This window comes from Staurois parvus, unplaced genomic scaffold, assembly GCF_062004578.1.
Source record: "Staurois parvus isolate SC_StPar_1 unplaced genomic scaffold, SC_StPar_1.0 ptg001068l, whole genome shotgun sequence".
NCBI lineage: Eukaryota > Metazoa > Chordata > Amphibia > Anura > Ranidae > Staurois > Staurois parvus.
Window position 1 is genome coordinate 276737 of NW_028318864.1, and position 71333 is coordinate 348069.

A 71333-nucleotide genomic window follows, 5' to 3' on the forward strand; every position below is an offset into this window, starting at 1 on the left:
TCGTCTTTGCATTCACAGCTTACAGGTTATGTGCAATCTCTGCAACGGGAGCTGCAGAAGATACACCATCGGGTTCGCGAATCGCTCCCCGATCCAAATACAATAACAGGTGTTCTTTCTATTGAGCCAGGTGATTGGGTCGTCCTAAAGAAACATCAAAGAACCGGACTCGAGCCACGGTTCACCGGACCATACCAAGTCCAGCTGACGACACCTACCTCACTCAAACTCGAGGGACGAGACAACTGGGTGCACGCAAGCCACTGCAAGAAGCTTTTCAGCTACACCAGAGAATGAGGGGTGTCATTTTCCTTTTTCTTTTTGTTTGTATGTCATACATGTGTGTGAACGGAGGAAAAGACGGCAGATACCCCAACCTTTTATTTAAAATGCACCTGCGTTTAGCCAGAACCGCCAACAAAACCAACTGTTGGGTATGCTCTAAGCCCCCACCCAGTCATCACATGTCCGCAATGGCCGCTGTTCATGCCCTATATGACATCCGCGTCGGCATGAAAAAGCAAGGGACCCCTGGTCAGCCCCCACGTAGACATTTGTCGGTAGAACTTAATGACACATTTTTAGCAGGTAACATCAGTTTCAGCACCAATATTAGCTCTAGCTCCTGTAGGGCCCTCACCAGTCCATTATGGGTAACTGGGCAGCTAGGAAGCCCTCAGGTGTGCTTTAACATCAGCTTTGGCACAGGTAACAAGTTTGTTGGGACTACCACCTGCGAGGGAGGTATAACTGTCAATCTGACTAACCAGACTTCCCTTCTGAGTAACCACACTGACCGACCAGACCACGTTTGTTGGAAGGACGGATGTGATGTGCAGACTGAGGGAGCAATCCCCCAGTCTGTGCAACTGTTGCTCAGTGCCAGAGGCCGAACGAGGAACTCCTCCTGTTCTGCTCTGACAGGTCCATACTATTTTCTGTGTGGTTCGGCAGCCTATAGAACATTTCCCCAGAACGCGAAAGGTTCGTGTGCCCTCATAAAGCTAGTCCCCGCATCCTATGTAGTGATGGACCATGAAGAGTTGATGGTCCACAAGAAGGTAAGGATGGCAGGGAGAGTTCGCAGGGAACTGTTCTCTGAGGGCGACCAGGCATGGGCTTGGTTCCCCTCATGGACAGGATGGGGAATAGAACTTATGAAGCGCCTGAACAATTTTTCTGTCATCGTGGATAGTATGTTTAACGAGACCGTAGAGGCTGTCAGAGAAATTGCCCAAGAACAACGGCAGATGGGAATTTTAGTGCTTCAGGAGAAGATGGCCCTTGATTATCTTTTAGCCGCCAAAGGGGGGTTCTGTGAGTTCATCGGAGAGGATTGTTGTACTTGGATAGAAGACACCGATGACAAGGTCCAGGCCCATATGGACAAAGTTAGTGAACTACAGGGAAAAGCTAGAGCTATAGCTAGTGAGGGTTGGAATCCGTTCAAGGGTTTGGGAGGATTGGGAGATTTCCTGTTCTCCATCGGATCTTGGTTGAAGGAAGTGGGAGTGTATATCCTGATGCTTCTCTTTTTCATCTGCCTTTTATACGCCGCGGTGAGATGTTCCTGTTGCCTCATCGACCGTGTAAACCAAGCTCGGGCAGACGACCACATCTCCATGCCCGCTCCTGGGATCCCACTCCAACCACTGATCGGAGGAAGACCTCACCAACCATCCACCTTCTCTACAGATTACGTCCTGGCTTCCCTCTAATTTATCTCTCTGAAGACCACATTCTCCAAGACCTTCAAGCAAGCTTCAAGCCTCATCATGGTTTGTGTCTGCGATTTGGAAAACCGTCTGGGTCGAGACCAGCCTTGTGTGGCCCCGTCTGCAGGGGCAATTTGAGAATCTATTGCTGGATCTCCCCAGACCACCGTGGGATCACAAGCTTTATTCATACCACAAGTCTGTTTGTGGTTTTTGCAAGAGCCTTCCTGTAGTGAAGGTTCCAACGCTCTTGAGGATCATCGCTTCAATCAAGCCTGTTTGCGTCGAGTCTGCGTCGGGTCTTGTTGTTTCAGGTACCCCGTGGAGCTTTATTCTCAGGGACAACTACAGGAACTCTTTGAAGTTTGAGACTACACCCATCAAGCTGAAGAAGATCAAGAAGGGACACGAGGAGAATATGATAAAACAGGAGGGAATGTCATGGAAATTTTGTATTATTGGTCGAACTTTAAATGTGTCATATATTCGTGTTATTCATATGTCTCTCGTGTGGCTTAATTAAAGCTCTGAAGGCTGCAATTGGGCCATGCGCATGTACAATGTATGTATTACAGTACTCAGCTTGGTAATGGATGAGATGGCAGATCTGCGCTTATAGACCGGCGTGTATACCACCACAGCATTCCATGCGAATGCTGCTGTCAGTAGACTGTGGGCCTGTATCCACATATCAGCAGCATGGTACCACGTGGGCTTCATAACGCAATGCGCAAGCGGTGTGAACTCCACGTGTAGGCTTATGCATATCTTACAACCCATTACCAATCTGAACTGTATCTTGGATGGATGTGTTTTAATAAAGATCGTATCGGGCCCATCCAGGTACAGACTGGTATTTTTAGGAGATGCTTGTGCAGAGAATTTTACATACCAATAGAAGCTAGTAGGACAGGAAATATGACCTCAGATGGCTCATAGGGGGGAAGGGGAGGAAGTCTGCTGACCTCAGAAGACTCATGGGGGAGGACCAGTGATAGATAATAGCAAAGGCTATGCTCCAATTGGAATGTACATCCTCTGTATAGGCAATCCCCATTGCATTGTTCGGTGGGAGGGGATTGACTTTATTCATGTGGGGGGCATGTGTGTATTTTTAATAAAACAGAGAGCTGAGCCTGAAATCAGCCCTTATGTGGATTGCAACCAGCCTTAGAGTGTCGTGTGATCATTCTAGGGTAACGGAGCTCCAATTCTCCCACAATTCAACAGAACCAAAGTATTTGGATGGGCAGGAATCGTGTAGTTTAGCTGCAGTCGTGGTAAGCGGGATTCGCACAGCTTTATGGGGGATTTCTGCACATCCAACTGCGAGTACTCACGGTAAGGAGAAATTCGTTAAAGCGAATTTCCAAGACAGGGTCTGCTGGCAGGGGGGTCATTAGCAAAAGTGTACCCCTTTATATAAAAGGGGGCGCCCTGATGCTGCCCCCCCTTGTGAATGAGTAAAGGGTACAAAATAAATAAAATAGTGCCTTGAGTGTTGGTGGGGTCCTAAACCAAACAATTGTTGGAAGCGACCAAAATCAGTGGAAGTCTAAACTGGAACTTCAGCAACGCATAGACTTCTGCTATCTCTGGGGAAATTGCTGCTCTCATCTCCACTCCAAACTGGAACTTCAGCAACGCATAGACTTCTGCCATATCTGGGGAAATTGCTGCTCTCATCTCCACTCCAAACTGGAACTTCAGCAACGCATAGACTTCTGCTATCTCTGGGGAAATTGCTGCTCTCATCTCCACTCCAAACTGGAACTTCAGCAACGCATAGACTTCTGCTATCTCTGGGGAAATTGCTGCTCTCATCTCCACTCCAAACTGGAACTTCAGCAACGCATAGACTTCTGCTTTCTCTGGGGAAATTGCTGCTCATCTCCACTCCAAACTGGAACTTCAGCAACGCATAGACTTCTGCTTTCTCTGGGGAAATTGCTGCTCATCTCCACTCCAAACTGGAACTTCAGCAATGCATAGACTTCTGCCATCTCTGGGGAAATTGCTGCTCTCATCTCCACTCCAAACTGGAACTTCAGCAACGCATAGACTTCTGCCATCTCTGGGGAAATTGCTGCGCTCATCTCCACTCCAAACTGGAACTTCAGCAACGCATAGACTTCTGCCATCTCTGGGGAAATTGCTGCTCTCGTCTCCACTCTAAACTGGAACTTCAGCAACACATAGACTTCTGCCATCTCTGGGGAAATTGCTGCTCTCATCTCCACTCCAAACTGGAACTTCAGCAAGTTATACATTTAGATCAGCTCATGGAGGGAGGTCACAGCCGGGGCGTGGTCACAGATGGGGCGGGGTCACAGATGGGGCGGGGTCACAGCCTTCAAACAGTTCTTTATACAGGCCATACATGAGCTGAAAATCAAGTGATTTAACAAACGATAAACAAAAAATCGGTCGTTCGTTAAGCTGACGTTACCACCACCACTTACACAAATCAGCCGACTAAGTCATGAAGATAACCCCATATAACAGCCAGACTTCTGCTCCTTGCAGGTCACGGCTCATGAGCATATTTTTTTTGTTAAAACGATCGTCCGTTTTGGCCATCATTGCCGCACAAATCGTCCGTTTTCCACAAATTATTCTTTCAGATGAAAAATCAACTGATTTTCGAACCGTCTATGGCCGGCATTAGTCCTCAGTGCCCAGGACTGTTAGGTTTAAGCACCCATCGGCAGGGTCTGCATCATATGGTGCAGGATTATCTAGGGGCAAGAGCAGACTTGGAGACCTTTCCAACTGAACATCCACTGGGTTACTGGGTCTTGAGGATGGATCACTGGCCAGAACTTGCTCAATATGCCATCCAGCTACTGACCTGTCCTGCACCCAGCGTGCTTTCCGAACGGACATTCAGTGCTGCTGGAGGATTTGTGATGGATAAAAGAGTGCGTCTGTCCACAGACTCCGCTGACCAGCTGACATTTATCAACATGAATCAGTCCTGGATCAACAGCAACTATCTTGTCCCTGATGCTGATGTAACTGATTCCATTTGTTAGGGATCTGGGATCCCTTGAAGACTGCCTATGCTGCCTATCCTATTCCTCAGTCCTGATTATTATTATTATACAGGATTTATGGCGCCAACAGTTTGCTCAGCGCTTTACAATATAACAAGGAAAAATGTCACCAGCACACCGAGGATCACCAATACGGGTCCAAAGGTTTTAATAAACCATCACATAGTCACAGCAAGGCAACGTTTCAGAGTCTCGCAGGACCCCTTCATCAGGCATGTGACCTGCCTGATGAAGGGGGTCCTGCGAGACTCCAAAGCATCCCATGCCTGATGAAGGGGTCCTGCGAGGCTAAGAAGCGTCACATGCCTGATGAAGGGGTCCTGCGAGGCTCAGAAGCGTCACATGCCTGATGAAGGGGTCCTGTGAGGCTCAGAAGCGCCCCATGCCTGATGAAGGGGTCCTGCGAGACTCCAAAGCATCCCATGCCTGATGAAGGGGTCCTGTGAGGCTCAGAAGCGTCACATGCCTGATGAAGGGGTCCTACGAGGCTCAGAAGCGTCCCATGCCTGATGAAGGGGTCCTACGAGGCTCAGAAGCATCACATGCCTGATGAAGGGGTCCTACGAGGCTCAGAAGCATCACATGCCTGATGAAGGGGTCCTGCAAGACTCAGAAGCATCACATGCCTGATGAAGGGGTCCTACGAGGCTCAGAAGCGTCCCATGCGTGATGAAGGGGTCCTACGAGGCTCAGAAGCGTCACATGCCTGATGAAGGGGTCCTGCAAGACTCAGAAGTGCCCCATGCCTGATGAAGGGGTCCTATGAGGCTCAGAAGCGTCACATGCCTGATGAAGGGGTCCTACGAGGCTCAGAAGCGTCCCATGCCTGATGAAGGGGTCCTGCGAGACTCCAAAGCGTCCCATGCCTGATGAAGGGGTCCTACGAGGCTCAGAAGCATTACATGCCTGATGAAGGGGTCCTACGAGGCTCAGAAGCGTCACATGCCTGATGAAGGGGTCCTGCGAGGCTCAGAAGCATCACATGCCTGATGAAGGGGTCCAGCGAGACTCAGAAGCATCACATGCCTGATGAAGGGGTCCTACGAGGCTCAGAAGCGTCCCATGCCTGATGAAGGGGTCCTGCGAGACTCCAAAGCGTCCCATGCCTGATGAAGGGGTCCTGCGAGACTCTGAAGTGTCACATCTGAGACGGAGGAGGAAGTTGTCACGATCTCCTCCTCTCGCCGATCGACTGACGTGTTCGATGGTCATGCCCCTCAATTCATGTCCCTGGTGTCCTGCCAAAATAAAATGGACTGCTACGGGTTTGCTCAAATCAATGGGTTCACCTTTGGTACTCTTGACTAGAGCTGTCCTCATGTCACTCCTGTGATTCTGAAATCTCCGCTTAAAGGGACCAAACGTTTTCCCCACATAAACTGGTGAGCCGGGCATTTCAGAATATAAACGCAGTGATCGGTGTTACAGTTCAGGAAACCCTGTATCTGGTAACGTTTCCCACTGTGGGGGGGGTGTGAAATATTCCCCACAGATCAATGAGTTGCATACATTACAATTGTAACACTTGTAGCAACCTTGTCTTTCTGAGAACTTGAATACTGTCCTGACACACTGTAGGTGTCCCCATTGCAGCTCACTTGGCAGTCGGAGACACCCCCCCACATCTCTAGGCATCAGTCTTTATCTTCTGTCAGGGACATATATGCTGCTGGTCGTTGTTTCCAGAACCCAGCGCTGCTTTCAGCTGACACTTTATTCCAGTCCGGGGAGTACCATGATCCACATGTGACCACCATGTTTATATCCCCGGGAATGCAGTTTATGTACATCTGATGATTGTTTTATTTATTTTCTCAGTTTGTAATGTTTCTGTTTCCATTGATTTGAATACATTTTTGGAGGGAACATGACATCATGGGGCGGGGCCAAGCTCATTTCACTTCACTCTGATTGGTGGATGGTTTTCTTAAATAGTTCTCCAGTTTCTATCACAATTTGTCACATGCCTGATGAAGGAGTCCTGCGAGACTCCGAAACGTTGCCTTGCTGTGACTATGTGATGGTTTATTAAAACCTTTGGACCCGTATTGGTGATCCTCGGTGTGCTGGGGACATTTTATCCTCGCTGATTTTGTTCAGTTCCAGCCGACGGTCGCTGCAGCACCCACTTATACACACCGCCATTTTTAACACAGGAACGTGTGCGTTTGGATTGTACACTTACAATATAACGGGAGACAATACAGCAACAATACAGTTCAATACAAGAGGGATAGGAGGGCCTGATCCTGGGAGCTTACAAGGAGGGAGGGGCTAGTGGTACAAAAGGTAGTAACTGTGGGAGATGGACTGGTAGGAGGAGTAGAAGATTCCATTATTAGCTGAGGGCAGGATAGGCTTCCCTGAAGAGATAGTTTTTCAGAGATCGCCTAAAAGTGAGCAGAGTAGGCGATAGTCTGATAAATTGGGGTAGAGAGTTCCAGAGGATGGGGGAAGCTCTGGAGAAGTCCTGGAGACAAGCATGGGAGGAGGAGACAAGCATGGGAGAAGGAGGCAAGGAAGCTAGAGAACATGAGGTCGAGGGAGGAGCGGAGAGTACAGTTTGGGTGATATTTGGAGACAAGATTGCTGATGTAATTTGGGGCAGAGTTATAAATGGCTTTATGTTATTGTTAATGTTTTGACTTTTATCCATTGGGCAATGGGAAGCCAGTGGAGGGATTGGAAGAGGGGTGGAGGACACTGAGTGGAGGACAGTGGAGGGATTGGCAGAGAGGGGCGGAGGACACTGAGTGGAGGCCAGTGGAGGGATTATAAGAGAGGGGATGAGGACACTGAGTGGAGGCCAGTGGAGGGATTGGAAGAGGGGTGGAGGACACTGAGTGGAGGACAGTGGAGGGATTGGCAGAGAGGGGCGGAGGACACTGAGTGGAAGCCAGTGGAGGGATTAGAAGAGAGGGGTTGAGGACACTGAGTGGAGGCCAGTGGAGGGATTGGCAGAGAGGGGTGGAGGACACTGAGTGAAGAACAGTGGAGGGATTGGCAGAGAGGGGTGGAAGGACACTGAGTGGAGGCCAGTGGAGGGATTGGCAGAGAGGGGTGGAGGACACTGAGTGAAGGACAGTGGAGGGATTGGCAGAGAGGGGTGGAAGGACACTGAGTGGAGGCCAGTGGAGGGATTGGCAGAGAGGGGTGGAAGGACACTGAGTGGAGGCCAGTGGAGGGATTGGCAGAGAGGGGTGGAGGCCAGTGGAGGGATTGGCAGAGAGGGGTGGCAGATACAGAATGGTTAGTAAGGTGGATGAATCTGGGAGCAGCATTCATGAAAGACTGAAGAGTTGATAGCCTGCGATCAGATCAGCCAATGAGGAGGGAGTTACAATAGTCAAGGTGAGATATAACAAGGGAGTGAATAAGTTGCTTAGTAGTTTCCGAGGTTAGGAACGGCCGTATCTTGGAGATGTTGTGGAGGTGAAGTCTACAAGATTTGGACAGTGATTGGATTTGGGGGTGAAAGGACAGATTGAAGTCTAGGATTACACCCAGTACCCTGGCATGAGGGGAGGGACTGATTGTTGTGTTATTGATCTTGATGGAGAAGTCAGGGGAGGGGGAATGGGCTGGAGGGAATACTAAGAGCTCAGTTTTGGAAAGATTGAGTTTGAGGCAGTGGAGTGACATCCATACCGATATGTCACTTAGTAGGTTAGTAATGCGAGAGGAGGCTGAAGGGGTGAGGTGAGGGGTAGAGAGATAGATTTGTGTGTCATCAGCATAGAGATGGTACTTAAAGCCGTGGAAGTTTATCAAGTAACCAAGGGAGGAGGTGTAGATGGAGAAGAGTAGGGGTCCAGGAACGGAACCTTGAGGGACCCCTACTGTCAGGAATGGACTCAGCACTGGTGGTGGGACTCGCCTGCCGTGTGGGCTGCAGTACCAGAGCTGACCAGCGGGTGCTCTTAGCAGCCAGAAGCTCACAATCAGCCAAACCTGGGGCTGATTGTAGAAAGGTGTATATAAGGCATGACCAGGCCTGTGCTCTGGGCCTTGGTGTATGTTTTCCCATGAGCCTCTGTATCCTGTGTTCCTGCTTTGTTGCTGACCCGGCTTGATCCTGATCTCTGTTGACCGTCTCCTGTTCTGACTACTGGCTCATCCCTGACTATTCTTCTGCCTACTCCTATGCTGTTTGACCTCCTGTTGCTGTACCTTGGCTTGTGACCCGTTTACTCTTTGCCTGCTGCTCTGTACTGATCTGCCTCCACTGTTACCGACCCGGCTTGTCTGACCACGCTAACTACTCTGCCATCCATCCATCCTGCACGGATCCAGCCGTACCTGCACATACCTCTGGCGGATCCCTCTACCACTAGCAGGTGTACTCAGGGGCCGCGACCTCTTCTCAGTCTTGTGCCAAGTCCATCCCCACCATCAGGGGCTCTGGTGAAAAGGCAGACTGGGGCTTAGACTCCGCGCCCTGGGGAATCCTGCCCTGAGGACCGCTAGAGGTACCACCAAACGGTCATTACAGAACCCTACGGCCGGCCTGACCGTTCCACCTCTCCAGCCCTGACTACGCCTGTGTTCCTGCACCTCCTAAAGATTAGTGGAAGGTTGGTTTGCTCACTGTGCGTTTATATAGATATATCTGGGTGGCTAATAATAAACTGTACTATATTACCTGCGTTTCCCTGTGTCAGTCCACACCTTTCTGGTCATTCCTTGATTCCTGACATCACACCAAGGCCTTTCCTGACCAGAAGTGGCTGCACAGGGAAGCCATCTTGACTTGTTGTGAAGGATGCATCCTGATGAGTTTATATATTTGTCTATGCTAGTCTTTGATGACAGAGAATATGCCTATCAGACTCTGCGGGAGTATACCCGGGATCAGCTGCTAGAGTGCATACGGGTCGCTCATTCCCTAGTAGGTCAGGTCCTAGAGCTCTCTGAGGTGCAACCATTGATTCAGGCTTGTGTTGAGTTGGCTTCATCTAGTACCCCTGAAAGCAGGGATGAATTCCTTCCTCCATTCAGGGCGAGTCAAATATAATCACTGGTATGGTTGTTGGAGGATGATCCGGATTGCTTCTTGGAGCATTATTCAGCATGTTCACCACATGTGCTAAAGAAGTGTATAAACGCAGTGCAATCTTTGACCAGACAGGCCTTGTGTAAGCTGAGCGTTGTCCAACCCTTACTGCAGACATGGTCAGACTTGTTACACCCAGCCTCAATCAGTTTGCAACGAACCAGTCCTGTTTCTCATCATTCCTCTGCTCAAAGCTCTTTTCCTGCATTCCCGACAGCACCCCCAGTGACAGCCCCCCCAGTGACAGCCCAGTATGCCCAGCAATCTACCACATGTCAGTACCCTGCTCCCACTCACTGTACCATCCTGCCAGTTGACTCGGTGCCCGCTGTCGTGCCAGTTGACTCGGTGCCTGCTGTCGTGCCAGTTGACTCGGTGCCAGTTTACTCTGTGCCCGCTGTCGAGCCAGATGACTTGATGCCAGTTGACTTGGTGCCCGCCGTCGTGCCAGTTGACTTGGTGCCTGCTGTCGTACCAGTTGACTCGGTGCCCGCTGTCGATTCAGATGACTTGATGCCTGATGATTCGGTGCCCGCTGTCGTGCCAGTTGACTCGGTGCCCGCTGTCGTACCAGTTGACTCGGTGCCCGCTGTCGTACCAGTTGACTCGGTGCCAGTTGACTCGGTGCCCGCTGTCGAGCCAGATGACTTGATGCCTGATGATTCGGTGCCAGTTGACTTGGTGCCCACTGTCGTACCAGTTGACTCGGTGCCAGTTGACTTGGTGCCCGCTGTTGAGCCGGGTGACTTGATGCCAGTTGACTCGGTGCCCGCTGTCATGCCAGTTGACTCGGTGCCCGCTGTCGAGCCAGATGACCTGATGCCTGAGGACCCAGTGCCCGCTGTTGAACCACATAACCTGATACCTGATGACTTGGTGCCCGCTGTCGTGCCAGTTGATTCAGTGACCACTGTTGTGCCAGTTAATTTGGTGCCTGCTGTCGAGCTTGGTGACCCGGTACCCGCGGTTCTGCTAGATGGCTTGGTGCCCGCTGACGTGCCCGGTGACTCTGTGCCCGCTGTCGTGCCAGATGACTCGGTGCCCGCTGACGTGCCTCTGCCCGCTGCACAGCTCGACATGCCAGCCCCTGATGTCCAGTTAAACTGGCCCATAACTGATACCCAGCCTGTGCCCAGTGACCTGCCTTCCTGGGTTCTCCTACACAAAGAGAAGTCTACCAGTAGGAAACCCAGCCAGCCGGTTTACTCCGGCAGTAGGATATTCAGCCAGTTACCTGACCCGGGCAGTGGAACATTTTGCCCACTAAGGACTGTTTGGAGCATCCTGAGGCCGCTCCTTGAGGGGGGGGTACTGTCAGGAATGGACTCAGCACTGGTGGTGGGACTCGCCTGCCGTGTGGGCTGCAGTACCAGAGCTGACCAGCGGGTGCTCTCAGCACTGGTGGTGGAACTCACCTGCCGTGTGGGCTGCAGTACCAGAGCTGACTAGCAGGTGCTCTTAGCAGCCAGAAGCTCACAATCAGCCAAACCTGGGGCTGATTGTAGAAAGGTGTATATAAGGCATGACCAGGCCTGTGCTCTGGGCCTTGGTGTATGTTTTCCCATGAGCCTCTGTACCTGTATCCTGTGTTCCTGCTTCGTTGCTGACCCGCCTTGATCCTGATCTCTGTTGACCGTCTCCTGTTCTGACTACTGGCTCATCCCTGACTATTCTTCTGCCTCCTCCTATGCTGTTTGACCTCCTGTTGCTGTACCTTGGCTTGTGACCCGTTTACTCTTTGCCTGCTGCTCTGTACTGATCTGCCTCCACCGTTACCGACCCGGCTTGTCTGACCACGCTAACTACTCTGCCATCCATCCATCCTGCACGGATCCAGCCGTACCTGCACATACCTCTGGCGGATCCCTCTACCACTAGCAGGTGTACTCAGGGGCCGCGACCTGGTCTCAGTCCTGCGCCAAGTCTATCCCCACCATCAGGGGCTCTGGTGAAAAGGCAGACTGGGGCTTAGACTCCGCGCCCTGGGGAATCCTGCCCTGAGGACCGCTAGAGGTACCACCAAACGGTCATTACAGAACCCTACGGCCGGCCTGACCGTTCCACCTCTCCAGCCCTGACTACGCCTGTGTTCCTGCACCTCCTAAAGATTAGTGGAAGGTTGGTTTGCTCACTGTGCGTTTTATATAGATATATATCTGGGTGGCTAATAATAAACTATACTATATTACCTGCGTTTCCCTGTGTCAGTCCACACCTTTCTGGTCACTCCTTGATTCCTGACACCTACAGAAAGAGGGAGTGAAAAGGAAGAGGCAGCATAATAGGTAATGCTAAAGGAGTGCTGCGATAGGTAGGAGGAGAACCAGGAGAGAGCAGGGTCTTGGAGACCAAGAGAGGAGTTTTTAGAGGAGGAGGGGATGGTCAACCGTATCAAAAGCTGCAGAGAGGTCAAGTAGTAAGAATACGGAGTAGTGGCCATTGGCTGGGATGAGCATGGAGTAGTGGCCATTGGTTGGGATGAGCACGGAGTAGTGGCCATTGGTTGGGATGAGCACGGAGTAGTGGCCATTGGTTGGGATGAGCACGGAGTAGTGGCCATTGGTTGGGATGAGCACGGAGTAGTGGCCATTGGTTGGGATGAGCACGGAGTAGTGGCCATTGGTTGGGATGAGCACGGAGTAGTGGCCATTGGTTGGGATGAGCACGGAGTAGTGGCCATTGGTTGGGATGAGCACGGAGTAGTGGCCATTGGTTGGGATGAGCACGGAGTAGTGGCCATTGGTTGGGATGAGCACGGAGTAGTGGCCATTGGTTGGGATGAGCACGGAGTAGTGGCCATTGGTTGGGATGAGCACGGAGTAGTGGCCATTGGTTGGGATGAGCACGGAGCAGTGGCCATTGGTTGGGATGAGTACGGAGCAGTGGCCATTGGTTGGGATGAGTACGGAGCAGTGGCCATTGGTTGGGATTAGTATGGAGTAGTGGCCATTGGTTTTAGCTGTTAGTAGATCATTAGTGAGGTTTAGTAGGGCAGTGTCAGTGGAGTCTAGTGAGAGAAAGCCAGACTGTAAAGGGTCAGGAAGGTTGTTGTCGGTGAGGTGGGAGCTCAGGCGATTGTAGACTAAACGTTCTAGGAGTTTAGAGGTAAATGGCAGCAGGGAGATGGGTCTTAAGTTGTTCAGGTTGGTGGGGTCCAGGGAGGGCTTGTAAAGCATGGGAGTGATGTGTGCATGCTTTAGGGGGGAGGGGAAGGCACCATTAGAGAGGGAGATATTGAAGATGTGAGGGAGCATAGGATGGAAGAAGAGGGTGACTGTAGTAGTTGTGAAGGGACAGGATCCAGGGGGCAGGTAGTGAGACGGGCTTCTGAGAAAACCTTAATGACCTCTTCGGTAGTAGAAAGGTCAAAAGAGGAAAGTGTTGAGGGAGGTTTAGTATAAGGTATGCTAAGTGGGATGGATGTCTGTGCAGTGGAGATGCCCCTACGAAGTGCATCAATCTTATTTTTGGGAATCCTCTGCAATGTGTTAGTGCTGCTGGGCCAGTTCAGCCGTGTTACATTGTCTTGGTTACCACCTTGTCAGAACGTTTCTACCAATACACGTTACTGCAATCTCTGGTCTCCATGTGTATTCTCTCCTCTCTGGGTGCCAATCACCTGGCCCCGCCCACAGATGTGTACAGCAGGCGGGTGTGGAAAGACATCAGTGGTTTACTAAAGGAAAATACCCTCATTTTCCCCAGAGCTTAGTGAATGTGGCGAAGCTTCACTTTGTAAAAAGCATCCAATCAGGTGCAAGGAAAATAATCCCAGCATGCAGTGGTAATTTCATCGACAAAAACATTTTCACCCATAATTTTCCTTAGTGGCATTTTTCCAATGATGAAAACAAAATGCAAATGACCCGACATATTCATCAATGGAGGAAAACTATGAGGAAAATCAATTTATTTTCGCCAATGAATGAAAAGGTAATGAAAATGTGAGGGAGGGACGTTAACCTATGGGGACTTCCGGGGTCCTTGGAGCTCCACCTGTAAAACCTGTGAGTGCTTCCCCTCCCAGCAAGCAAGGTATTGACTGTAGTGTGTCTAATACTGTGTGCATTCAGGACCTCCCCAGACCACCCAGAGCATTGTGTACATTACAGGTCACTTCAGACCACCCAGAGAACTTTGTGCATTACAGGACTCCTCAGACCACCATCCAGAGCCCTGTGTGCGTTATAGGCCTCTTCAGATCACCCAGAGAACTGTGTGCATTACAGGCCTCCTCAGACCACTGTCTAAAGTACCATCTGAACTTGTAATGCACAGTGCTCTGGATGGTGATCTGAGGAGGCATTTAATGCACACAGTGCTCACAGTGCTCTGGACGGTGGTTGGAGGAGGCCTGTAATACACACAGTGCTCTGGATGGCCATCTGAGGAGGCCTGTAATGCACACAGAGCTCTGGATGGTCATCTGAGCAGGCCTGTAATGCACACAGTGCTCTGGATGGTCATCTGAGGAGGCCTGTAATGCACACTGTGCTCTGGATGGTCTTCTGAAGAGGCCTGTAGTGCACGCAGTGTTCTGGATGGTCAACTGAGGAGGCCTGTAATGCACACAGTGCTCTGGATGGTCATCTGAGGAGGCCTGTAATGCACACAGTGCTCTGGATGGTCATCTGAGGAGGCCTGTAATGCACACAGTGCTCTGGATGGTCTTCTGAAGAGGCCTGTAATGCACACAGTGCTTTGGATGGTCTTCTGAAGAGGCCTGTAGTGCACACAGTGTTCTGGATGGTCAACTGAGGAGGCCTGTAATGCACACAGTGCTCTGGGTGGTCTGAGGAGGCCTGTAATACACAGTGCTCTGAATGGTCATCTGAGGAGGCCTGTAATGCATAAAGTGTTCTGGATGGTGATCTGAGGAGGCCTGTAATGCACACAGTCTTCTGGATGGTCACCTGAGGAGGCCTGTAATGCACATAGTGCTCTGGATGTTCATCTGAGGAGGCTTGTAATGCACACAGTGCTCTGGATGGTCTTCTGAAGAGGCCTGTAATGCACACAGTGCTCTGGATGGTCAACTGAGGAGGCCTGTAATGCACACAGTGCTCTGGGTGGTCTGAGGAGGCCTGTAATACACAGTGCTCTGAATGGTCATCTGAGGAGGCCTGTAATGCATAAAGTGTTCTGGATGGTGATCTGAGGAGGCCTGTAATGCACACAGTCTTCTGGGTGGTCATCTGAGGAGGCCTGTAATGCACACAGTGCTCTGGATGGTCATCTGAGGAGGCCTGTAATGCACACAGTGCTCTGGATGGTCATCTGAGGAGGCCTGTAATGCACACAGTGGTCTGGATGGTCAGCTGAGGTGGCCTGTAATGCACACAATGCTCTGGACGGTGGTCTGAGGAGGCCTGTAATGCACACAGTGTTCTGGATGGTCATCTGAGGAGGCCTGTAATGCACACAGTGCTCTGGCTGGTCCTCTGAGGAGGCCTGTAATGCACACAGTGCTCTGGATGGTCATCTGAGGAGGCCTGTAATGCACACAGTGCTCTGGATGGTCATCTGAGGAGGCCTGTAATGCACACAGTGCTCTGGATGGTCAGCTGAGGTGGCCTGTAATGCACACAGTGCTCTGGATGGTCATCTGAGGAGGCCTGTAATGCACACAGTGCTCTGGATGGTCAGCTGAGGTGGCCTGTAATGCACACAGTGCTCTGGATGGTCATCTGAGGAGGCCTGTGATGCACACAGTGCTCTGGCTGGTCATCTGAGGAGGCCTGTAATGCACACAGTGCTCTGGCTGGTCATCTGAGGAGGCCTGTAATGCACACAGTGCTCTGGCTGGTCATCTGAGGAGGCCTGTAATGCACACAGTGCTCTGGCTGGTCATCTGAGGAGGCCTGTAATGCACACAGTGCTCTGGCTGGTCATCTGAGGAGGCCTGTAATGCACACAGTGCTCTGGCTGGTCATCTGAGGAGGCCTGTAATGCACCCAATGCTCTGGATGGTCATCTGAGGAGGCCTGTAATGCACACAGTGGTCTGGATGGTCAGCTGAGGTGGCCTGTAATGCACACAATGCTCTGGACGGTGGTCTGAGGAGGCCTGTAATGCACACAGTGTTCTGGATGGTCATCTGAGGAGGCCTGTAATGCACACAGTGTTCTGGATGGTCATCTGAGGAGGCCTGTAATGCACACAGTGCTCTGGCTGGTCATCTGAGGAGGCCTGTAATGCACACAGTGCTCCGGCTGGTCATCTGAGGAGGTCTGTAATGCACACAGTGCTCTGACTGATCATCTGAGGAGGCCTGTAATGCACACAGTGCTCTGGATGGTCATCTGAGGAGGCCTGTAATGCACACAGTGCTCTGGATGGTCATCTGAGGAGGCCTGTAATGCACACAGTGCTAAGCACCCCACACCACTAAGCATGCTACAGTCACTACCTTGCTTGCTGGGAGGGGAAGCCCTCACAGGCTTTACAGACGGAGCTCCAAGGAAACTGGAAGTCTACGTGGGTAAACATCCCTCCCTCACATTGTCATTCTGTTTTCATTTGTTGATAAAAATGGAATTGTTTTTCCTCATAGTTTTCATCAATTGACAAAAATTTGGGGTCATTTTCATCTCATTTCCATCACTGGAGATATGCCGCTCATGAGAATTATGACACAAATGTTTTTGTGGATGAAATGAACACTGCTGGACTGGAGTAAGCTGCCTCCCTGTATAGAAAACCTTCAGCACAATAAATGCCTCCTATTGAATGTGCAGCTAGCATGTGATGTGTTCCCACATATAACAAAGTCCAATAGTAATAAAATGCAGCTCAGCAATGAGATGAATAGAAGGGCGCTTGTTGTGTTACCTGCATCCTCCTAAGTGCGTCTTTCAGTAGTGACAATCAGGAACACTCTTCTGTGCTTGTGATGGTCAATATATGCTACTCATCATCTATTCCGATAAGTACATATAAACCCCATAAATTCTAGAACATCAGCAGTGCTTTGTGATAGAAATACAACAGAAATGCTGCAACTTCATACAATGGCAGTTATAGTGATCTGTCCCTTTAAATCGGCAGTACCTTCCCGTGGAGCGGTGTTGTCACACTGCTGTATACCAGTGTCCGGTGCTCCTGTATCCCCCCTCGGTGCTCTTCCACCTCCAACACACTTCTGTGCTCACCTCCAAGTTGGACCCATAATGACGGGTCAGACTGGACTTTTCCCTTGTATCCCGGGTAGGTATCATGGTACCCAGATCTTCCCACTCTCTGCCGGCACTTTTATGTAGATCCAATCCACTCCGCATTCATGTAGAAAACGCTGAATATAGTGTAGTATGTCTACCAGAAATAGCCTTTATTTCACCCAATATGTATCCACTGACATTACAATGTGTCCTCCTGGGACCCCGCGGGGTTAAACACTCCCTATACCAAGCTCCAAGCACAATGTATGCTGGAATCCCTCTTTCAGAAGGTAAATCCATTGAGTTCCCCATCCAGACTCCCATCAGCCATGTCATAGTCTCAGTAAGCCACTCCCATGACTCCTTTTCAGCATGTGACTTGTGCCATGTTTCATGACGGGCCATATTATGGTAGTTGTAGAATATGGGTAGTCATGGTTTTAGTGTCCTATGAAAGTATTGGATTGGGACTTTTAAATGTACATCTACTAAGTAGTATAAAGGGATAGTAGTATTAGTAATAGTCATATTGCTGTATAAACATAATAATACAATATTGAATAAACCAGAGGTGAAGAAGCACAAGAGCACCACCCAGTGCACAGGAGGAGTAACCACAGATTAGCAAACGTTACTACACTATGCAGCTGGGGGGGCTTGCTGATCTCAGGCTCGGTAATGTAACATCATTCCATCAATGTATCCAAGGATTCCTCAGTCCATACTGCAATAGAGTCATTAAAGTCTTCATTTATTATGACAATATTATACTTACCATATATGCCTTGTACAGAAGGATTGCAGAACACATTCCAATACACTTGACAATGAACAAAAAAAGTGAAAAGAAAACCAACAAAACGTAAAAAAATGTCAATTTGTTCTAATATAGTACACATGTTTAGGAGTTTTATTTAAATCTGTCTTTTTTCTTGCTGGCCGGGCTGGACATATGATTCACATGTGTTTCCCATCCTCATCTATCCTCCAGCAGGGAACAGGTCCTGAATGCTGCTGCAGAGAACTGGGCTCATGTGATGAGGTGAGCTTGGCTCCCTGAATCATTTCCCTGTCATCTCACAGAAGATGTTGCATAACATTGGGTGTCAAATCCTGGAAAAGACCGAATCTGGAGCAAAGACAATATGGGGCAGCACTAGAGCTTGGGGAGGGTGAACATTGACCACATGAAAGAATAAAACTGGAAATGAGTTTTAGAGCCATTTAAGGAGAACAATAAAATCAATGGTGAGAAGAAGTGCAATGTAATTTCTATGTAGTATAACCATGCCATTAGCTGCTCTGTGGCCCTGGAGCAGAGGGTCCCGTAATTTGACCATATAATATTTTCTTAGGCAGGGGAAGTATTGGGAGACTAAAGCCAAATAGAATGAATGTGTAATTAGTGTAGGTACCATGTAAGCATACATCGGTGTTATAGCTTTAGAATGGTATATGTTTGAATAGTGAAATTGCTTTTGAGAACTGTGGTGGAAAGAAGTGGACATGTGGTCCAATTAGATCTGTGCTTCTGTGGCTCATTATATACGGTTTTCCTACGCTATGAGTTAGTATTCCTGAAATCAGCAATTACAGTAGATAAGCAAACATGTGACCAGATACAGAAAATGCCAGCAGTCCTAAGATTTAGACTTACCTTCCCCTAGGACATGAGTCTTGTATGAGGGAGAACTTGATGAGGCGCCACAATGGACATCATGCACTCTGTTATATCACATGTATGACTGTTTTCCTGGTTAGATTCTCTGGAGGCATTTTTGCTGTCCATGGCAGGTGGACATATTTTAAAATGTCCATAGCAGAACACCTCTCAGAGGCATTGAGGGCCAACAAGTCCCAAAACATCTGCCTGGCTTCAATGGAGAATTGTTGCCACTTTCCTGGTTCCAAGGTTAGGTCTTTCTTTGTTTGCCACCAAGCAAACTCCCGATACATGGGGTCATGACCCCCTGCTTCTTTCCAAGGATATGAGCCGGTCATAGCTGTGTACAACAGGACTCCAAACGCCCACACGTCAATGCTCGGGTGCAGCAGCAATTGATCCCCTTCTTTTAAGCTGCACAATTCCGGAGCAGTATATGGGATGGACCAGGACATACATGGTGCTTGAGTGCCCCGGAGCCTCGTCAGTCCAAAATCTGCTAATTTGACTTCCTTACATTCAATGTCCATGAGCAAAATGTTGTCCAGTTTAATGTCCCGATGGACCATTCCTCTGCTGTGCATAAAGTCTAAGGCACTCGCTACCTGTGGAACAAAACTCTTTATAATATCTTCATTTAAACCAACCTGTAGGGGAAAAAAGAGAGAAAATGAGTCACTAGACACAAATATAACACAATGTTACCCAACATATTGAACCCACCTTACCTCGTGTACAGGGAAACAAACATACATTAGCTGAATACACAAGGACTAGGATTAAAGGAAACCTGTCAGCATACAAAATGGTGCCATTAATGGGGCAAGATCCATCTTAACCCATCTTACTCCATTTTAAACCTTGCTTCATAACTGGAGTGATACACATACCTAAAACAACAAGCGTATGCCAACTATACATCCTACCAACTCACTGCCCTGGGAAAGGAATCTTTAAAACTCAGAAATGATTCAAAAGCAACTAAAACTAGAAATCGTGACTTTATAAAGATCAATACATTTTTGATACAAACTTACATTTAGCTTTACTATTGAGTGAAGGTTTCCAGCTGGTGCCACCTTCTGGACAAAGACATAGTCGTTGCTGGTTTGGAAAGCGATTTCATGGGTTGCGATGATATTTGGATGGCCACTGAGACTAAGAGACATTCCGTATTCCACTAGGAAGTTGTCCATTGGAGTTGTCTCTTTACTCATCAGTTTCATAGCCACCAACTCATCTGTTGAAAAAGACAAAAAAAGACAATGAGTATCATAAACCCAACATTAGAGAAATGATGAAGCTTACTAAAAACCTACTAAAGTTAGTTAAAAGTTTATGTAAATCTAAAAGCTCTGACTTATTAAGATTCATAATCATCACTCAAAAACTGGAAGCAAGAGGGGCTTGGAAAACTTAGAAACTTAAAAATGCTGCTCAAAGCTTTGGAAATGTTCTTCAGCCAAAGCGTTCTGTTGATTCTTAGATCTTGGATGTCACACTCATATCTCAGTTTAGAAGTAAAGATCCTTTAGACATCTGAGCTGTAAATAGAACTAAATCTGCAGAGGGAACCCAGAGCATTAACTAGAATATGTAAATATCAGACTTGTATATTATGGCAGACTTGCTCATTATAGTCTCCCCTCCTCTGGTGATGCAATATCTACAGTATGATCCCCCTTGTTGCACCATGCAACCGAAGAACCTTTACCTGCTAGTTACTCTTTTCCTTAGTTTATTTCCACTCATTCAGAAGCACAACTGATTCTGTAAATCATTCTCTTTACATGAATTAGGCTACAAATTTACCTGAACCCCGATGTTTGGCCAGGAGAACCTTTCCATACGATCCTGTCCCGAGCTCTTTGATGGGGTGGAAGTGGTCTGTGACTTCCATCATCCTCAGGTTTTCTGAGGTTTCAGCGATGAGCTCAAGAAGTTTCCTTGCAGTGTTCTTGGTTACTTCTACAATGCTAGAAGCCATTCTGGAATCACAACATCAAAACATACAAATTAGTTTCATTTGGCACTAATCATTAGTAAGCGGCATTAATCATCTCTCTGGATATCACCCAGTTACTGTTATTAATTGTCACCTTCATTAGAGGTGGGGGGAGGGGGGGGGGGTAGTATTGTAACTAAAGACAGTTATTTTACATTTTAAAGCTGATATAAGCTTACAATTCTTATTAAATACATGTTGGGCTTATGTTGATGAGCATTTATTCACAGCAAGTGGATATTGTTTTCCTATATAAGTCTATGGTAATGCAAAACCCACTTGAAGCCGATCAAATTCACCTGTCAATATACAGTATTATAAATTATTTTAGAAGGGTCTCAAATGGACATCAAACTGATTCTATCGACACGAACCCTTACTCTGATAGATACAAGTTATATGTAAGAAGTCCAATTATTTTATAGATTCCAAAGAGAGAAAGGAGTGATGTAGAATGGCACTGGGCAAAGGACTGAGAGTGCCATCATTCCAAACCAACAAATGACTACAACAAGGTAACAAGCGGGGACTTCCTAGGATGGCAGCCAGGGATATCAATTCAAAACATAGGGATACAAATTCCAAATGTATTAGTCACATCATACAAAAGTTTTTGTATTGAACATCATGTGTGAATCTTTTAAACTTTTGCATGATATAACTAACATTTATGAAAATATCTTCTATAGCTGGGTGTTGACTTTCTGTCCTTAGGTGCCATCCTAGGAAGTCCCTGGTTTTACTTTGCTGTAATACAGTAAAATTATTTACTAAAGATATGTGACTTCCTGAGACTTCAAGCACAAATCCAACCAAAGAATTTGGACAAAAACTGAAAAGGGTTAAAACATCTTTTAACTTTTTATTGCCATTTCTGACGTCCGATCTTCCCTCACTTCATGTGTGTGGTCAGCAAAACCTCTTTAAGAGGGCACAAGTGGGGGAAGAATGAAAACCTTTATTAGGTTTTGTACATTTTTTTTGTCCCATGATATTTTTATTAAAGATTAATAACAGGTACATAAACAGAAAGAAGGTTTGGTGGCTATTTCCAAAGGTGACCAATATCAATTGACAATAGGAAATATACCAGAGTCGGTATAACTGGACAATGAAAAACTGCATTCTAGCATGATATAGTAACAGGAAAATACAAGGGGCCCCTCATCATGGACCTATACTGGTCTTGCTATGCATACACCATAGATGAGTGTTTCTCAACCTTTTCTTAGTCAACGTGCCCTTTTAAATTCCACACAATCTTGAGGCACCCCATGCTAAAATGTAAGAACTAAACAAATAGTTTTATGTAACGCAGCAACATCCACACAAGTAGGACCCCCAACATTAGAAGTGGTTTGTTCTTTCATAGCTATTGCACCTTTGCACATTGCTACCGACATGTCCCAACATTCTCCCTCACTCAGCTAAAGTGACCCCAGTGCTGATGGAGAGGGGCAAACAAGGATTCAGGTGACTGATGTCCTCCTTTTCAACCAATTACATCATCCGTTGTTAGGATGTCAGTGGCTGGACCCCACAGAACCCAAGGTTGTAATGCTGCACAATACAAATTTGTGGTTTGTGTAACAAAAAGGCAGAACTGATCCACTTACTGTCTTGTTTACAGTTTTTGGGGAAATTCTACCAAGGCATCGCTAAAGAACTCAAGAAGACACCCCAGGGTACCTGGGCATGCTGGTTGAAAAAGATTGCTATAAAATACTGAAGCCAGACTAGCAAGGCATGAAGATAAACAGACCCAAAAAAAAAAAAAAAAAAATATATATATATATATATATACACACACACACACACACAGTATATTTAAATGTGAAGCGCAAGTACAACAAATGATCTGAGCATGCCATAGGACAAGATAGTTAGAGCACTCAGACTCATATCTTTGTCAGGTGTTTATTGCCATGTGTGTCCCAGTATTGGGTCACTAGTGGATCTTCCCAATAAGGACCCAGGTGGTAATAAAAACCTGACAGAAGTTATAACTCATTCATAAATCAAGCAAATAAATGGGATTGGCTGGAGTTGGCCTCTAGCTACAGCCATCGTATTGAGTTGCTGGTCAGAGTTGCCAACATTCTAGTCAATGTTATGTAAGCTTGTCATTGTAACAATATAGTGGAGGAGAACATAGAACCCCACATGTACTAAATATGACAAATGGGAATAGTGGAATTTGGAACCCGATTACTATAAAAAAACACTTTTTTGCTGGATTGTGATTTCAAACCAAACTGAAAATTGCCTAACAGACAATCTAGGAGGACCTAAGAAGACCTGTATCATTTTACTTCTAGGATACATGAAGAAAGAAAATCTCAATGTATGTATGAGGTTGGTTATATTCTAAAAAAAAATGCAATCAATACACAGACCTCTAAACAAAAGAAAATAATTTATTCATACTTGTAGGGCAATAACAGGCAATTTAGATAAAAGGTAAACAATCTAATTGAGGGAACATAAAAACGTTTGTCTATTTAACTTACTGATAAAACAGGTTCTTATTGGGAAATTTGGAAAAGCAAAGAAAATTAGGGGGGAAACAAAGTTGCATGTACAAAAAGACAGACAGGAATGGTGAAAAAACTTTTGATGGTGAATTGGTGAGTTTGTCTCATTTATAGGGAATATACAGGGGTTAGACAAAAGATGGAAATACTCCACCATTTGCAGGTGTGAAAGTGACTCCATGTTTGGCTGTGAATGGCAGAGGTGATGTAACACATTTTTGCTTCCACTGTGTGATGAGACACCTAGCTAACAGGTGGGAAGCCTCACTTTCCTCATTCTCTGCATGCGCTGCTAGTAATACAGAGCAATGTCAGAGCTTAATGAAAGAAAAAAATATTTCCAGCTAGCAATAAATGAAATCATGTTTTGGTACTGAATTCGCATGCAACTGCTAATCTACAACCTACCAGACAACCTCGGATGGAATTGTTTCATTTTATTTCAAAGGAACATGAAGAAAGAACATCTGAATGTAATGCATGAGGTTGGGTAGATTGAAAAACAACATATTGCAAGTTAATGTGGATATTCCATCAATCTATGGATCTCTAAACAAAAGACAATGATTTAATCCCTTTTGTAAGGCAATAACAGGCAAGTGAGAAAGAAAAAATAATTTAAATTTTGGGAGAATTAAAAGCAGTTTTTTCTATTTAACTTCCTGCTAAGAAATCTGTATTGTTAGGTTGTCATTGTAAAATATGATGAAAGAGAGAATTAGGAAAACACTTCCATGTATGAGAAAGACAGACTGGAATGGCAAAATTACAGGAATGCGAAATGTGAAACTTTTGATTTTGAATTGTATTTAACATGCAACTGCTAATCTACCATCTATCACACAACCGAGGATGGAATTGTTTCATTTTATTTCAAGGGTACAAGAAGAATGAACATCTGAATGTAAAGCTTAAGTCTGAATATATTTTAAAAATAAATAACTGCAAGATAATGTGGAGATTTAATCAATATATAAATCTCTAAAATAAAAGGCCTATTTGTGTGACAATAAATAACAGGTAAGTGTGAAAAATAGAGAACATTAAACAGTTTTACTATCTAACTTTCTGCTAAGTACATCTTCTAATAGTAGAAAAAACCCTAGAAAAGGATAAAACTGAGAATTATAAAACTATGAAGTTCTATATGACTTACTTTGGAAAATGAAGGTATAGATGGTCTCCAAGTCGGTCTTCACGGAGGAAATCTATGTGGTCTTCTGAAAAGCAATTCTGGCGGGAAGCAGTCAATGGAGGAAATGAATCACTTTTGCTACAAGCAAAATGAGAGTCACTGAAAGTAAGAACTGGAGGTCTGGTATATATGTGGGGAGATAAAGGAATATCTTAAATGAGATTCTGATTGGCCAACACAGAGAAGCTGCTCATTAACATATGATTGGTGACTTTGGAATGGGCTCCCGAAGGGTGGAGCAGGTAGGTCCATATGAATGGGGATTGTTTATGCTGTGCCAGTGTGATGAGGGCGGGGAAATTACTCTGAAACTAATTTGAAATAATTTCATTAACCAAGGAAACAGTTTTTAGATGCTAATATTTATAGAGATAATGTATAAAATGTCTTAATATTCTTTTAACAATATATTTTTATTAAATCGCTCAACATAAATTTACAAAACTGCAAAATATCACATATATAAAATTAAAAACAATAGGGGAAAACATTAAAAAAAAGGGAAAGAAATAGAAGGGTATAATAAATACCACAACACATTCAAAATATATGAAATGCATTAGATAATATTCAGCGTAGGTGTGCTTTCTGTTAGATATAGATGTATATAAAACAGGACGTTTAGCCCAAATCATCAAACATCTCAAGGGTGCAGTATGGGCAAATCCTGTCCTGTCCTGTCTCTGCCAATCACATCTGTGAGGCATTTCTCCTGGTAAGCTAGAAGAGGTTATTTATTTTATAAACTAATAAACAGTGACATTTTTTTTTTAAATCTGAACATCAGAACATTGTCATAGCAACGGAGGGTTTGAAATATAAGCTTTTAGTTCTATATAAAGTTAATCAGCAGTAAAACAAATTAGAAAAATCCAAATCTGAAATCGGAACATCATAGAAAGGTTTTCCAGATATGTATTAGTACTACTAGTTGTAAGAAGTAGTAAGTAGTAGTAGTAATAGTAATAGTTAAAACACATTTAAATAATATTTCATAAACCAGAAGTGGAGATACACAAGAGCACCACCCTATGCACAGGAGGAGTAACTGCAGAATAGTAGAAGTTACGACACTATGCAGCCGGTGGGGGACTTGCTGATCTCAGGCTCAGACTTTGGAATGGGCTCCAGTAGGGTGTAGCAGGTAGGTCCATATGAATGGGGTTTGTGTATTCTGTTCTGTTGTGTTGAGGGTGGAAACCTGAGCCTGAAACTAAGTTTTCTAACCAGTTTTAACATATATTATGTAATGGGCATATAGTGATTTGTTAAAATGCTCCAACATTCTAAACACAATGACATTGACCCAATTTATCCATGGAGAAAAGTTTATGTATAAAATATCTGTCTAAATAAATGAAATATAAACATGCATCCATATATAAATCATAAATATACAATCTAAAATCAACATAGAACTCCACCCACCTGAGACTATAAAGTGGACAATATATATGAACTGACAAAGGCTGGAATGCTGAGCTGTGATTGGACCCTGAAAGTAAAGTTATTCTTTAAAGGTTTTAACAAAGATGTTCCATCACTAAAAGCTTCAAAAATCTTCTGCAGATTCTTACGATATATACTAATCTTTTACAAGCAGAGGATTTACATATAAAGTTTGAGGCCAAAATACATTTTTCTGCTATGGGGCTTCATCACTAGTCATTTTTAGTAATGTGGAACTGCTCAGACTCAGCACTGCGCTCATACACATATATGTTCATTGGGGGGATGAAGGAACTTTCCTTCAGATGGTGAAATGTATGTCTTTATTGTCATGTTTGGTTTGTATTTGTTGTATTTTGTCTCCACAATCTACTTTACTTTAAATGTTCACCTTGAGGTCACCAAACAAAAAATAGAGAGTACTCCATTGTGACAAGTCCAGATCACATTGGGGGCCAAATTATTTTAACTGAAAAGGTTAATAAACCCCCTAATGTTGGTAAAATCCAGATTTTCTTCTCTTCTAAGGGAAATTAAGTCTTTTTTATGGTGCCCTAGTAAAGGTAAGGAGGTGGCCTCACCAGTGTGTCCCATACTTCCAGTACTTTATTGAGCAAGGCATAGGGAATCATAGACCAAATGTGGAGGAAATGCAGGAAATAACCAGCTACTCTGCATTAGGTTGGATAGTAGAACATGCTTGATAATTACCTTCTATATTACTAGATTGCCGGATTGCCATATTCAGGAAAAGGAATTTGGAGGAACCAACTGAAGCTGGTCAATTTAATAGGGATAATAGTAAACTGAAGAGGAAATTTATTTTTTTGCTTGTTTGATTTTATTTTTTTTGGTTTATTATATTATTAAGGTAAAAAAAATCATGAATTGATATATTTTTATTTTTTAAAAACTTGTTTTAGTTTATTGTGATTTGTTTTATTGACATGCATTGTATTTGTATGAAATTAAAGCTAAATGTAGCAGGGAGGATGTTTGGTAATGCACACATTTTAACATCCTCATTTTTGGAAAAGTGGAACTTTGTAGAAAATGAATAAAGTGAATACAGATGTTGCAGATAAATTATAGTTTTATTTTTTTTTCTCTGTGCATTGTAAAAACTTTCTAGTGTATAAAGCTGTGTGTGGTCAGTGGACCAGAGTATGGAGTATTTTTAGGTTCTTTTGGTATACAATACAAAACATTGTTGTTGGGGGAAATGGTAGCCATTGTCATTGTCAATTGTTTCTGCTGAGTGTCTGGGTGTTCACCTCTATTATTGTTTGTTTACTGTAATTACCAAATCCCATCCCCATTGCCTTCAGTTCCTCCTCTGTGTATTGTCTGTTGGGTGTAGGCTGAAACCATTCAGGGTAGATCTTGTTGTTATGGTAAATTTCTGTGCTCCAACACCTTGGGTGTAAATCAAAATCCAAAACCAACTGTCCACCTGTGAGCCAATACAGTGAATTCTCTGCAAACACAACCCAAAAATATTCAATAAACATATATTAAATCAAAATTATAGGTTTGCAAACACATCACACCAACTCATACAATAGTGTCACCCAATATATAGATAAATATCGCGCTGCGCTCCTCTATTATTATCATCAAAGACACATTGATTACGTGTAAAAAATACACTAAAATAAAATCTAATATAGATAAAGTGTGAAAAAAACAAAACAAAATGTGAAAAAAACAAATGTCCACTGTGCTTATACAATCCCTTTAGACTACGGAAGTAAATGTATCATTGTATATCCAGAGACTGATACATAAGAGTCCTCTTTCTTTTTGAGAAATCTGTGCTAATTAGATGAATACACTCCAGGTTCCAAAAACTTTTGCGACATAAATACAGCTCTATCATGCGCTCACCTCCGTCTCCAGCCTCAACAGGCCAAATCACGCAGTTTATCCTATAAAAGGAAGAAGCATGCTTGGCTGCTTATCACCTTCAAACAATCTCTCCAAACCTCAGTTTTCCTGGTTAACCTGGTGTCACTCCTCTCCTCATTATCTTGTGTGGATCTATGGGTGTGTGGATGGTTGGATGAATCTTCCCTCCTTCTCCCCTCCAGGGGAACAATCCTCCAGAATTACTCCAGCAAACTCCACATATATAATTGCAAAGAAAAACAGAAGATAGTGCTTTATCCTTATAAAACTCCTTTTATTGCCAAACTCTGTCTATCACACTCACATTTTCATTAAAATAAACAAGCCTTTAAGAAGAAAAGGTAGCAGTGTGTTAACCCACACTGTGTCTGTACTCGCCAGAAAAGCCGACTGCACGCGGTGACGTCAGAGCCCCTCCCCTTTGACGTGGTATTTGATTTTACGCACGTGCTGCCCTGTAGCACTATTTCTACTATAGGGCGGGTGGGAAATCGGTTAAACTTACTAAGATCCTTTGCTTTGATAAATGTTACCATTCACTTTGTAGTTATCCTAAACTAACAATATATCTAAAAATCCGATACCAGAAGATTCCTGCTTATGTCTTTTCCACCTTCTAGGATTTTGCTGTGGCCGGAAAGTCACAGAACCTGAGTACACCTTCACACACCGAACCTTCTCACCAGGAGCTCCACAGCAAAATGAAAAATGTCATTTCATATTCCAGTAGAATGGAATACTGTATATAAAGTGATCATCTATAGCCCAGCAAACGCTGATACTCCTGAACCTCAAGTCTTCCTTGTTTCTTTGTATTCATTCTCACATTCTGATTACAGTCTACAAGTGATCAGTTCAAATGCAAATTGGCAAACACAATGTTGGCTTACTTGTACAACGTATGTAAATTCCCAGGCAGCCAATCAGAATGCTTCAACTTTACAACCACCCCCCTCCCCCCATTTAAACTCCCATTTAAAGGTGGCCTTCTCTTCCCTCTTTCACTCCTCTTCAACACCAGATCTAGGGTGACATTGGAGAATAGCTGAAGATCTCACCTGGAAATCAGTGGAGCCTGATAACAGAGGAACACTTTGCAGGATACATTGAAGAGTGATCCCAACATTTCCTAAGGTAAGTCATTATATTCGTACTATTATAAGGAATATTTTGTTACTTCCTCACTATTATAGAATGACACTTGTCAATCAATACACAAATATAACTGAGCTGTATATAGTAATGTTGTAGTTTTATATCGGCCCTCAGTTGTGTTTATGAAAATCAGAATTGAATTTGAGCTTTTTCTATCAATCACATTTTTCATGTTATTCCCTACCAGCCTGTACATATAGTTGGTACAAATGAAGACTTTAAGTCAATGTTTTAGTATATGTTTTATTATGTGATGTGTTTGGTTGTATTACGAGAAGGATATTTTACATGTTATTTGGGAGATTTTAGGTGTTATTTGAATAAGGGCTAAAAACTGTTCTGTCTTCTCCAGATCAAAATGGCTTCTGCTGCCCACGATGTGAAGATCCTTCTGAAAGGACTTGTCTCCTCATCGTCACAAGGTCTACAGGAGATAGACTTACAGGAGAGATTCCACCTCATAAAGGAACTTGGAAGTGGAGGACATGGTTCAGTGCTGCTGGTGGAGGACAAAGAAACAAGTAAGTGCCAGTTATACAGGATGTTTTAATTTTATACATCTCTCCATACCCATAACATGATTTAAATATAAATGCACACAAATGCTGTGCTTAATATCAATCTAATCATGTCCTATTTACAGATCAGAAGATGGCGTTGAAGATCATGGAAAAGAAAAGAACAAGTAAAAGGCAATTTCTGATAGAGTTCAGTTTGTCCTCCTACCTTTCTTCTCATCCCAACATCATCAGGAGTTTTGACATGGCCTTCAAGACCCAAGACCACTTCGTATTTGGCCTAGAGGCGGCACCAGTTGGTGACCTGTCCTCTATAATTGTACGCAATGTAAGTCTGATTCCAGCTGATTCCGAATTTTAGCAATTGTCTGGATCATTCTATTTCAGGGTAATAACTTTTTTTTTTTATATTCCAGGTTGGACTTCCAGAAGACAATGTTAAAAGATGTGCCATGCAGATTTCCAGTGCTCTGGAATTTATTGCCGAGAAAGGACTGGTGCACATGGACATAAAATGTAAAAACATTTTGGTATTTGACCAGGAGTGTCATTGTGTAAAAATCACTGACTTTGGCCTTACTGGTATGAAAGGAACAGTGATTAGATCTAAGTCTGGCAGCACCTCCTACAGGGCCCCTGAGATGTGTGAACTCACTGGACAGGAAGAACTGGCTGTAGACTCCACTCTGGATGTATGGAGTTTTGGAGTGCTCCTCTACTGCCTGATCACAGGAAAATTTCCCTGGAAGGTGGCCACAGATAAAGACAAAAGATTCAGCAGATTTGTTGCCTGGCAAAACAATCATTGTGATGACCCCCCAGCATCATGGAACAAACTGCCCACATGTCTGCAGAGAATGTTCGGATGTCTCTTAGCTGTGGACTACAGTCAGAGGAGCAAACCGACTGAAGTCTTGTGTTATATGGAGGAGAGCTGGAAAACAGATTCAACCTATTCAACGGATTGAACCTAAGTGGCATCCCTTCCAGCTAATCTACAAGATCTAATGACTCCTTCAGACACTTCCAGGTCACTCACCAGATCTAAGGACTCTTTCAGCCATTACACAACTTGTTTAATCAACCACCTTGACAGAAGTGTTGGTTCTCACCTCCATATCTTCCCATTTCTGGATCTCAGTTAAGGCGGTTACCAAGTCAAAGGCAGGATAATTCCTTATATCTAGAGATGAGCGAATCGAAGTAGGTGAAGTGGAATTCGTTTCGAATATTAGGAAAATTTCGATTCGCGACGAATCCGAAAATTAGCAGACTTCGGATGCGCGAATCGAAATTTTTCCAAAAATGGCGGCGACATGTGCGGCGACGGAGCGGGGATCTCTGGAAATGCGCGCAGACAAGGCGCGCTGACCCATAATGCATTCCTTCATGACATGTGATCGCATTAGCCAATCAGCAGCCAGCCAGCCAGCACTGTGTAATGGTCGAGCTATAAATTGCGGCCATTTTAGAATTCTCCATTTGCCTCCAGTCATTCAAGAGAGGCAGACCTGGCTGTATTGAGGGAGAGAGTTAGGGACACAGAAACGTTACTTAGGGCCACAGAAACGTTACTTAGGGACACAGAAACGTTACTTAGGGCCACAGAACCATTACTTAGGGCCACAGAAACGTTACTTAGGGCCACAGAACCGTTACTTAGGGCCACAGAATCGTTACTTAGGGACACAGAACCGTTACTTAGGGCCACAGAAACGTTACTTAGGGCCACAGAACCGTTACTTAGGGCCACAGAATCGTTACTTAGGGACACAGAACCGTTACTTAGGGCCACAGAAACGTTACTTAGGGACACAGAAACGTTACTTAGGGCCACAGAAACGTTACTTAGGGCCACAGAACCGTTACTTAGTGCCACAGAATCATTACTTAGGGACACAGAACCGTTACTTAGGGCCACAGAAACGTTACTTAGGGCCACAGAACCGTTACTTAGGGCCACAGAACCGTTACTTAGGGACACAGAAATGTTACTTAGGGCAACAGAACCGTTGCTTAGGGCCACAGAACCGTTACTTAGGGACACAGAATTGTTACTGAGGGACACAGAATTGTTACTGAGGGACACAGAATTGTTACTCAGGGACAGACACAGAATTTTTACTCAGGGACAGACACAGAATTGTTACTCAGGGACAGACACAGAATTGTTACTCAGGGACAGACACAGAATTGTTACTCAGGGACAGACACAGAATTGTTACTGAGGGACACAGAATTGTTACTGAGGGACACATAATTGTTACTGAGGGACACAGAATTATTACTCGGGACAGACACAGAATTGTTACTCAGGGACAGACACAGAATTGTTACTCAGGGACAGACACAGAATTGTTACTGAGGGACACAGAATTGTTACTGAGGGACACAGAATTGTTACTCAGGGACAGACACAGAATTGTTACTGAGTGACACAGAATTGTTACTGAGGGACACAGAATTGTTACTGAGGGACACAGAATTGTTACTGAGGAACACATAATTGTTACTGAGGGACACAGAATTGTTACTCAGGGACAGACACAGAATTGTTACTCAGGGACAGACACAGAATTGTTACTCAGGGACAGACACAGAATTGTTACTCAGGGACAGACAGACACAGAATTGTTACTGAGGGACACAGAATTGTTACTGAGGGACACAGAATTGTTACTCAGGGACAGACACAGAATTGTTACTGAGGGACACAGAATTGTTACTGAGGGACACAGAATTTTTACTCAGGGACAGACACAGAATTGTTACTCAGGGACAGACACAGAATTGTTACTCAGGGACAGACACAGAATTGTTACCCAGGGACAGACACAGAATTGTTACTCAGGGACAGACACAGAATTGTTACTGAGGGACACAGAATTGTTACTGAGGGACACAGAATTGTTACTCAGGGACAGACACAGAATTGTTACTCAGGGACAGACACAGAATTTTTAGTCAGGGACAGACACAGAATTGTTACTCAGGGACAGACACAGAATTGTTACTGAGGGACACAGAATTGTTACTGAGGGACACAGAATTGTTACTCAGGGACAGACACAGAATTGTTACTGAGGGACACAGAATTGTTACTGAGGGACACAGAATTGTTACTCAGGGACAGACACAGAATTGTTACTCAGGGACAGACACAGAACTGTTACTCAGGGACAGACACAGAATTGTTACTCAGGGACAGACACAGAATTGTTACTGAGGGACACAGAATTGTTACTGAGGGACACAGAATTGTTACTCAGGGACAGACACAGAATTGTTACTCAGGGACACAGAATCGTTGAATTAAAGAGTATGTCAGACAACATGCAGAGGAGTGGCAGAGGAGGCAATGTTTTAGGAGCGAGCAGATGTGGCAGCAGAGGAAGGGGTCGAGGCAGCACTAGTCGCAGCCAGAGGCCAGTACTCCCGGTGTCATCCAGTGGTCGTGTCTCCACCGACAACCCTGCCGTCATCAATTGGTTGGCTCGGTCGTCTTCCTCTTCCCAGGTCACCTCTGACACCTACAGCCAACGGTCGGTGGGTACGTCAGACACAACCGTTAGTTGGCATGGCCCGGGAGCAAGCCCACTGAAATCACGTGTCCTCTACCTGCCCCTGTCCTTTGGTGTTCCCTCACCAAGCGAAGTATCGCATGCTGTGGGCTCAGCCCCACTGTACAGTGAGGAAGAGCTAACAGAGGGCGGTCAGGAACGGGGGGAGACATCCGCCTCTTCAGCAGCCAGGCGAAGAAGTACTGGCGAGGAGAGTGGCTCGGTAGCCGGTCTAGAGACAGGTCTGTCTCCTGACCCAGACGCAGCCGAGGGGGCTAGTAGTGAGGCGGAGACCCTACTTGATGATGATGAGGCTGATCGCACTTGGCAGCCTCGTCGTCATCAGGCTATTGCTTCCGCATCATCAGGAGAAGAGGGTGGCAGCTTGGCAGCGAGCAAAACAGTCGGTGGGTTGCCCAGGAGGCAGCAGGGTCGCAGCAGTGTCAGTGGAGGCAAACGGCCACGGAGTAGAGCACCAGCTCCACTGCAGCCTACCACCACGGCCAGTAGTGGTGCCGGTGTGCACGGAGGAAGTAGCAGTCAGCCAGTGAGGAGTATCGGGGGCAAAGTTTCCTACTCGGTGGTGTGGCAATTTTTCGTCAAGCCGCCCGAGGAAGTAAACGTAGCCGTATGTCGACTATGTGGCCAGAAAGTCAAGCGTGGCCAGGGGGCCCATGTTGGGACTACAGCGTTGCGTTGCATCAGCATATGCAGCGTCGCCATTTGGTGGCCTGGGAAAACCGTGATAAAAATACGGCGGTTCTGCCTGCCCCAGCCCCCGCTCCATCACCCGCTCCGTTACTTGCTCCGTCACCCGACGTCAATTGCCCTCTATCAGCCAGTCAAGGCTCCAACACCTCTGCTGAGGGGAGTTGTCGCTCGTTGGCATCTTCCGCTCGTTCAGATGCTCCTTCTCCTGCTACTCCTCTTCATGGATTCCATCAGCAGTCTATCTTGGAATCCGTTTCCAAGAGACAACAGTTTGCGAGCACGCACCCGACGGTGCAAAAGCTGAACGTCCTCCTGTCCAAGTTGCTGGTGCTGCAGTCCCTCCCTTTCCAAGTGGTGGACTCAGCACCTTTCCGAGAAATGATGGCTTGTGCCGCGCCGCGGTGGAGAGTGCCAAGCCGGCATTTCTTCGCCAAAAAGGCAGTGCCAGCCCTGCATTCACATGTAGAAGAAATGGTGGGCCAGTCTTTGAGCATGTCGGTCTCTGCCAAAGTGCACGGCAGCACCGACGTGTGGAGCTGTAACTACGGTCAGGGACAGTACATGTCATTTACGGCCCACTGGGTGAACGTGGTGCCGGCACAGCCACACCAGCAACTTGGACAGGTCACGCCGCTTTTGCCTCCACGTTTGCACGTCCTTGGTCCACAAAAGATGTCCGCCTCTACCACCTCTTCTTCCTTCGTGTCCTCAGCCGCCACCCCTGTGCCAAGTCCCATTACCCGACCGGCATATCACATGTGCAGAGCGCAACGGTGTCACGCTGTGCTGCACCTGGTATGCCTTGGCGAACGTAGTCACACAGGGGAGGAACTTCTGAGTGTAATGAACAGAGAAATCGACAGATGGCTGACTCCGCGCAAACTGAAAATCGGAACCATGTTGACCGACAACGGAAAGAACATGGTGTCTGCTCTGCGTCAAGGAAGGTTGTGCCATGCGCCATGCATGGCTCACGTGTTCAATCTGGTTGTCAAGCGGTTCCTAAAATCCACCATCCCACTGCAAGACATCCTTAAAATGTCACGTAAACTTTGCATGCATTTCAGCCATTCCTACACCGCAAAGCACACCCTCCTTGAGCTGCAGCGGCAGAACGGAATTCCACAGCATCGCCTGATCTGCGACGTTGCAACAAGGTGGAATTCAACCCTACACATGTTAGACCGCCTTTACGAACAGCGAAAGGCCATCACCGATTTCCGGATGTTACAAGCGGATAAAGGTACTCCCCTGTGTAACTTCGATGTCAGCCATTGGCAGCTCATGTGTGACACCTGCCGCTTGCTCAGGCCCTTTGAGGAGGCCACGCTATTCGTGAGTCGGCAGGACTATGGGATGAACGACGTCATTCCTCTGTTGCACGTCCTGGAACAAATGCTGTTAACAATGGCTGGTCAGGGTGCAGTAGACGTGGCGCACAGATCTCAATGCCACATGACCCCTGTGGGGGCAGGACAGGAAGAAGAGGAGGAGATAGAGGAGGACATTTGTGCTCAGGAATTATTGAGTGAAATGGGTGGTTTTTCCACTCAGCGGACAGGAGTGGAGGAGCAGGAGCATCTGGTAGAGGAGGAGGAGGAGGAGACAGAGGACCCAGACGCACCGTGGCAGTATGCTGTGGAGATGGAGGCAGGGAGTCCCTCGCATTCCTTGGCACAAATGGCCCTTAGCATGCTCGGTTGCTTGCGTAGCGACAGCCGAATAATAACCATCAGACAGAGGGATGACTTTTGGCTGTCCACCTTGTTGAACCCTCGCTACCGTTCAAAAATGGTGGCCTTTTTCACACCTGCTGAGAGGGAGGCCAAAATAAAGTACTATAAAAACCACCTATGTAGTCAGTTGGTCTCTGCCTTTCTGCGCCAACGTCCATCCTCAGACACTGTGGGCCCTGTGCGCTCGCGTTCCGCTGCCATGGCAGCAGGGGAGGGGTGGGGTGGAAGGAGCAGTGGCAGCTCCACCAGCAGCGGCTGCCTCAGTCTGCAGTCGATGATGAGTAGCTTTCTTCACCAGCGCAGTGAGGAAACTACTAACCAGCCGCAGCAGCAGCAGCATCAGGTGGACCTGGAGCAGGAGCTCAAACAACAGGCTTGGGCCTACTTGGACAGCACCCTGCCAACCGAGGTAGACAATCCCCTTGACTACTGGGCAACGAAACTTGACCTTTGGCCCCAACTAGCTGAATTTGCCCTTGAAAGGCTGTCATGCCCGGCCAGTAGCGTGGCATCGGAGCGCGTGTTTAGTGCGGCAGGAGGTATTGTAACTCCGCGGAGGACACGACTGTCTACCCAAAGTGTGGAGAGACTCACGTTTGTGAAAATGAATCAGGCGTGGATTAGTCTGGATTTCAAACCACCAGTTCCTGACACAACTGACTAAATCCGCCATGAATCATGCCTCAAACATGTGCCACTTTCAGGTTTCCTCACACTGCTGGTGTGTTCCATTTTTTGTCATAGGGTGCTGGCAGATTACGGGCCTCCCATTGCTGCTGCCAGGCCCGTAATCTGCCATGGGCCCCAGTACCGCCTCCTCATGCTGCTGCCAGGTCCAGAGTCTCTCATGGGTCCCTGTACGGCCTCCCATTGCTGCTGTCTCCATCGCCACACTCTGCCATGTGCCACTTTCAGGTCTCCTCACACTGCTGGTGTGTTCCATTTTTTGTCATAGGGTGCTGGCAGATTACGGGCCTCCCATTGCTGCTGCCAGGCCTGTAATCTGCCATGGGCCCCCGTACCGCCTCCTCATGCTGCTGCCAGGTCCAGAGTGTCTCATGGGTCCCGGTACGGCCTCCCATTGCTGCTGTCTCCATCGCCACACTCTGCCATGTGCCACTTTCAGGTCTCCTCACACTGCTGGTGTGTTCCATTTTTTGTCATAGGGTGCTGGCAGATTACGGGCCTCCCATTGCTGCTGCCAGGCCCGTAATCTGCCATGGGCCCCCGTACCGCCTCCTCATGCTGCTGCCAGGTCCAGAGTGTCTCATGGGTCCCTGTACGGCCTCCCATTGCTGCTGTCTCCATCGCCACACTCTGCCATGTGCCACTTTCAGGTCTCCTCACACTGCTGGTGTGTTCCATTTTTTGTCATAGGGTGCTGGCAGATTACGGGCCTCCCATTGCTGCTGCCAGGCCCGTAATCTGCCATGGGCCCCCGTACCGCCTCCTCATGCTCCTGCAGGTCCAGAGTTTCTCATGGGTCCCTGTACGGCCTCCCATTGCTGCTGTCTCCATCGCCACACTCTGCCATGTGCCACTTTCAGGTCTCCTCACACTGCTGGTGGGTTCCATTTTTTGTCATAGGGTGCTGGCAGATTACGGGCCTCCCATTGCTGCTGCCAGGCCCGTAATCTGCCATGGGCCCCCGTACCGCCTCCTCATGCTGCTGCCAGGTCCAGAGTCTCTCATGGGTCCCTGTACGGCCTCCCATTGCTGCTGTCTCCATCGCCACACTCTGCCATGTGCCACTTTCAGGTCTCCTCACACTGCTGGTGTGTTCCATTTTTTGTCAAAGGGTGCTGGCAGATTACGGGCCTCCCATTGCTGCTGCCAGGCCCGTAATCTGCCATGGGCCCCAGTACCACCTCCTCATGCTGCTGCCAGGTCCAGAGTCTCTCATGGGTCCCTGTACGGCCTCCCATTGCTGCTGTCTCCATCGCCACACTCTGCCATGTGCCACTTTCAGAACTCCTCACACTGCTGGTGTGTTCCATTTTGTCATAGGGTGCTGGCAGATTACGGGCCTCCCATTGCTGCTGCCAGGCCCGTAATCTGCCATGGGCCCCTGTACCGCCTCCTCATGCTGCTGCCAGGTCCACAGTGTCTCATGGGTCCCTGTACGGCCTCCCATTGCTGCTGTCTCCATCGCCACACTCTGCCATGTGCCACTTTCAGGTCTCCTCACACTGCTGGTGTGTTCCATTTTGTCATAGGGTGCTGGCAGATTACGGGCCTCCCATTGCTGCTGCCAGGCCCGTAATCTGCCATGGGCCCCAGTACCGCCTCCTCATGCTGCTGCCAGGTCCAGAGTCTCTCATGGGTCCCTGTACGGCCTCCCATTGCTGCTGTCTCCATCGCCACACTCTGCCATGTGCCACTTTCAGGTCTCCTCACACTGCTGGTGTGTTCCATTTTTTGTCATAGGGTGCTGGCAGATTACGGGCCTCCCATTGCTGCTGCCAGGCCCGTAATCTGCCATGGGCCCCAGTACCGCCTCCTCATGCTGCTGCCAGGTCCAGAGTCTCTCATGGGTCCCTGTACGGCCTCCCATTGCTGCTGTCTCCATCGCCACACTCTGCCATGTGCCACTTTCAGGTCTCCTCACACTGCTGGTGTGTTCCATTTTTTGTCATAGGGTGCTGGCAGATTACGGGCCTCCCATTGCTGCTGCCAGGCCTGTAATCTGCCATGGGCCCCTGTACCGCCTCTTCATGCTGCTGCCAGGTCCAGAGTCTCTCATGGGTCCCTGTACGGCCTCCCATTGCTGCTGTCTCCATCGCCACACTCTGCCATGTGCCACTTTCAGGTCTCCTCACACTGCTGGTGTGTTCCATTTTGTCATAGGGTGCTGGCAGATTACGGGCCTCCCATTGCTGCTGCCAGGCCCGTAATCTGCCATGGGCCGCAGTACCACCTCCTCATGCTGCTGCCAGGTCCAGAGTCTCTCATGGGTCCCTGTACGGCCTCCCATTGCTGCTGTCTCCATCGCCACACTCTGCCATGTGCCACTTTCAGGTCTCCTCACACTGCTGGTGTGTTCCATTTTGTCATAGGGTGCTGTCAGATTACGGGCCTCCCATTGCTGCTGCCAGGCCCGTAATCTGCCATGGGCCCCTGTACCGCCTCCTCATGCTGCTCCCAGGTCCACAGTGTCTCATGGGTCCCTGTACATCCTCCCATTGCTGCTGTCTCCATCGCCACAATCTGCCATGTGCCACTTTCAGGTCTCCTCACACTGCTGGTGTGTTCCATTTTGTCATAGGGTGCTGGCAGATTACGGGCCTCCCATTGATGCTGCTAGGCCCGTAATCTGCCATGGGCCCCCGTACCGCCTCCTCATGCTGCTGCCAGGTGCACAGTGTCTCATGGGTCCCTGTACGGCCTCCCATTGCTGCTGTCTCCATCGCCACACTCTGCCATGTGCCACTTTCAGGTCTCCTCACACTGCTGGTGTGTTCCATTTTGTCATAGGGTGCTGGCAGATTACGGGCCTCCCATTGCTGCTGCCAGGCCCGTAATCTGCCATGGGCCCCAGTACCGCCTCCTCATGCTGCTGCCAGGTCCAGAGTCTCTCATGGGTCCCTGTACGGCCTCCCATTGCAGCTGTCTCCATCGCCACACTCTGCCATGTGCCACTTTCAGGTATCCTCACACTGCTGGTGTGTTCCATTTTTTGTCATAGGGTGCTGGCAGATTACGGGCCTCCCATTGCTGCTGCCAGGCCCGTAATCTGCCATGGGCACCAGTACCGCCTCCTCATGCTGCTGCCAGGTCCAGAGTCTCTCATGGGTCCCTGTTCGGCCTCCCATTGCTGCTGTCTCCATCGCCACACTCTGCCATGTGCCACTTTCAGGTCTCCTCACACTGCTGGTGTGTTCCATTTTTTGTCATAGGGTGCTGGCAGATTACGGGCCTCCCATTGCTGCTGCCAGGCCTGTAATCTGCCATGGGCCCCTGTACCGCCTCTTCATGCTGCTGCCAGGTCCAGAGTGTCTCATGGGTCCCTGTACGGCCTCCCATTGCTGCTGTCTCCATCGCCACACTCTGCCATGTGCCACTTTCAGGTCTCCTCACACTGCTGGTGTGTTCCATTTTGTCATAGGGTGCTGGCAGATTACGGGCCTTCCATTGCTGCTGCCAGGCCTGTAATCTGCCATGGGCCCCAGTACCACCTCCTCATGCTGCTGCCAGGTCCAGAGTCTCTCATGTGTCCCTGTACGGCCTCCCATTGCTGCTGTCTCCATCGCCACACTCTTCCATGTGCCACTTTCAGGTCTCCTCACACTGCTGGTGTGTTCCATTTTGTCATAGGGTGCTGGCAGATTACGGGCCTCCCATTGATGCTGCTAGGCCCGTAATCTGCCATGGGCCCCCGTACCACCTCCTCATGCTGCTGCCAGGTGCACAGTGTCTCATGGGTCCCTGTACGGCCTCCCATTGCTGCTGTCTCCATCGCCACACTCTGCCATGTGCCACTTTCAGGTCTCCTCACACTGCTGGTGTGTTCCATTTTGTCATAGGGTGCTGGCAGATTACGGGCCTCCCATTGCTGCTGCCAGGCCCGTAATCTGCCATGGGCCCCAGTACCGCCTCCTCATGCTGCTGCCAGGTCCAGAGTCTCTCATGGGTCCCTGTTCGGCCTCCCATTGCTGCTGTCTCCATCGCCACACTCTGCCATGTGCCACTTTCAGGTCTCCTCACACTGCTGGTGTGTTCCATTTTTTGTCATAGGGTGCTGGCAGATTACGGGCCTCCCATTGCTGCTGCCAGGCCTGTAATCTGCCATGGGCCCCTGTACCGCCTCTTCATGCTGCTGCCAGGTCCAGAGTGTCTCATGGGTCCCTGTACGGCCTCCCATTGCTGCTGTCTCCATCGCCACACTCTGCCATGTGCCACTTTCAGGTCTCCTCACACTGCTGGTGTGTTCCATTTTGTCATAGGGTGCTGGCAGATTACGGGCCTCCCATTCCTGCTGCCAGGCCCGTAATCTGCCATGGGCCCCTGTACCGCCTCCTCATGCTGCTGCCAGGTCCAGAGTGTGTCATGGGTCCCTGTACGGCCTCCCATTGCTGCTGTCTCCATCGCCACACTCTGCCATGTGCCACTTTCAGGTCTCCTCACACTGCTGGTGGGTTCCATTTTTTGTCATAGGGTGCTGGCAGATTACGGGCCTCCCATTGCTGCTGCCAGGCCCGTAATCTGCCATGGGCCCCCGTACCGCCTCCTCATGCTGCTGCCAGGTCCAGAGTGTCTCATGGGTACCTGTACGGCCTCCCATTGCTGCTGTCTCCATCGCCACACTCTGCCATGTGCCACTTTCAGGTCTCCTCACACTGCTGGTGTGTTCCATTTTTTGTCATAGGGTGCTGGCAGATTACGGGCCTCCCATTGCTGCTGTCAGGCCCGTAATCTGCCATGGGCCCCCGTACCGCCTCCTCATGCTCCTGCAGGTCCAGAGTGTCTCATGGGTCCCTGTACGGCCTCCCATTGCTGCTGTCTCCATCGCTACACTCTGCCATGTGCCACTTTCAGGTCTCCTCACACTGCTGGTGGGTTCCATTTTTGTCATAGGGTGCTGGCAGATTACGGGCCTCCCATTGCTGCTGCCAGGCCCGTAATCTGCCATGGGCCCCCGTACCGCCTCCTCATGCTGCTGCCAGGTCCAGAGTCTCTCATGGGTCCCTGTACGGCCTCCCATTGCTGCTGTCTCCATCGCCACACTCTGCCATGTGCCACTTTCAGGTCTCCTCACACTGCTGGTGTGTTCCATTTTTTGTCATAGGGTGCTGGCAGATTACGGGCCTCCCATTGCTGCTGCCAGGCCCGTAATCTGCCATGGGCCCCAGTACCGCCTCCTCATGCTGCTGCCAGGTCCAGAGTCTCTCATGGGTCCCTGTACGGCCTCCCATTGCTGCTGTCTCCATCGCCACACTCTGCCATGTGCCACTTTCAGATCTCCTCACACTGCTGGTGTGTTCCATTTTGTCATAGGGTGCTGGCAGATTACGGGCCTCCCATTGCTGCTGCCAGGCCCGTAATCTGCCATGGGCCCCTGTACCGCCTCCTCATGCTGCTGCCAGGTCCAGAGTGTCTCATGGGTCCCTGTACGGCCTCCCATTGCTGCTGTCTCCATCGCCACACTCTGCCATGTGCCACTTTCAGGTCTCCTCACACTGCTGGTGTGTTCCATTTTGTCATAGGGTGCTGGCAGATTACGGGCCTCCCATTGCTGCTGCCAGGCCCGTAATCTGCCATGGGCCCCAGTACCGCCTCCTCATGCTGCTGCCAGGTCCAGAGTCTCTCATGGGTCCCTGTACGGCCTCCCATTGCTGCTGTCTCCATCGCCACACTCTGCCATGTGCCACTTTCAGGTCTCCTCACACTGCTGGTGTGTTCCATTTTTTGTCATAGGGTGCTGGCAGATTAGTGGCCTCCCATTGCTGCTGCCAGGCCTGTAATCTGCCATGGGCCCCTTTACCGCCTCCTCATGCTGCTGCCAGGTCCAGAGTGTCTCATGGGTCCCTGTACGGCCTCCCATTGCTGCTGTCTCCATCGCCACACTCTGCCATGTGCCACTTTCAGGTCTCCTCACACTGCTGGTGTGTTCCATTTTGTCATAGGGTGCTGGCAGATTACGGGCCTCCCATTGCTGCTGCCAGGCCCGTAATCTGCCATGGGCCCCAGTACCACCTCCTCATGCTGCTGCCAGGTCCAGAGTCTCTCATGGGTCCCTGTACGGCCTCCCATTGCTGCTGTCTCCATCGCCACACTCTGCCATGTGCCACTTTCAGGTCTCCTCACACTGCTGGTGTGTTCCATTTTTTGTCATAGGGTGCTGGCAGATTACGGGACTCCCATTGCTGCTACCAGGCCTGTAATCTGCCATGGGCCCCCGTACCGCCTCCTCATGCTGCTGCCAGGTCCAGAGTGTCTCATGGGTCCCTGTACGGCCTCCCATTGCTGCTGTCTCCATCGCCACACTCTGCCATGTGCCACTTTCAGGTCTCCTCACACTGCTGGTGTGTTCCATTTTTTGTCATAGGGTGCTGGCAGATTACGGGCCTCCCATTGCTGCTGCCAGGCCCGTAATCTGCCATGGGCCCCTGTACCGCCTCCTCATGCTGCTGCCAGGTCCAGAGTCTCTCATGGGTCCCTGTACGGCCTCCCATTGCTGCTGTCTCCATCGCCACACTCTGCCATGTGCCACTTTCAGGTCTCCTCACACTGCTGGTGTGTTCCATTTTTTGTCATATGGTGCTGGCAGATTACGGGCCTCCCATTACTGCTGCCAGGCCTGTAATCTGCCATGGGCCCCTGTACCGCCTCTTCATGCTGCTGCCAGGTCCAGAGTGTCTCATGGGTCCCTGTACGGCCTCCCATTGCTGCTGTCTCCATCGCCACACTCTGCCATGTGCCACTTTCAGGTCTCCTCACACTGCTGGTGTGTTCCATTTTGTCATAGGGTGCTGGCAGATTACGGGCCTCCCATTGCTGCTGCCAGGCCCGTAATCTGCCATGGGCCCCAGTACCACCTCCTCATGCTGCTGCCAGGTCCAGAGTCTCTCATGGGTCCCTGTACGGCCTCCCATTGCTGCTGTCTCCATCGCCACACTATTCCATGTGCCACTTTCAGGTCTCCTCACACTGCTTGTGTGTTCCATTTTGTCATAGGGTGCTGGCAGATTACGGGCCTCCCATTGCTGCTGCCAGGCCCGTAATCTGCCATGTGCCCCTGTACCGCCTCCTCATGCTGCTGCCAGGTCCAGAGTCTCTCATGGGTCCCTGTACAGCCTCCCATTGCTGCTGTCTCCATCGCCACACTCTGCCATGTGCCACTTTCAGGTCTCCTCACACTGCTGGTGTGTTCCATTTTTTGTCATAGGGTGCTGGCAGATTACGGGCCTCCCATTGCTGCTGCCAGGCCCGTAATCTGCCATGGGCCCCAGTACCACCTCCTCATGCTGCTGCCAGGTCCAGAGTCTCTCATGGGTCCCTGTACGGCCTCCCATTGCTGCTGTCTCCATCGCCACACTCTGCCATGTGCCACTTTCAGGTCTCCTCACACTGCTGGTGTGTTCCATTTTTTGTCATAGGGTGCTGGCAGATTAGTGGCCTCCCATTGCTGCTGCCAGGCCTGTAATCTGCCATGGGCCCCTGTACCGCCTCTTCATGCTGCTGCCAGGTCCAGAGTGTCTCATGGGTCCCTGTACGGCCTCCCATTGCTGCTGTCTCCATCGCCACACTCTGCCATGTGCCACTTTCAGGTCTCCTCACACTGCTGGTGTGTTCCATTTTGTCATAGGGTGCTGGCAGATTACGGGCCTCCCATTGCTGCTGCCAGGCCCGTAATCTGCCATGGGCCCCAGTACCACCTCCTCATGCTGCTGCCAGGTCCAGAGTCTCTCATGGGTCCCTGTACGGCCTCCCATTGCTGCTGTCTCCATCGCCACACTCTGCCATGTGCCACTTTCAGGTCTCCTCACACTGCTGGTGTGTTCCATTTTTTGTCATAGGGTGCTGGCAGATTACGGGCCTCCCATTGCTGCTACCAGGCCTGTAATCTGCCATGGGCCCCCGTACCGCCTCCTCATGCTGCTGCCAGGTCCAGAGTGTCTCATGGGTCCCTGTACGGCCTCCCATTGCTGCTGTCTCCATCGCCACACTCTGCCATGTGCCACTTTCAGGTCTCCTCACACTGCTGGTGTGTTCCATTTTTTGTCATAGGGTGCTGGCAGATTACGGCCCTCCAATTGCTGCTGCCAGGCCTGTAATCTGCCATGGGCCCCCGTACCGCCTCCTCATGCTGCTGCCAGGTCCAGAGTGTCTCATGGGTCCCTGTACGGCCTCCCATTGCTGCTGTCTCCATCGCCACACTCTGCCATGTGCCACTTTCAGGTCTCCTCACACTGCTGGTGTGTTCCATTTTTTGTCATAGGGTGCTGGCAGATTACGGGCCTCCCATTGCTGCTGCCAGGCCCGTAATCTGCCATGGGCCCCCGTACCGCCTCCTCATGCTGCTGCCAGGTCCAGAGTGTCTCATGGGTCCCTGTACGGCCTCCCATTGCTGCTGTCTCCATTACCACACTCTGCCATGTGCCACTTTCAGGTCTCCTCACACTGCTGGTGTGTTCCATTTTTTGTCATAGGGTGCTGGCAGATTACGGGCCTCCCATTGCTGCTGCCAGGCCTGTAATCTGCCATGGGCCCCCGTAACCGCCTCCTCATGCTCCTGCAGGTCCAGAGTGTCTCATGGGTCCCTGTACGGCCTCCCATTGCTGCTGTCTCCATCGCCACACTCTGCTATGTGCCACTTTCAGGTCTCCTCACACTGCTGGTGGGTTCCATTTTTTGTCATAGGGTGCTGGCAGATTACGGGCCTCCCATTGCTGCTGCCAGGCCCGTAATCTTCCATGGGCCCCCGTACCGCCTCCTCATGCTGCTGCCAGGTCCAGAGTCTCTCATGGGTCCCTGTACGGCCTCCCATTGCTGCTGTCTCCATCGCCACACTCTGCCATGTGCCACTTTCAGGTCTCCTCACACTGCTGGTGTGTTCCATTTTTTGTCATAGGGTGCTGGCAGATTACGGGCCTCCCATTGCTGCTGCCAGTCCCGTAATCTGCCATGGGCCCCAGTACCGCCTCCTCATGCTGCTGCCAGGTCCAGAGTCTCTCATGGGTCCCTGTACGGCCTCCCATTGCTGCTGTCTCCATCGCCACACTCTGCCATGTGCCACTTTCAGATCTCCTCACACTGCTGGTGTGTTCCATTTTGTCATAGGGTGCTGGCAGATTACGGGCCTCCCATTGCTGCTGCCAGGCCCGTAATCTGCCATGGGCCCCTGTACCGCCTCCTCATGCTGCTGCCAGGTCCACAGTGTCTCATGGGTCCCTGTACGGCCTCCCATTGCTGCTGTCTCCATCGCCACACTCTGCCATGTGCCACTTTCAGGTCTCCTCACACTGCTGGTGTGTTCCATTTTGTCATAGGGTGCTGGCAGATTACGGGCCTCCCATTGCTGCTGCCAGGCCCGTAATCTGCCATGGGCCCCTGTACCGCCTCCTCATGCTGCTCCCAGGTCCACAGTGTCTCATGGGTCCCTGTACATCCTCCCATTGCTGCTGTCTCAATCGCCACACTCTGCCATGTGCCACTTTCAGGTCTCCTCACACTGCTGGTGTGTTCCATTTTGTCATAGGGTGCTGGCAGATTACGGGCCTCCCATTGATGCTGCTAGGCCCGTAATCTGCCATGGGCCCCCGTACCGCCTCCTCATGCTGCTGCCAGGTGCACAGTGTCTCATGGGTCCTTGTACGGCCTCCCATTGCTGCTGTCTCCATTGCCACACTCTGCCATGTGCCACTTTCAGGTCTCCTCACACTGCTGGTGTGTTCCATTTTGTCATAGGGTGCTGGCAGATTACGGGCCTCCCATTGCTGCTGCCAGGCCCGTAATCTGCCATGGGCCCCAGTACCGCCTCCTCATGCTGCTGCCAGGTCCAGAGTCTCTCATGGGTCCCTGTACGGCCTCCCATTGCTGCTGTCTCCATCGCCACACTCTGCCATGTGCCACTTTCAGGTCTCCTCACACTGCTGGTGTGTTCCATTTTTTGTCATAGGGTGCTGGCAGATTACGGGCCCCCCATTGCTGCTGCCAGGCCCGTAATCTGCCATGGGCCCCAGTACCGCCTCCTCATGCTGCTGCCAGGTCCAGAGTCTCTCATGGGTCCCTGTACGGCCTCCCATTGCTGCTGTCTCCATCGCCACACTCTTCCATGTGCCACTTTCAGGTCTCCTCACACTGCTTGTGTGTTCCATTTTGTCATAGGGTGCTGGCAGATTACGGGCCTCCCATTGCTGCTGCCAGGCCCGTAATCTGCCATGTGCCCCTGTACTGCCTCCTCATGCTGCTGCCAGGTCCAGAGTCTCTCATGGGTCCCTGTACGACCTCCCATTGCTGCTGTCTCCATCGCCACACTCTGCCATGTGCCACTTTCAGGTCTCCTCACACTGCTGGTGTGTTCCATTTTTTGTCATAGGGTGCTGGCAGATTACGGGCCTCCCATTGCTGCTGCCAGGCCCGTAATCTGCCATGGGCCCCAGTACCACCTCCTCATGCTGCTGCCAGGTCCAGAGTCTCTCATGGGTCCCTGTACGGCCTCCCATTGCTGCTGTCTCCATCGCCACACTCTGCCATGTGCCACTTTCAGGTCTCCTCACACTGCTGGTGTGTTCCATTTTTTGTCATAGGGTGCTGGCAGATTAGTGGCCTCCCATTGCTGCTGCCAGGCCTGTAATCTGCCATGGGCCCCTGTACCGCCTCTTCATGCTGCTGCCAGGTCCTGAGTGTCTCATGGGTCCCTGTACGGCCTCCCATTGCTGCTGTCTCCATCGCCACACTCTGCCATGTGCCACTTTCAGGTCTCCTCACACTGCTGGTGTGTTCCATTTTGTCATAGGGTGCTGGCAGATTACGGGCCTCCCATTGCTGCTGCCAGGCCCGTAATCTGCCATGGGCCCCAGTACCACCTCCTCATGCTGCTGCCAGGTCCAGAGTCTCTCATGGGTCCCTGTACGGCCTCCCATTGCTGCTGTCTCCATCGCCACACTCTGCCATGTGCCACTTTCAGGTCTCCTCACACTGCTGGTGTGTTCCATTTTTTGTCATAGGGTGCTGGCAGATTACGGGCCTCCCATTGCTGCTACCAGGCCTGTAATCTGCCATGGGCCCCCGTACCGCCTCCTCATGCTGCTGCCAGGTCCAGAGTGTCTCATGGGTCCCTGTACGGCCTCCCATTGCTGCTGTCTCCATCGCCACACTCTGCCATGTGCCACTTTCAGGTCTCCTCACACTGCTGGTGTGTTCCATTTTTTGTCATAGGGTGCTGGCAGATTACGGCCCTCCAATTGCTGCTGCCAGGCCTGTAATCTGCCATGGGCCCCCGTACCGCCTCCTCATGCTGCTGCCAGGTCCAGAGTGTCTCATGGGTCCCTGTACGGCCTCCCATTGCTGCTGTCTCCATCGCCACACTCTGCCATGTGCCACTTTCAGGTCTCCTCACACTGCTGGTGTGTTCCATTTTTTGTCATAGGGTGCTGGCAGATTACGGGCCTCCCATTGCTGCTGCCAGGCCCGTAATCTGCCATGGGCCCCCGTACCGCCTCCTCATGCTGCTGCCAGGTCCAGAGTGTCTCATGGGTCCCTGTACGGCCTCCCATTGCTGCTGTCTCCATTACCACACTCTGCCATGTGCCACTTTCAGGTCTCCTCACACTGCTGGTGTGTTCCATTTTTTGTCATAGGGTGCTGGCAGATTACGGGCCTCCCATTGCTGCTGCCAGGCCTGTAATCTGCCATGGGCCCCCGTAACCGCCTCCTCATGCTCCTGCAGGTCCAGAGTGTCTCATGGGTCCCTGTACGGCCTCCCATTGCTGCTGTCTCCATCGCCACACTCTGCTATGTGCCACTTTCAGGTCTCCTCACACTGCTGGTGGGTTCCATTTTTTGTCATAGGGTGCTGGCAGATTACGGGCCTCCCATTGCTGCTGCCAGGCCCGTAATCTTCCATGGGCCCCCGTACCGCCTCCTCATGCTGCTGCCAGGTCCAGAGTCTCTCATGGGTCCCTGTACGGCCTCCCATTGCTGCTGTCTCCATCGCCACACTCTGCCATGTGCCACTTTCAGGTCTCCTCACACTGCTGGTGTGTTCCATTTTTTGCCATAGGGTGCTGGCAGATTACGGGCCTCCCATTGCTGCTGCCAGTCCCGTAATCTGCCATGGGCCCCAGTACCGCCTCCTCATGCTGCTGCCAGGTCCAGAGTCTCTCATGGGTCCCTGTACGGCCTCCCATTGCTGCTGTCTCCATCGCCACACTCTGCCATGTGCCACTTTCAGATCTCCTCACACTGCTGGTGTGTTCCATTTTGTCATAGGGTGCTGGCAGATTACGGGCCTCCCATTGCTGCTGCCAGGCCCGTAATCTGCCATGGGCCCCTGTACCGCCTCCTCATGCTGCTGCCAGGTCCACAGTGTCTCATGGGTCCCTGTACGGCCTCCCATTGCTGCTGTCTCCATCGCCACACTCTGCCATGTGCCACTTTCAGGTCTCCTCACACTGCTGGTGTGTTCCATTTTGTCATAGGGTGCTGGCAGATTACGGGCCTCCCATTGCTGCTGCCAGGCCCGTAATCTGCCATGGGCCCCTGTACCGCCTCCTCATGCTGCTCCCAGGTCCACAGTGTCTCATGGGTCCCTGTACATCCTCCCATTGCTGCTGTCTCCATCGCCACACTCTGCCATGTGCCACTTTCAGGTCTCCTCACACTGCTGGTGTGTTCCATTTTGTCATAGGGTGCTGGCAGATTACGGGCCTCCCATTGATGCTGCTAGGCCCGTAATCTGCCATGGGCCCCCGTACCGCCTCCTCATGCTGCTGCCAGGTGCACAGTGTCTCATGGGTCCCTGTACGGCCTCCCATTGCTGCTGTCTCCATTGCCACACTCTGCCATGTGCCACTTTCAGGTCTCCTCACACTGCTGGTGTGTTCCATTTTGTCATAGGGTGCTGGCAGATTACGGGCCTCCCATTGCTGCTGCCAGGCCCGTAATCTGCCATGGGCCCCAGTACCGCCTCCTCATGCTGCTGCCAGGTCCAGAGTCTCTCATGGGTCCCTGTACGGCCTCCCATTGCTGCTGTCTCCATCGCCACACTCTGCCATGTGCCACTTTCAGGTCTCCTCACACTGCTGGTGTGTTCCATTTTTTGTCATAGGGTGCTGGCAGATTACGGGCCCCCCATTGCTGCTGCCAGGCCCGTAATCTGCCATGGGCCCCAGTACCGCCTCCTCATGCTGCTGCCAGGTCCAGAGTCTCTCATGGGTCCCTGTACGGCCTCCCATTGCTGCTGTCTCCATCGCCACACTCTGCCATGTGCCACTTTCAGGTCTCCTCACACTGCTGGTGTGTTCCATTTTTTGTCATAGGGTGCTGGCAGATTACGGGCCTCCCATTGCTGCTGCCAGGCCTGTAATCTGCCATGGGCCCCTGTTCCGCCTCTTCATGCTGCTGCCAGGTCCAGAGTGTCTCATGGGTCCCTGTACGGCCTCCCATTGCTGCTGTCTCCATCGCCACACTCTGCCATGTGCCACTTTCAGGTCTCCTCACACTGCTGGTGTGTTCCATTTTGTCATAGGGTGCTGGCAGATTACGGGCCTTCCATTGCTGCTGCCAGGCCCGTAATCTGCCATGGGCCCCAGTACCACCTCCTCATGCTGCTTCCAGGTCCAGAGTCTCTCATGGGTCCCTGTACGGCCTCCCATTGCTGCTGTCTCCATCGCCACACTCTTCCATGTGCCACTTTCAGGTCTCCTCACACTGCTGGTGTGTTCCATTTTGTCATAGGGTGCTGGCAGATTACGGGCCTCCCATTGCTGCTGCCAGGCCCGTAATCTGCCATGGGCCCCTGTACCGCCTCCTCATGCTGCTCCCAGGTCCACAGTGTCTCATGGGTCCCTGTACGGCCTCCCATTGCTGCTGTCTCCATCGCCACACTCTGCCATGTGCCACTTTCAGGTCTCCTCACACTGCTGGTGTGTTCCATTTTGTCATAGGGTGCTGGCAGATTACGGGCCTCCCATTGCTGCTGCCAGGCCCGTAATCTGCCATGGGCCCCAGTACCGCCTCCTCATGCTGCTCCCAGGTCCACAGTGTCTCATGGGTCCCTGTACATCCTCCCATTGCTGCTGTCTCCATCGCCACACTCTGCCATGTGCCACTTTCAGGTCTCCTCACACTGCTGGTGTGTTCCATTTTGTCATAGGGTGCTGGCAGATTACGGGCCTCCCATTGATGCTGCTAGGCCCGTAATCTGCCATGGGCCCCCGTACCGCCTCCTCATGCTGCTGCCAGGTGCACAGTGTCTCATGGGTCCCTGTACGGCCTCCCATTGCTGCTGTCTCCATTGCCACACTCTGCCATGTGCCACTTTCAGGTCTCCTCACACTGCTGGTGTGTTCCATTTTGTCATAGGGTGCTGGCAGATTACGGGCCTCCCATTGCTGCTGCCAGGCCCGTAATCTGCCATGGGCCCCAGTACCGCCTCCTCATGCTGCTGAGAGGTCCAGAGTCTCTCATGGGTCCCTGTACGGCCTCCCATTGCTGCTGTCTCCATCGCCACACTCTGCCATGTGCCACTTTCAGGTCTCCTCACACTGCTGGTGTGTTCCATTTTTTGTCATAGGGTGCTGGCAGATTACGGGCCCCCCATTGCTGCTGCCAGGCCCGTAATCTGCCATGGGCCCCAGTACCGCCTCCTCATGCTGCTGCCAGGTCCAGAGTCTCTCATGGGTCCCTGTTCGGCCTCCCATTGCTGCTGTCTCCATCGCCACACTCTGCCATGTGCCACTTTCAGGTCTCCTCACACTGCTGGTGTGTTCCATTTTTTGTCATAGGGTGCTGGCAGATTACGGGCCTCCCATTGCTGCTGCCATGCCTGTAATCTGCCATGGGCCCCTGTACCGCCTCTTCATGCTGCTGCCAGGTCCAGAGTGTCTCATGGGTCCCTGTACGGCCTCCCATTGCTGCTGTCTCCATCGCCACACTCTGCCATGTGCCACTTTCAGGTCTCCTCACACTGCTGGTGTGTTCCATTTTGTCATAGGGTGCTGGCAGATTACGGGCCTTCCATTGCTGCTGCCAGGCCCGTAATCTGCCATGGGCCCCAGTACCACCTCCTCATGCTGCTGCCAGGTCCAGAGTCTCTCATGGGTCCCTGTACGGCCTCCCATTGCTGCTGTCTCCATCGCCACACTCTTCCATGTGCCACTTTCAGGTCTCCTCACACTGCTGGTGTGTTCCATTTTGTCATAGGGTGCTGGCAGATTACGGGCCTCCCATTGCTGCTGCCAGGCCCGTAATCTGCCATGGGCCCCTGTACCGCCTCCTCATGCTGCTCCCAGGTCCACAGTGTCTCATGGGTCCCTGTACGGCCTCCCATTGCTGCTGTCTCCATCGCCACACTCTGCCATGTGCCACTTTCAGGTCTCCTCACACTGCTGGTGTGTTCCATTTTTTGTCATAGGGTGCTGGCAGATTACGGGCCTCCCATTGCTGCTGTCATGCCCGTAATCTGCCATGGGCCCCCGTACCGCCTCCTCATGCTGCTGCCAGGTCCAGAGTGTCTCATGGGTCCCTGTACGGCCTCCCATTGCTGCTGTCTCCATCGCCACACTCTGCCATGTGCCACTTTCAGGTCTCCTCACACTGCTGGTGTGTTCCATTTTTTGTCATAGGGTGCTGGCAGATTACGGGCCTCCCATTGCTGCTGCCAGGCCTGTAATCTGCCATGGGCCCCCGTACCGCCTCCTCATGCTGCTGCCAGGTCCAGAGTGTCTCATGGGTCCCTGTACGGCCTCCCATTGCTGCTGTCTCCATCGCCACACTCTGCCATGTGCCACTTTCAGGTCTCCTCACACTGCTGGTGTGTTCCATTTTTTGTCATAGGGTGCTGGCAGATTACGGCCCTCCAATTGCTGCTGCCAGGCCTGTAATCTGCCATGGGCCCCCGTACCGCCTCCTCATGCTGCTGCCAGGTCCAGAGTGTCTCATGGGTCCCTGTACGGCCTCCCATTGCTGCTGTCTCCATCGCCACACTCTGCCATGTGCCACTTTCAGGTCTCCTCACACTGCTGGTGTGTTCCATTTTTTGTCATAGGGTGCTGGCAGATTACGGGCCTCCCATTGCTGCTGCCAGGCCCGTAATCTGCCATGGGCCCCCGTACCGCCTCCTCATGCTGCTGCCAGGTCCAGAGTGTCTCATGGGTCCCTGTACGGCCTCCCATTGCTGCTGTCTCCATTGCCACACTCTGCCATGTGCCACTTTCAGGTCTCCTCACACTGCTGGTGTGTTCCATTTTTTGTCATAGGGTGCTGGCAGATTACGGGCCTCCCATTGCTGCTGCCAGGCCTGTAATCTGTCATGGGCCCCCGTACCGCCTCCTCATGCTCCTGCAGGTCCAGAGTGTCTCATGGGTCCCTGTACGGCCTCCCATTGCTGCTGTCTCCATCGCCACACTCTGCCATGTGCGACTTTCAGGTCTCCTCACACTGCTGGTGGGTTCCATTTTTTGTCATAGGGTGCTGGCAGATTACGGGCCTCCCATTGCTGCTGCCAGGCCCGTAATCTGCCATGGGCCCCCGTACCGCCTCCTCATGCTGCTGCCAGGTCCAGAGTCTCTCATGGGTCCCTGTACGGCCTCCCATTGCTGCTGTCTCCATCGCCACACTCTGCCATGTGCCACTTTCAGGTCTCCTCACACTGCTGGTGTGTTCCATTTTTTGTCATAGGGTGCTGGCAGATTACGGGCCTCCCATTGCTGCTGCCAGGCCCGTAATCTGCCATGGGCCCCAGTACCGCCTCCTCATGCTGCTGCCAGGTCCAGAGTCTCTCATGGGTCCCTGTACGGCCTCCCATTGCTGCTGTCTCCATCGCCACACTCTTCCATGTGCCACTTTCAGGTCTCCTCACACTGCTGGTGTGTTCCATTTTGTCATAGGGTGCTGGCAGATTACGGGCCTCCCATTGCTGCTGCCAGGCCCGTAATCTGCCATGGGCCCCTGTACCGCCTCCTCATGCTGCTCCCAGGTCCACAGTGTCTCATGGGTCCCTGTACGGCCTCCCATTGCTGCTGTCTACATCGCCACATTCTGCCATGTGCCACTTTCAGGTCTCCTCACACTGCTGGTGGGTTCCATTTTTTGTCATAGGGTGCTGGCAGATTACGGGCCTCCCATTGCTGCTGCCAGGCCCGTAATATGCAATGGGCCCCCGTACCGCCTCCTCATGCTGCTGCCAGGTCCAGAGTGTCTCATGGGTCCCTGTACGGCCTCCCATTGCTGCTGTCTCCATCGCCACACTCTGCCATGTGCCACTTTCAGGTCTCCTCACACTGCTGGTGTGTTCCATTTTTTGTCATAGGGTGCTGGCAGATTACGGGCCTCCCATTGCTGCTGCCAGGCCCGTAATCTGCCATGGGCCCCAGTACCGCCTCCTCATGCTGCTGCCAGGTCCAGAGTCTCTCATGGGTCCCTGTACGGCCTCCCATTGCTGCTGTCTCCATCGCCACACTCTGCCATGTGCCACTTTCAGATCTCTTCACACTGCTGGTGTGTTCCATTTTGTCATAGGGTGCTGGCAGATTACGGGCCTCCCATTGCTGCTGCCAGGCCCGTAATCTGCCATGGGCCCCTGTACCGCCTCCTCATGCTGCTGCCAGGTCCACAGTCTCTAATGGGTCCCTGTACGGCCTCCCATTGCTGCTGTCTCCATCGCCACACTCTGCCATGTGCCACTTTCAGGTCTCCTCACACTGCTGGTGTGTTCCATTTTGTCATAGGGTGCTGGCAGATTACGGGCCTCCCATTGCTGCTGCCAGGCCCGTAATCTGCCATGGGCCCCAGTACCGCCTCCTCATGCTGCTGCCAGGTCCAGAGTCTCTCATGGGTCCCTGTACGGCCTCCCATTGCTGCTGTCTCCATCGCCACACTCTGCCATGTGCCACTTTCAGGTCTCCTCACACTGCTGGTGTGTTCCATTTTTTGTCATAGGGTGCTGGCAGATTACGGGCCTCCCATTGCTGCTGCCAGGCCTGTAATCTGCCATGGGCCCCTGTACCGCCTCTTCATGCTGCTGCCAGGTCCAGAGTGTCTCATGGGTCCCTGTACGGCCTCCCATTGCTGCTGTCTCCATCGCCACACTCTGCCATGTGCCACTTTCAGGTCTCCTCACACTGCTGATGTGTTCCATTTTGTCATAGGGTGCTGGCAGATTACGGGCCTCCCATTGCTGCTGCCAGGCCCGTAATCTGCCATGGGCCCCTGTACCGCCTCCTCATGCTGCTGCCAGGTCCAGAGTGTGTCATGGGTCCCTGTACGGCCTCCCATTGCTGCTGTCTCCATCGCCACACTCTGCCATGTGCCACTTTCAGGTCTCCTCACACTGCTGGTGTGTTCCATTTTTTGTCATAGGGTGCTGGCAGATTACGGGCCTCCCATTGCTGCTGCCAGGCCCGTAATCTGCCATGGGCCCCCGTACCGCCTCCTCATGCTCCTGCAGGTCCAGAGTGTCTCATGGGTCCCTGTACGGCCTCCCATTGCTGCTGTCTCCATCGCCACATTCTGCCATGTGCCACTTTCAGGTCTCCTCACACTGCTGGTGGGTTCCATTTTTTGTCATAGGGTGCTGGCAGATTACGGGCCTCCCATTGCTGCTGCCAGGCCCGTAATATGCCATGGGCCCCCGTACCGCCTCCTCATGCTGCTGCCAGGTCCAGAGTGTCTCATGGGTCCCTGTACGGCCTCCCATTGCTGCTGTCTCCATCGCCACACTCTGCCATGTGCCACTTTCAGGTCTCCTCACACTGCTGGTGTGTTCCATTTTTTGTCATAGGGTGCTGGCAGATTACGGGCCTCCCATTGCTGCTGCCAGGCCCGTAATCTGCCATGGGCCCCAGTACCGCCTCCTCATGCTGCTGCCAGGTCCAGAGTCTCTCATGGGTCCCTGTACGGCCTCCCATTGCTGCTGTCTCCATCGCCACACTCTGCCATGTGCCACTTTCAGATCTCCTCACACTGCTGGTGTGTTCCATTTTGTCATAGGGTGCTGGCAGATTACGGGCCTCCCATTGCTGCTGCCAGGCCCGTAATCTGCCATGGGCCCCTGTACCGCCTCCTCATGCTGCTGCCAGGTCCACAGTGTCTCATGGGTCCCTGTACGGCCTCCCATTGCTGCTGTCTCCATCGCCACACTCTGCCATGTGCCACTTTCAGGTCTCCTCACACTGCTGGTGTGTTGCATTTTGTCATAGGGTGCTGGCAGATTACGGGCCTCCCATTGCTGCTGCCAGGCCCGTAATCTGCCATGGGCCCCAGTACCGCCTCCTCATGCTGCTGCCAGGTCCAGAGTCTCTCATGGGTCCCTGTACGGCCTCCCATTGCTGCTGTCTCCATCGCCACACTCTGCCATGTGCCACTTTCAGGTCTCCTCACACTGCTGGTGTGTTCCATTTTTTGTCATAGGGTGCTGGCAGATTACGGGCCTCCCATTGCTGCTGCCAGGCCTGTAATCTGCCATGGGCCCCTGTACCGCCTCTTCATGCTGCTGCCAGGTCCAGAGTGTCTCATGGGTCCCTGTACGGCCTCCCATTGCTGCTGTCTCCATCGCCACACTCTGCCATGTGCCACTTTCAGGTCTCCTCACACTGCTGGTGTGTTCCATTTTGTCATAGGGTGCTGGCAGATTACGGGCCTCCCATTGCTGCTGCCAGGCCCGTAATCTGCCATGGGCCCCTGTACCGCCTCCTCATGCTGCTGCCAGGTCCAGAGTGTGTCATGGGTCCCTGTACGGCCTCCCATTGCTGCTGTCTCCATCGCCACACTCTGCCATGTGCCACTTTCAGGTCTCCTCACACTGCTGGTGTGTTCCATTTTTTGTCATAGGGTGCTGGCAGATTACGGGCCTCCCATTGCTGCTGCCAGGCCCGTAATCTGCCATGGGCCCCTGTACCGCCTCCTCATGCTGCTGCCAGGTCCAGAGTGTTTCATGGGTCCCTGTACGGCCTCCCATTGCTGCTGTCTCCATCGCCACACTCTGCCATGTGCCACTTTCAGGTCTCCTCACACTGCTGGTGTGTTCCATTTTTTGTCATAGGGTGCTGGCAGATTACGGGCCTCCCATTGCTGCTGCCAGGCCCGTAATCTGCCATGGGCCCCCGTACCGCCTCCTCATGCTCCTGCAGGTCCAGAGTGTCTCATGGGTCCCTGTACGGCCTCCCATTGCTGCTGTCTCCATCGCCACACTCTGCCATGTGCCACTTTCAGGTCTCCTCACACTGCTGGTGGGTTCCATTTTTTGTCATAGGGTGCTGGCAGATTACGGGCCTCCCATTGCTGCTGCCAGGCCCGTAATCTGCCATGGGCCCCCGTACCGCCTCCTCATGCTGCTGCCAGGTCCAGAGTCTCTCATGGGTCCCTGTACGGCCTCCCATTGCTGCTGTCTCCATCGCCACACTCTGCCATGTGCCACTTTCAGGTCTCCTCACACTGCTGGTGTGTTCCATTTTTTGTCATAGGGTGCTGGCAGATTACGGGCCTCCCATTGCTGCTGCCAGGCCCGTAATCTGCCATGGGCCCCAGTACCGCCTCCTCATGCTGCTGCCAGGTCCAGAGTCTCTCATGGGTCCCTGTACGGCCTCCCATTGCTGCTGTCTCCATCGCCACACTCTGCCATGTGCCACTTTCAGATCTCCTCACACTGCTGGTGGGTTCCATTTTGTCATAGGGTGCTGGCAGATTACGGGCCTCCCATTGCTGCTGCCAGGCCCGTAATCTGCCATGGGCCCCTGTACCGCCTCCTCATGCTGCTGCCAGGTCCACAGTGTCTCATGGGTCCCTGTACGGCCTCCCATTGCTGCTGTCTCCATCGCCACACTCTGCCATGTGCCACTTTCAGGTCTCCTCACACTGCTGGTGTGTTCCATTTTGTCATAGGGTGCTGGCAGATTACGGGCCTCCCATTGCTGCTGCCAGGCCCGTAATCTGCCATGGGCCCCAGTACCGCCTCCTCATGCTGCTGCCAGGTCCAGAGTCTCTCATGGGTCCCTGTACGGCCTCCCATTGCTGCTGTCTCCATCGCCACACTCTGCCATGTGCCACTTTCAGATCTCCTCACACTGCTGGTGTGTTCCATTTTGTCATAGGGTGCTGGCAGATTACGGGCCTCCCATTGCTGCTGCCAGGCCTGTAATCTGCCATGGGCCCCTGTACCGCCTCTTCATGCTGCTGCCAGGTCCAGAGTGTCTCATGGGTCCCTGTACGGCCTCCCATTGCTGCTGTCTCCATCGCCACACTCTGCCATGTGCCACTTTCAGGTCTCCTCACACTGCTGGTGTGTTCCATTTTGTCATAGGGTGCTGGCAGATTACGGGCCTCCCATTGCTGCTGCCAGGCCCATAATCTGCCATGGGCCCCTGTACCGCCTCCTCATGCTACTGCCAGGTCCAGAGTGTGTCATGGGTCCCTGTACGGCCTCCCATTGCTGCTGTCTCCATCGCCGCACTCTGCCATGTGCCACTTTCAGGTCTCCTCACACTGCTGGTGTGTTCCATTTTTTGTCATAGGGTGCTGGCAGATTACGGGCCTCCCATTGCTGCTGCCAGGCCTGTAATCTGCCATGGGCCCCTGTACCGCCTCTTCATGCTGCTGCCAGGTCCAGAGTGTCTCATGGGTCCCTGTACGGCCTCCCATTGCTGCTGTCTCCATCGCCACACTCTGCCATGTGCCACTTTCAGGTCTCCTCACACTGCTGGTGTGTTCCATTTTGTCATAGGGTGCTGGCAGATTACGGGCCTTCCATTGCTGCTGCCAGGCCTGTAATCTGCCATGGGCCCCAGTACCACCTCCTCATGCTGCTGCCAGGTCCAGAGTCTCTCATGTGTCCCTGTACGGCCTCCCATTGCTGCTGTCTCCATCGCCACACTCTTCCATGTGCCACTTTCAGGTCTCCTCACACTGCTGGTGTGTTCCATTTTGTCATAGGGTGCTGGCAGATTACGGGCCTCCCATTGATGCTGCTAGGCCCGTAATCTGCCATGGGCCCCCGTACCACCTCCTCATGCTGCTGCCAGGTGCACAGTGTCTCATGGGTCCCTGTACGGCCTCCCATTGCTGCTGTCTCCATCGCCACACTCTGCCATGTGCCACTTTCAGGTCTCCTCACACTGCTGGTGTGTTCCATTTTGTCATAGGGTGCTGGCAGATTACGGGCCTCCCATTGCTGCTGCCAGGCCCGTAATCTGCCATGGGCCCCAGTACCGCCTCCTCATGCTGCTGCCAGGTCCAGAGTCTCTCATGGGTCCCTGTTCGGCCTCCCATTGCTGCTGTCTCCATCGCCACACTCTGCCATGTGCCACTTTCAGGTCTCCTCACACTGCTGGTGTGTTCCATTTTTTGTCATAGGGTGCTGGCAGATTACGGGCCTCCCATTGCTGCTGCCAGGCCTGTAATCTGCCATGGGCCCCTGTACCGCCTCTTCATGCTGCTGCCAGGTCCAGAGTGTCTCATGGGTCCCTGTACGGCCTCCCATTGCTGCTGTCTCCATCGCCACACTCTGCCATGTGCCACTTTCAGGTCTCCTCACACTGCTGGTGTGTTCCATTTTGTCATAGGGTGCTGGCAGATTACGGGCCTCCCATTCCTGCTGCCAGGCCCGTAATCTGCCATGGGCCCCTGTACCGCCTCCTCATGCTGCTGCCAGGTCCAGAGTGTGTCATGGGTCCCTGTACGGCCTCCCATTGCTGCTGTCTCCATCGCCACACTCTGCCATGTGCCACTTTCAGGTCTCCTCACACTGCTGGTGGGTTCCATTTTTTGTCATAGGGTGCTGGCAGATTACGGGCCTCCCATTGCTGCTGCCAGGCCCGTAATCTGCCATGGGCCCCCGTACCGCCTCCTCATGCTGCTGCCAGGTCCAGAGTGTCTCATGGGTACCTGTACGGCCTCCCATTGCTGCTGTCTCCATCGCCACACTCTGCCATGTGCCACTTTCAGGTCTCCTCACACTGCTGGTGTGTTCCATTTTTTGTCATAGGGTGCTGGCAGATTACGGGCCTCCCATTGCTGCTGTCAGGCCCGTAATCTGCCATGGGCCCCCGTACCGCCTCCTCATGCTCCTGCAGGTCCAGAGTGTCTCATGGGTCCCTGTACGGCCTCCCATTGCTGCTGTCTCCATCGCTACACTCTGCCATGTGCCACTTTCAGGTCTCCTCACACTGCTGGTGGGTTCCATTTTTGTCATAGGGTGCTGGCAGATTACGGGCCTCCCATTGCTGCTGCCAGGCCCGTAATCTGCCATGGGCCCCCGTACCGCCTCCTCATGCTGCTGCCAGGTCCAGAGTCTCTCATGGGTCCCTGTACGGCCTCCCATTGCTGCTGTCTCCATCGCCACACTCTGCCATGTGCCACTTTCAGGTCTCCTCACACTGCTGGTGTGTTCCATTTTTTGTCATAGGGTGCTGGCAGATTACGGGCCTCCCATTGCTGCTGCCAGGCCCGTAATCTGCCATGGGCCCCAGTACCGCCTCCTCATGCTGCTGCCAGGTCCAGAGTCTCTCATGGGTCCCTGTACGGCCTCCCATTGCTGCTGTCTCCATCGCCACACTCTGCCATGTGCCACTTTCAGATCTCCTCACACTGCTGGTGTGTTCCATTTTGTCATAGGGTGCTGGCAGATTACGGGCCTCCCATTGCTGCTGCCAGGCCCGTAATCTGCCATGGGCCCCTGTACCGCCTCCTCATGCTGCTGCCAGGTCCAGAGTGTCTCATGGGTCCCTGTACGGCCTCCCATTGCTGCTGTCTCCATCGCCACACTCTGCCATGTGCCACTTTCAGGTCTCCTCACACTGCTGGTGTGTTCCATTTTGTCATAGGGTGCTGGCAGATTACGGGCCTCCCATTGCTGCTGCCAGGCCCGTAATCTGCCATGGGCCCCAGTACCGCCTCCTCATGCTGCTGCCAGGTCCAGAGTCTCTCATGGGTCCCTGTACGGCCTCCCATTGCTGCTGTCTCCATCGCCACACTCTGCCATGTGCCACTTTCAGGTCTCCTCACACTGCTGGTGTGTTCCATTTTTTGTCATAGGGTGCTGGCAGATTAGTGGCCTCCCATTGCTGCTGCCAGGCCTGTAATCTGCCATGGGCCCCTTTACCGCCTCCTCATGCTGCTGCCAGGTCCAGAGTGTCTCATGGGTCCCTGTACGGCCTCCCATTGCTGCTGTCTCCATCGCCACACTCTGCCATGTGCCACTTTCAGGTCTCCTCACACTGCTGGTGTGTTCCATTTTTTGTCATAGGGTGCTGGCAGATTACGGGACTCCCATTGCTGCTACCAGGCCTGTAATCTGCCATGGGCCCCCGTACCGCCTCCTCATGCTGCTGCCAGGTCCAGAGTGTCTCATGGGTCCCTGTACGGCCTCCCATTGCTGCTGTCTCCATCGCCACACTCTGCCATGTGCCACTTTCAGGTCTCCTCACACTGCTGGTGTGTTCCATTTTTTGTCATAGGGTGCTGGCAGATTACGGGCCTCCCATTGCTGCTGCCAGGCCCGTAATCTGCCATGGGCCCCTGTACCGCCTCCTCATGCTGCTGCCAGGTCCAGAGTCTCTCATGGGTCCCTGTACGGCCTCCCATTGCTGCTGTCTCCATCGCCACACTCTGCCATGTGCCACTTTCAGGTCTCCTCACACTGCTGGTGTGTTCCATTTTTTGTCATATGGTGCTGGCAGATTACGGGCCTCCCATTACTGCTGCCAGGCCTGTAATCTGCCATGGGCCCCTGTACCGCCTCTTCATGCTGCTGCCAGGTCCAGAGTGTCTCATGGGTCCCTGTACGGCCTCCCATTGCTGCTGTCTCCATCGCCACACTCTGCCATGTGCCACTTTCAGGTCTCCTCACACTGCTGGTGTGTTCCATTTTGTCATAGGGTGCTGGCAGATTACGGGCCTCCCATTGCTGCTGCCAGGCCCGTAATCTGCCATGGGCCCCAGTACCACCTCCTCATGCTGCTGCCAGGTCCAGAGTCTCTCATGGGTCCCTGTACGGCCTCCCATTGCTGCTGTCTCCATCGCCACACTATTCCATGTGCCACTTTCAGGTCTCCTCACACTGCTTGTGTGTTCCATTTTGTCATAGGGTGCTGGCAGATTACGGGCCTCCCATTGCTGCTGCCAGGCCCGTAATCTGCCATGTGCCCCTGTACCGCCTCCTCATGCTGCTGCCAGGTCCAGAGTCTCTCATGGGTCCCTGTACAGCCTCCCATTGCTGCTGTCTCCATCGCCACACTCTGCCATGTGCCACTTTCAGGTCTCCTCACACTGCTGGTGTGTTCCATTTTTTGTCATAGGGTGCTGGCAGATTACGGGCCTCCCATTGCTGCTGCCAGGCCCGTAATCTGCCATGGGCCCCAGTACCACCTCCTCATGCTGCTGCCAGGTCCAGAGTCTCTCATGGGTCCCTGTACGGCCTCCCATTGCTGCTGTCTCCATCGCCACACTCTGCCATGTGCCACTTTCAGGTCTCCTCACACTGCTGGTGTGTTCCATTTTTTGTCATAGGGTGCTGGCAGATTAGTGGCCTCCCATTGCTGCTGCCAGGCCTGTAATCTGCCATGGGCCCCTGTACCGCCTCTTCATGCTGCTGCCAGGTCCAGAGTGTCTCATGGGTCCCTGTACGGCCTCCCATTGCTGCTGTCTCCATCGCCACACTCTGCCATGTGCCACTTTCAGGTCTCCTCACACTGCTGGTGTGTTCCATTTTGTCATAGGGTGCTGGCAGATTACGGGCCTCCCATTGCTGCTGCCAGGCCCGTAATCTGCCATGGGCCCCAGTACCACCTCCTCATGCTGCTGCCAGGTCCAGAGTCTCTCATGGGTCCCTGTACGGCCTCCCATTGCTGCTGTCTCCATCGCCACACTCTGCCATGTGCCACTTTCAGGTCTCCTCACACTGCTGGTGTGTTCCATTTTTTGTCATAGGGTGCTGGCAGATTACGGGCCTCCCATTGCTGCTACCAGGCCTGTAATCTGCCATGGGCCCCCGTACCGCCTCCTCATGCTGCTGCCAGGTCCAGAGTGTCTCATGGGTCCCTGTACGGCCTCCCATTGCTGCTGTCTCCATCGCCACACTCTGCCATGTGCCACTTTCAGGTCTCCTCACACTGCTGGTGTGTTCCATTTTTTGTCATAGGGTGCTGGCAGATTACGGCCCTCCAATTGCTGCTGCCAGGCCTGTAATCTGCCATGGGCCCCCGTACCGCCTCCTCATGCTGCTGCCAGGTCCAGAGTGTCTCATGGGTCCCTGTACGGCCTCCCATTGCTGCTGTCTCCATCGCCACACTCTGCCATGTGCCACTTTCAGGTCTCCTCACACTGCTGGTGTGTTCCATTTTTTGTCATAGGGTGCTGGCAGATTACGGGCCTCCCATTGCTGCTGCCAGGCCCGTAATCTGCCATGGGCCCCCGTACCGCCTCCTCATGCTGCTGCCAGGTCCAGAGTGTCTCATGGGTCCCTGTACGGCCTCCCATTGCTGCTGTCTCCATTACCACACTCTGCCATGTGCCACTTTCAGGTCTCCTCACACTGCTGGTGTGTTCCATTTTTTGTCATAGGGTGCTGGCAGATTACGGGCCTCCCATTGCTGCTGCCAGGCCTGTAATCTGCCATGGGCCCCCGTAACCGCCTCCTCATGCTCCTGCAGGTCCAGAGTGTCTCATGGGTCCCTGTACGGCCTCCCATTGCTGCTGTCTCCATCGCCACACTCTGCTATGTGCCACTTTCAGGTCTCCTCACACTGCTGGTGGGTTCCATTTTTTGTCATAGGGTGCTGGCAGATTACGGGCCTCCCATTGCTGCTGCCAGGCCCGTAATCTTCCATGGGCCCCCGTACCGCCTCCTCATGCTGCTGCCAGGTCCAGAGTCTCTCATGGGTCCCTGTACGGCCTCCCATTGCTGCTGTCTCCATCGCCACACTCTGCCATGTGCCACTTTCAGGTCTCCTCACACTGCTGGTGTGTTCCATTTTTTGTCATAGGGTGCTGGCAGATTACGGGCCTCCCATTGCTGCTGCCAGTCCCGTAATCTGCCATGGGCCCCAGTACCGCCTCCTCATGCTGCTGCCAGGTCCAGAGTCTCTCATGGGTCCCTGTACGGCCTCCCATTGCTGCTGTCTCCATCGCCACACTCTGCCATGTGCCACTTTCAGATCTCCTCACACTGCTGGTGTGTTCCATTTTGTCATAGGGTGCTGGCAGATTACGGGCCTCCCATTGCTGCTGCCAGGCCCGTAATCTGCCATGGGCCCCTGTACCGCCTCCTCATGCTGCTGCCAGGTCCACAGTGTCTCATGGGTCCCTGTACGGCCTCCCATTGCTGCTGTCTCCATCGCCACACTCTGCCATGTGCCACTTTCAGGTCTCCTCACACTGCTGGTGTGTTCCATTTTGTCATAGGGTGCTGGCAGATTACGGGCCTCCCATTGCTGCTGCCAGGCCCGTAATCTGCCATGGGCCCCTGTACCGCCTCCTCATGCTGCTCCCAGGTCCACAGTGTCTCATGGGTCCCTGTACATCCTCCCATTGCTGCTGTCTCAATCGCCACACTCTGCCATGTGCCACTTTCAGGTCTCCTCACACTGCTGGTGTGTTCCATTTTGTCATAGGGTGCTGGCAGATTACGGGCCTCCCATTGATGCTGCTAGGCCCGTAATCTGCCATGGGCCCCCGTACCGCCTCCTCATGCTGCTGCCAGGTGCACAGTGTCTCATGGGTCCTTGTACGGCCTCCCATTGCTGCTGTCTCCATTGCCACACTCTGCCATGTGCCACTTTCAGGTCTCCTCACACTGCTGGTGTGTTCCATTTTGTCATAGGGTGCTGGCAGATTACGGGCCTCCCATTGCTGCTGCCAGGCCCGTAATCTGCCATGGGCCCCAGTACCGCCTCCTCATGCTGCTGCCAGGTCCAGAGTCTCTCATGGGTCCCTGTACGGCCTCCCATTGCTGCTGTCTCCATCGCCACACTCTGCCATGTGCCACTTTCAGGTCTCCTCACACTGCTGGTGTGTTCCATTTTTTGTCATAGGGTGCTGGCAGATTACGGGCCCCCCATTGCTGCTGCCAGGCCCGTAATCTGCCATGGGCCCCAGTACCGCCTCCTCATGCTGCTGCCAGGTCCAGAGTCTCTCATGGGTCCCTGTACGGCCTCCCATTGCTGCTGTCTCCATCGCCACACTCTTCCATGTGCCACTTTCAGGTCTCCTCACACTGCTTGTGTGTTCCATTTTGTCATAGGGTGCTGGCAGATTACGGGCCTCCCATTGCTGCTGCCAGGCCCGTAATCTGCCATGTGCCCCTGTACTGCCTCCTCATGCTGCTGCCAGGTCCAGAGTCTCTCATGGGTCCCTGTACGACCTCCCATTGCTGCTGTCTCCATCGCCACACTCTGCCATGTGCCACTTTCAGGTCTCCTCACACTGCTGGTGTGTTCCATTTTTTGTCATAGGGTGCTGGCAGATTACGGGCCTCCCATTGCTGCTGCCAGGCCCGTAATCTGCCATGGGCCCCAGTACCACCTCCTCATGCTGCTGCCAGGTCCAGAGTCTCTCATGGGTCCCTGTACGGCCTCCCATTGCTGCTGTCTCCATCGCCACACTCTGCCATGTGCCACTTTCAGGTCTCCTCACACTGCTGGTGTGTTCCATTTTTTGTCATAGGGTGCTGGCAGATTAGTGGCCTCCCATTGCTGCTGCCAGGCCTGTAATCTGCCATGGGCCCCTGTACCGCCTCTTCATGCTGCTGCCAGGTCCTGAGTGTCTCATGGGTCCCTGTACGGCCTCCCATTGCTGCTGTCTCCATCGCCACACTCTGCCATGTGCCACTTTCAGGTCTCCTCACACTGCTGGTGTGTTCCATTTTGTCATAGGGTGCTGGCAGATTACGGGCCTCCCATTGCTGCTGCCAGGCCCGTAATCTGCCATGGGCCCCAGTACCACCTCCTCATGCTGCTGCCAGGTCCAGAGTCTCTCATGGGTCCCTGTACGGCCTCCCATTGCTGCTGTCTCCATCGCCACACTCTGCCATGTGCCACTTTCAGGTCTCCTCACACTGCTGGTGTGTTCCATTTTTTGTCATAGGGTGCTGGCAGATTACGGGCCTCCCATTGCTGCTACCAGGCCTGTAATCTGCCATGGGCCCCCGTACCGCCTCCTCATGCTGCTGCCAGGTCCAGAGTGTCTCATGGGTCCCTGTACGGCCTCCCATTGCTGCTGTCTCCATCGCCACACTCTGCCATGTGCCACTTTCAGGTCTCCTCACACTGCTGGTGTGTTCCATTTTTTGTCATAGGGTGCTGGCAGATTACGGCCCTCCAATTGCTGCTGCCAGGCCTGTAATCTGCCATGGGCCCCCGTACCGCCTCCTCATGCTGCTGCCAGGTCCAGAGTGTCTCATGGGTCCCTGTACGGCCTCCCATTGCTGCTGTCTCCATCGCCACACTCTGCCATGTGCCACTTTCAGGTCTCCTCACACTGCTGGTGTGTTCCATTTTTTGTCATAGGGTGCTGGCAGATTACGGGCCTCCCATTGCTGCTGCCAGGCCCGTAATCTGCCATGGGCCCCCGTACCGCCTCCTCATGCTGCTGCCAGGTCCAGAGTGTCTCATGGGTCCCTGTACGGCCTCCCATTGCTGCTGTCTCCATTACCACACTCTGCCATGTGCCACTTTCAGGTCTCCTCACACTGCTGGTGTGTTCCATTTTTTGTCATAGGGTGCTGGCAGATTACGGGCCTCCCATTGCTGCTGCCAGGCCTGTAATCTGCCATGGGCCCCCGTAACCGCCTCCTCATGCTCCTGCAGGTCCAGAGTGTCTCATGGGTCCCTGTACGGCCTCCCATTGCTGCTGTCTCCATCGCCACACTCTGCTATGTGCCACTTTCAGGTCTCCTCACACTGCTGGTGGGTTCCATTTTTTGTCATAGGGTGCTGGCAGATTACGGGCCTCCCATTGCTGCTGCCAGGCCCGTAATCTTCCATGGGCCCCCGTACCGCCTCCTCATGCTGCTGCCAGGTCCAGAGTCTCTCATGGGTCCCTGTACGGCCTCCCATTGCTGCTGTCTCCATCGCCACACTCTGCCATGTGCCACTTTCAGGTCTCCTCACACTGCTGGTGTGTTCCATTTTTTGTCATAGGGTGCTGGCAGATTACGGGCCTCCCATTGCTGCTGCCAGTCCCGTAATCTGCCATGGGCCCCAGTACCGCCTCCTCATGCTGCTGCCAGGTCCAGAGTCTCTCATGGGTCCCTGTACGGCCTCCCATTGCTGCTGTCTCCATCGCCACACTCTGCCATGTGCCACTTTCAGATCTCCTCACACTGCTGGTGTGTTCCATTTTGTCATAGGGTGCTGGCAGATTACGGGCCTCCCATTGCTGCTGCCAGGCCCGTAATCTGCCATGGGCCCCTGTACCGCCTCCTCATGCTGCTGCCAGGTCCACAGTGTCTCATGGGTCCCTGTACGGCCTCCCATTGCTGCTGTCTCCATCGCCACACTCTGCCATGTGCCACTTTCAGGTCTCCTCACACTGCTGGTGTGTTCCATTTTGTCATAGGGTGCTGGCAGATTACGGGCCTCCCATTGCTGCTGCCAGGCCCGTAATCTGCCATGGGCCCCTGTACCGCCTCCTCATGCTGCTCCCAGGTCCACAGTGTCTCATGGGTCCCTGTACATCCTCCCATTGCTGCTGTCTCCATCGCCACACTCTGCCATGTGCCACTTTCAGGTCTCCTCACACTGCTGGTGTGTTCCATTTTGTCATAGGGTGCTGGCAGATTACGGGCCTCCCATTGATGCTGCTAGGCCCGTAATCTGCCATGGGCCCCCGTACCGCCTCCTCATGCTGCTGCCAGGTGCACAGTGTCTCATGGGTCCCTGTACGGCCTCCCATTGCTGCTGTCTCCATTGCCACACTCTGCCATGTGCCACTTTCAGGTCTCCTCACACTGCTGGTGTGTTCCATTTTGTCATAGGGTGCTGGCAGATTACGGGCCTCCCATTGCTGCTGCCAGGCCCGTAATCTGCCATGGGCCCCAGTACCGCCTCCTCATGCTGCTGCCAGGTCCAGAGTCTCTCATGGGTCCCTGTACGGCCTCCCATTGCTGCTGTCTCCATCGCCACACTCTGCCATGTGCCACTTTCAGGTCTCCTCACACTGCTGGTGTGTTCCATTTTTTGTCATAGGGTGCTGGCAGATTACGGGCCCCCCATTGCTGCTGCCAGGCCCGTAATCTGCCATGGGCCCCAGTACCGCCTCCTCATGCTGCTGCCAGGTCCAGAGTCTCTCATGGGTCCCTGTACGGCCTCCCATTGCTGCTGTCTCCATCGCCACACTCTGCCATGTGCCACTTTCAGGTCTCCTCACACTGCTGGTGTGTTCCATTTTTTGTCATAGGGTGCTGGCAGATTACGGGCCTCCCATTGCTGCTGCCAGGCCTGTAATCTGCCATGGGCCCCTGTTCCGCCTCTTCATGCTGCTGCCAGGTCCAGAGTGTCTCATGGGTCCCTGTACGGCCTCCCATTGCTGCTGTCTCCATCGCCACACTCTGCCATGTGCCACTTTCAGGTCTCCTCACACTGCTGGTGTGTTCCATTTTGTCATAGGGTGCTGGCAGATTACGGGCCTTCCATTGCTGCTGCCAGGCCCGTAATCTGCCATGGGCCCCAGTACCACCTCCTCATGCTGCTTCCAGGTCCAGAGTCTCTCATGGGTCCCTGTACGGCCTCCCATTGCTGCTGTCTCCATCGCCACACTCTTCCATGTGCCACTTTCAGGTCTCCTCACACTGCTGGTGTGTTCCATTTTGTCATAGGGTGCTGGCAGATTACGGGCCTCCCATTGCTGCTGCCAGGCCCGTAATCTGCCATGGGCCCCTGTACCGCCTCCTCATGCTGCTCCCAGGTCCACAGTGTCTCATGGGTCCCTGTACGGCCTCCCATTGCTGCTGTCTCCATCGCCACACTCTGCCATGTGCCACTTTCAGGTCTCCTCACACTGCTGGTGTGTTCCATTTTGTCATAGGGTGCTGGCAGATTACGGGCCTCCCATTGCTGCTGCCAGGCCCGTAATCTGCCATGGGCCCCAGTACCGCCTCCTCATGCTGCTCCCAGGTCCACAGTGTCTCATGGGTCCCTGTACATCCTCCCATTGCTGCTGTCTCCATCGCCACACTCTGCCATGTGCCACTTTCAGGTCTCCTCACACTGCTGGTGTGTTCCATTTTGTCATAGGGTGCTGGCAGATTACGGGCCTCCCATTGATGCTGCTAGGCCCGTAATCTGCCATGGGCCCCCGTACCGCCTCCTCATGCTGCTGCCAGGTGCACAGTGTCTCATGGGTCCCTGTACGGCCTCCCATTGCTGCTGTCTCCATTGCCACACTCTGCCATGTGCCACTTTCAGGTCTCCTCACACTGCTGGTGTGTTCCATTTTGTCATAGGGTGCTGGCAGATTACGGGCCTCCCATTGCTGCTGCCAGGCCCGTAATCTGCCATGGGCCCCAGTACCGCCTCCTCATGCTGCTGAGAGGTCCAGAGTCTCTCATGGGTCCCTGTACGGCCTCCCATTGCTGCTGTCTCCATCGCCACACTCTGCCATGTGCCACTTTCAGGTCTCCTCACACTGCTGGTGTGTTCCATTTTTTGTCATAGGGTGCTGGCAGATTACGGGCCCCCCATTGCTGCTGCCAGGCCCGTAATCTGCCATGGGCCCCAGTACCGCCTCCTCATGCTGCTGCCAGGTCCAGAGTCTCTCATGGGTCCCTGTTCGGCCTCCCATTGCTGCTGTCTCCATCGCCACACTCTGCCATGTGCCACTTTCAGGTCTCCTCACACTGCTGGTGTGTTCCATTTTTTGTCATAGGGTGCTGGCAGATTACGGGCCTCCCATTGCTGCTGCCATGCCTGTAATCTGCCATGGGCCCCTGTACCGCCTCTTCATGCTGCTGCCAGGTCCAGAGTGTCTCATGGGTCCCTGTACGGCCTCCCATTGCTGCTGTCTCCATCGCCACACTCTGCCATGTGCCACTTTCAGGTCTCCTCACACTGCTGGTGTGTTCCATTTTGTCATAGGGTGCTGGCAGATTACGGGCCTTCCATTGCTGCTGCCAGGCCCGTAATCTGCCATGGGCCCCAGTACCACCTCCTCATGCTGCTGCCAGGTCCAGAGTCTCTCATGGGTCCCTGTACGGCCTCCCATTGCTGCTGTCTCCATCGCCACACTCTTCCATGTGCCACTTTCAGGTCTCCTCACACTGCTGGTGTGTTCCATTTTGTCATAGGGTGCTGGCAGATTACGGGCCTCCCATTGCTGCTGCCAGGCCCGTAATCTGCCATGGGCCCCCGTACCGCCTCCTCATGCTGCTGCCAGGTCCAGAGTGTCTCATGGGTCCCTGTACGGCCTCCCATTGCTGCTGTCTCCATCGCCACACTCTGCCATGTGCCACTTTCAGGTCTCCTCACACTGCTGGTGTGTTCCATTTTTTGTCATAGGGTGCTGGCAGATTACGGGCCTCCCATTGCTGCTGCCAGGCCTGTAATCTGCCATGGGCCCCCGTACCGCCTCCTCATGCTGCTGCCAGGTCCAGAGTGTCTCATGGGTCCCTGTACGGCCTCCCATTGCTGCTGTCTCCATCGCCACACTCTGCCATGTGCCACTTTCAGGTCTCCTCACACTGCTGGTGTGTTCCATTTTTTGTCATAGGGTGCTGGCAGATTACGGCCCTCCAATTGCTGCTGCCAGGCCTGTAATCTGCCATGGGCCCCCGTACCGCCTCCTCATGCTGCTGCCAGGTCCAGAGTGTCTCATGGGTCCCTGTACGGCCTCCCATTGCTGCTGTCTCCATCGCCACACTCTGCCATGTGCCACTTTCAGGTCTCCTCACACTGCTGGTGTGTTCCATTTTTTGTCATAGGGTGCTGGCAGATTACGGGCCTCCCATTGCTGCTGCCAGGCCCGTAATCTGCCATGGGCCCCCGTACCGCCTCCTCATGCTGCTGCCAGGTCCAGAGTGTCTCATGGGTCCCTGTACGGCCTCCCATTGCTGCTGTCTCCATTGCCACACTCTGCCATGTGCCACTTTCAGGTCTCCTCACACTGCTGGTGTGTTCCATTTTTTGTCATAGGGTGCTGGCAGATTACGGGCCTCCCATTGCTGCTGCCAGGCCTGTAATCTGTCATGGGCCCCCGTACCGCCTCCTCATGCTCCTGCAGGTCCAGAGTGTCTCATGGGTCCCTGTACGGCCTCCCATTGCTGCTGTCTCCATCGCCACACTCTGCCATGTGCGACTTTCAGGTCTCCTCACACTGCTGGTGGGTTCCATTTTTTGTCATAGGGTGCTGGCAGATTACGGGCCTCCCATTGCTGCTGCCAGGCCCGTAATCTGCCATGGGCCCCCGTACCGCCTCCTCATGCTGCTGCCAGGTCCAGAGTCTCTCATGGGTCCCTGTACGGCCTCCCATTGCTGCTGTCTCCATCGCCACACTCTGCCATGTGCCACTTTCAGGTCTCCTCACACTGCTGGTGTGTTCCATTTTTTGTCATAGGGTGCTGGCAGATTACGGGCCTCCCATTGCTGCTGCCAGGCCCGTAATCTGCCATGGGCCCCAGTACCGCCTCCTCATGCTGCTGCCAGGTCCAGAGTCTCTCATGGGTCCCTGTACGGCCTCCCATTGCTGCTGTCTCCATCGCCACACTCTTCCATGTGCCACTTTCAGGTCTCCTCACACTGCTGGTGTGTTCCATTTTGTCATAGGGTGCTGGCAGATTACGGGCCTCCCATTGCTGCTGCCAGGCCCGTAATCTGCCATGGGCCCCTGTACCGCCTCCTCATGCTGCTCCCAGGTCCACAGTGTCTCATGGGTCCCTGTACGGCCTCCCATTGCTGCTGTCTACATCGCCACATTCTGCCATGTGCCACTTTCAGGTCTCCTCACACTGCTGGTGGGTTCCATTTTTTGTCATAGGGTGCTGGCAGATTACGGGCCTCCCATTGCTGCTGCCAGGCCCGTAATATGCAATGGGCCCCCGTACCGCCTCCTCATGCTGCTGCCAGGTCCAGAGTGTCTCATGGGTCCCTGTACGGCCTCCCATTGCTGCTGTCTCCATCGCCACACTCTGCCATGTGCCACTTTCAGGTCTCCTCACACTGCTGGTGTGTTCCATTTTTTGTCATAGGGTGCTGGCAGATTACGGGCCTCCCATTGCTGCTGCCAGGCCCGTAATCTGCCATGGGCCCCAGTACCGCCTCCTCATGCTGCTGCCA

At 52.2% G+C, this 71333-nt stretch overlaps 2 protein-coding genes across 2 annotated transcripts; one reads left to right on the forward strand and one right to left on the reverse strand.

Moving 5' to 3' along the window:
- Positions 1-18709: 18709 nt before the first annotated feature.
- On the reverse strand, positions 18710-20631 carry LOC149440575 (serine/threonine-protein kinase SBK1-like). The gene is made up of 3 exons (XM_089658435.1): positions 20457-20631; positions 19682-19884; positions 18710-19291 (listed from the first exon to the last, which is right to left on the reverse strand). The coding sequence occupies exons 1-3, from the start codon at positions 20629-20631 to the stop codon at positions 18710-18712; spliced, it is 960 nt and encodes a 319-aa protein (XP_089514561.1).
- A 3947-nt stretch (positions 20632-24578) lies between these two features.
- LOC149440576 (serine/threonine-protein kinase SBK1-like) lies at positions 24579-30376 on the forward strand. Its single transcript, XM_089658436.1, has 4 exons — positions 24579-24620; positions 29243-29411; positions 29534-29736; positions 29825-30376. The coding sequence occupies exons 1-4, from the start codon at positions 24579-24581 to the stop codon at positions 30374-30376; spliced, it is 966 nt and encodes a 321-aa protein (XP_089514562.1).
- The last annotated feature ends 40957 nt before the right edge of the window (positions 30377-71333 follow it).

Bases quoted from the DNA above. Each gene is read 5' to 3' on its own strand.
- LOC149440575 (XM_089658435.1), bottom strand. From the start codon at position 20,631: ATGGCTTCTAGCATTGTAGAAGTAACCAAGAACACTGCAAGGAAACTT. The intron at 19,885-20,456 runs GTAAATTTGTAG...CTTTTTCAACAG, and splicing joins GGCCAAACATCGGGGTTCAG to ATGAGTTGGTGGCTATGAAA. The intron at 19,292-19,681 runs GTAAGTTTGTAT...TTTCCCCTACAG, and splicing joins ACTCAATAGTAAAGCTAAAT to GTTGGTTTAAATGAAGATAT.
- LOC149440576 (XM_089658436.1), top strand. From the start codon at position 24,579: ATGATTGGTGACTTTGGAATGGGCTCCCGAAGGGTGGAGCAG. The intron at 24,621-29,242 runs GTAGGTCCATAT...TGTCTTCTCCAG, and splicing joins GCTCCCGAAGGGTGGAGCAG to ATCAAAATGGCTTCTGCTGC. The intron at 29,737-29,824 runs GTAAGTCTGATT...TTTATATTCCAG, and splicing joins CCTCTATAATTGTACGCAAT to GTTGGACTTCCAGAAGACAA.